This window comes from Asparagus officinalis, chromosome 3 (genome assembly GCF_001876935.1).
Source record: "Asparagus officinalis chromosome 3, Aspof.V1, whole genome shotgun sequence".
Taxonomy (NCBI): Eukaryota; Viridiplantae; Streptophyta; class Magnoliopsida; order Asparagales; family Asparagaceae; genus Asparagus; species Asparagus officinalis.
In genome coordinates, this window is record NC_033796.1 from 63,423,568 (window position 1) to 63,488,934 (window position 65,367).

The window sequence follows — 65,367 nt, forward strand, 5'->3', positions numbered from 1 at the left end:
AAATGATGTATCAATAAGCCAACAAAATCAAGAATGCAGCCAAAAACACCAACAGGCAAGTAGGCAACAACAACCCAGCAGATAAAAACCAACAGGCATCAGCAAAACCAACAGGCTTCAAAACCACAACCAACACAAACAGGCATCAACACCATCCTTGCCTCAACCCCAGTTCATGAGATTGTGTATGAACTGAGTTAGAAAATTGGGTATGAACTGAGTTTGGATACTAGAAATTATGGACACAATTAAAATGATGCACCAACCAGCCAACAAAATAAAGAATGCAGCCAAATACACCAACAGACAAGTAGGCAACAACAATCTAGCAGAAAAAACCCAACAGTCATCAATATCACCAACAGAAATAACATCATATGTAACAACAGTTAAATGGGCTCAGAATCTAGTCAATATCATCATTGTTAGCCATCCAGTGCAATATCAAGTGATATTGCAGGTTGCTAATCTCAGAAATTCTGACAATCATCATAGCCTAAAGTAAATACATTTCCCACGTGTTATTATAAGCAAGTTAAATAACATCATATGTAACAAAAATAACATCATCTCCAATATGTTATTATAAGCAAGTGAAATAACATCATATGTAACAAAAAATAACATCATGAAGAGATTGGTGAAATCCTCACAACCAGGCTCACAAACAGGATCCACAAAAAACAACAGTTAGAGAAAAAGGCATGGTAAACAGGCTCACATCCAGCCAATCAAGCCTCATCTCCAATGTGTTACTATAAGCAAGTGAAATAACATCATATGTAACAAAAATAGCATCATGAAGAGATTGGTGAAATCCTCACAACCAGGCTCACAAACAGGATCCACAAAAAACAACAGTTAGAGAAAAAGGCATGGTAAACAGGCTCACATCCAGCCAATCAAGCATCATCTCCAATGTGTTATTATAAGCAAGTGAAATAATATCATATGTAACAAAAAATAACATCATGAAGAGATTGGTGAAATCCTCACAACCAGACTCACAAACAGGATCCACAAAAAACAACAGTTAGAGAAAAAGGCATGGTAAACAGGCTCACATCCAGCCAATCAAGCCTCATCTCCAATGTGTTACTATAAGCAAGTGAAATAACATCATATGTAACAAAAATAGCATCATGAAGAGATTGGTGAAATCCTCACAACCAGGCTCACAAACAGGATCCACAAAAAACAACAGTTAGAGAAAAAGGCATGGTAAACAGGCTCACATCTAGCCAATCAAGCATCATCTCTGAACTGAGTTTGGATACTAGAACTTATGGAAACAAATAAAATGATGTAGCAATCAGCCAACAAACTCAAGAATGCAGCCAAAAACCGTGCATCAGGCAAGTAGGCAACAACAACCCAGCAGTAAAAAAACCAACAGGCAGCAAATAAACCAACAGGCATCAAATAAACCACCAACACCAACAGGCATCAACACCAGACATCAACACCAGTCAACAACAACCCCAATTTTGTATGAACTGAGTAGGCAACAACAATCCAGCAGAAAAATTCCAACAGCCAGCAGAAAAAAACCAACAGGCAACATTGTAGGTTGCTTACATCTTAGGAAATTATATGGTGACTTTTAAATATCCTGCAGGCATAAGAATAATTTAAAGGTTAGTACACTAATATATTCACACAATGAAAGAAAATATTACAAAATTCACCATCATTATCCATCTACGATGAAAAAATTCATTTTTTTGGTTAGAAACTAAGTCGAATTCTTACAAAATCTGAACAAATTGCATGGAGAATACTTCGAGAAGTCATATAGGAACAATCTCTATTGCACAAAACATAATGAAACTTAATGTGATAAGCAAAAGTTCAGATCTGCTAAAAGAATTTGGTAAACAACAAACATATCCTCTATTATTAACAAAATGCCTCATACAAAAAATTCGATTGACATCCTTAAACACACAAATAATTTCAAATCAACTCTGTAATAATTTTAACAAAATAGTTTACGATCTTACAGANATTCCAAACAGCCAGCAGAAAAAACCAGCATCACATGAATACCAACAGGCAGCAAATAAACCAACAGGCATCAAATAAACCACCAACACCAACAGGCATCAACACCAGACATCAACACCAGTCAACAACAACCCCAATTTTGTATGAACTGAGTAGGCAACAACAATCCAGCAGAAAAATTCCAACAGCCAGCAGAAAAAAACCAGCATCACATGAATACCACCAACAACACTAACAGGCATCAACACCACCAATAGGCATCACAAAGCCAACCATAGCTGTTTAACTAATTATGGATGAAGGCTCAGAATTTGGTCAAAATCATCATTGTTAGCCATCCAGTACAATATCAATAGATATTGCAGGTTGCTAATCTCAGAAAATCTGACAATCATCATAGCCTAAATTGATGCAAACCAAAATGAATAGGGCTGAGGGCTGAGGGCTCATAATATGGTCAAAATCATCATTGTTAGCCATCCAGTACAATATCAATAGATATTGCAGGTTGCAAATCTCAGATATTACGACAATAATCATAGCCTAAATGTAAAAAAGTCACCAACGTAAACACGTGTCATGAAAACTTACTACACAAAATACCCAGATTAATAGCCATCCAGTACAATATGTGCACATTGTAGGTTGCTTGCATCTTAAAAAATTGTATGGTGACTTATTAATATCCTGCAGTCACAAGTTTAATTTAAAGGTTAGTACACCACAATATTCACAGTATGAAAGATAATATTAAAAAATGAAAGCAAATAACTACTTAATAAAATATAAATATAATATTAGTCATTGTCATACGATTCGACAACCACAAAACTAAACATCATTTTAAAAAAGTATTGTCTATGAACACAAACAGACAAAAGTCTTCAACCATAATTAAAAAAGTTTTCAAACAACAAAAGTGCTTAAGTGAGAATCATAAACTAACAAACACACCCAGATCTAAATGTCTTCAATCCTCTTTGTTGAGAAATGCCTCTATCATCTCCTTTTGACCATCCGAAGATATGCCCATAAATAGTCTAGATTCATGCTCATTCATAAAGAGGTGACGATAGTATGTATCTAACTTAGCATTAGTAAAGTCATGTGAATGAGCATATAGGACCGTGGATAACTTCTCGGTCCAATGCATATTCACACACTTCATGTTTGTGCTGAATACATCTATCTTATCCACCATCTTTATCATGATCTCACTATCTAGGTTGGTCTTACGAGCCTTTACCTTGGCGGAGGATGACTTAGCTTTAGAACTTGATATTTTGGATGCTTCCTTAGGTGGAGGAGTGTCCTCGTCATCTACAATGTGTACTTGAGTAGATTGGGGAGAATGCATTGGTGAGTTCGCCTCATCTCCAAGATTTATGGTCTCACTACGACTAAACTTTTTCCAAGCATCATTAGCAAATTGACCTGTGGCTTGATCATCACCGATGATAAGGGCAAGATCATCATAATGCCTTAATGGTTTATTGACATATTGTCTAAGCTTCGCATTCTTAAAGCTCTTGTCCTGAAACAGTATAATTTAATTAATTACAAAAATTGCTTAAAATGGAAAATAAATATATTCTTTAACCAGACTTTATTTACCTCAATCCACCTATCCAAACATTCAGGATCCATAATGACAGTCTTCGTACTATCATCCCATCCAGCACCACTAAGATTACGACAAGTTTCCATATCACGAAATCGTGTTCGTAGAGTTTTGATGCGGTGCATGACATTATCCCACTTAAAAACTGTGTTGAACTTTTCATTAATGTGTTGAGAAGCCATATGAAATGCGGTTCTCTTAAAGCTTTTGTCGGGTTTGTATCCCTTTCTTACCAAGTCGGCAAGAAATGGAATGAGCTCATCATCATAACGGGAATCCCAAAACAAATGTTTGTTGCCTTGAGAACCACCTACTTCACCATTTTTGGAGGATGTGGTGTTTTTCCTCTTCTTCTTTGGATTTGGCGATGTTTCTACCCCTTCTTCTATGAGGTCCAAACCTGATTCGGGAGTTGATCCATTACCACTAGTGTGTGAAAGCTGCACCCCACTCAGATTAGGACTGTGAAATTGTGGAGGCAAAGTGGGTGAATTGAGCATGTTCGAATATGGCCCCATATTATGGTGCATTGGAAAGTAGCTGCTATCATGGAATGGCATGTTCGGGAATGCTTGAGGTGGTTGTACAAAGTACGACTGCTGAAATGGAAAATACCCATCACCGTGATGCACAGACTGAGGGGGTTGAGATGGTTGGGAAGGTGAAGGAACGACCCCCTTGCCTTTTTGATTATCTCTCCCACTCAATGAAGTATTATCAGCCATTGCTAATTAAATAGAAAAAGTTAGATGAAATAAGTACAACATGAATAAAAGCAGAACGACATTAATGGAAATAGAGTTATTGAGTACATATATAAGCATAAATAGAACATTAATAAAAGTCAAGTCTCTGTGGTTACACCATGATTATACATATCACAGTAGTCCACCCACATCGCCCAAGCAATGTCATCCCTAAGAGTCTTCCACTCATTTCTTGATTCAGTTTGCTCTCTTTGGGTTTGATTTTGAGTAAAATCAACTAAATTAGTGTCATTCTCGAAAGCCACTTCACCATCAATGTATTCATTAATTTCATCATCGTTGAGTAATTCATCACTTGGATCCACAGTTGCAATGAAATTATGGAGCACCGTGTATGCCAATATGATATCTACTTGTATAGGAAAAGGATAATGCGGCTTAGCACACAAAATCTTAAAACGATTCTTCAATGTGCCAAATGTAGATTCAATCTTAGACCTCAATGAAGAATGTCTTAGATTGAATAATTCTCTTCTATTCTTAGGTGTTTTACCCGAATGTTCTTTCAAATGATATCTAACACCTCGGTATGGAGAGATGAAACCTGGCATGGTTGGGTACCCAGCATCACATAGATAGTATTTGCCTACAATTTTATTAAGAAAATTGTTAAGTCAAGTTTGAATATTAAAAATAATAAATTTTAAGTTAAGTCTATAATTAATTACCATCATAGACTCTCAATCCATGTGGTTGTGGTCTAGACAATGCGTCCTGAAGAATCCTATAATCATTTGCAGACCCCTCCCAACCTGCTAGAACATATGTGAACAGTTTGTTTGGGGTGCAAGCTGCAAGCACATTCTGTGTAACACCTTTGCGGCCTCGAAATCGTGCAACAAGATTAATCGGAAGCATAGCATCTACGTGTGTCCCATCTATCATTCCAATGCAATCCTATAATACGTGTATCACACGTTTAGAGTCATTATAAGTTGTTCTTCCACTGTTATATTCCTTGAGTCTTTTAGCAGGTTATTGTTCCTCATTATACTCGCTAGTTTTGCAAAAGCACCACTTCTCATTCTAATATAATTCACGCAACTATCACTAAAACCATTATAAATTCGACTTATGTGCTCAATTCTAGCTCTCTCTCGTCTTCTTTTTTCCTTACTTGGACCACTACGAATTGATTTACGCCTTGCTTGCATTCTTCTTATGACAGTAATTATTATAATTAGAACGGATAGGGCAGCACCTTGAACCATATTTATAACACTTTGTTCATCGGAACAATCACCATCATTATCCATCTACGATGCAAAAAATCATTATCACGTTAGAATCTAAGTCGAATTATGTCAAAATCTGAAAAAATTACAAATTATAATTTAAAATTTACAATTTACATTTTACTAACATGGATTACTACAATATCAAACCCAAAAAATATTCCAGTGATATAAATAGCATTAATAAATAACAAAGATATGAACTTTAGCTCCTAAAATCAGTAAAATTACATTAACACGCAACCAATTAACATTTTCATACTATCTAATAATGAGATAATTAAAAATACCAAAAATTGATCTTAGAAAATACGAAATCATGGGGGATTCTCACTGCTACAGTCACAAGCTCCTCATCACAGATTAAAATTTTTTCAACACATCCAGATATTTATTAGCAATTAAATCTGATATGTGTCACCTAGAAAAATAAATCCGTAATACATTCCCAATAATAATGCTAAAACAACAAAAATTAATTCTAAAATCTAAGAAATTATACGAAATTTGAACATTTTCTTATCTGTAAAATCTCAAAAATAAAAGGAAAATCACCAAAAATGTAGAGATAATCAAAAAAATGCGTAAATCAGACCCCTCCCCACAAATTCTCAGATCATTGTTGTAAATTAAACTAATAATAAGAAAATTAAAAAATACGAATTTTTACCTTGATTTATGAAGCTACAGCGTCGGCAATGATCAGATCTGATAATTGTCGAAAATGATCAGATCCGAATACAGGGACAAAGAGGGTCGCAGGAGTTTCTGGCGGGAGGAGAGCACGGAGGTAAGTATAGCACGTCGAAGAAATCAACGAGGAAACCAAACAGCCGACGTGGCTCTTGTTTCCGTCGATTTCACGAGGGGAAGGAAGAAATTGAGGGAGAGGAGGAAATCCGATGTGGCGGCGGTTTTTCTTCAGTTTCGCTCGTGAAGCCCTAGCGAAACAAAGTGGGGAAAATAAACCGACGGAAACGTTTTATCCAACGTGGCCATCAAATTTCTGACGTGGAGGCGGTGAAAAGGGTTTCCACAGAGATAAAAAGCGAACCAAACAGGCCCTATATAAAATTGAAAAAATATTCCTTTTAAAAATTTATCCTTAAAACTAACAGTTAACAATAACTATTTAAGTCTTAGCGTAAAACACTCAGGTTCCGTGGAGAGGGAAATACCCCACGAGAGCTTTTATTATATTAGTCCACTTCAATATCTTTTAGTCCCCCAAATTTTCATATATTGAGGGCCTAATTTCAAAATATGAAAATATAGGGGAGTAATTTTAAAAACACCCTTAAGTAATTAGGTTTTTATGATATAAGCGTCCGACAACCCCTCCTCCCCACCCCGACCCACCCACCCACACAAAAAAAAACCCAAATATTCTGCATGTTAGACGTAAACCCTTAGGTACCGTTTGGCAAAGGGTTAAGTGAGGGGTTAAGGAGACTTAACCCCTTCTTAACCTGTCAAACACAACAAATCTATATAAAGGTTAAAGTGAGTTAACCCTTGTAGGCTGTCAAAAATTCACAATAGATAGCTGATCCCCATCAAAACACCGATGATGGAAGTTACAATCTGACGACTTCCAGAAGGCTATAATTTGAAGACTTTCACGTAGATCGTTGAATGTTACAATCTGATGACCTTCACGACAACCGATGATAGCTCTAGTTCAACAGCCTTCACAATCAACATCGAGAGTTACAATCTGACGACTCGTGCATATCAAAGAGCTAAAGTAAAGATTACAAAATGACGATCTTTACAAAACTTCGATAGAAAGAGACTACAAATCGACGGTCTCTTCAAATCAAGACGTGGAAGTCCTCCCCGCGTACCAGCATCAAGATGCGCCGCGTTCATAGCCACGAACGCAGCTCAAATGCAGCTCCAAAAGTCGCAAACGCAGCTCCAAAAGCTGCAAACACAGTTCATGTTCGGCCACAAACGCAGTCTCCGAAAGCTATCAACGCAGCTTTCATAAGGCAGCTTCCAAGCCGCCAAACGCAGTTTCCAACAAGATGCCAACGCAGTTTCTAGCCGCTGCGTCCGAGCTTTTAGACACTGCATTCAAGCTTCCAAACACTGCGTTTGAACACAGAATTCACATCAGAACATGGATTTTGCGTTTGACTCGTTCAAACACGAGCTGAACGGTTTCAAAACCGTTTCCCACGATCTGAGGGGATCACAACTCCACTCAGGAGTGATTTAAGGGGGCGGTTACATCTCATTAGCCCCACTTAGGAGCGAATTAAGGAGGTGGTTACACCCCTTAATCCCCTATAAATAACTGAAAATCAATTCAGTTCAGGGAGGGTCTGTTGGAACTTCTTGGCAGCAACAGAGGCTGGATCTTTGGGGCTGACTTTTGGATCCCTCTCATTGGCAGCAAAGAAGAGATCTTCGGCTTGTCTAACCAATTACGGTTAAGATCAATCAACTCATCAAGAGTTCTAAAACTTGCCACGCAAGTTCTCCACCACGTCAAATCGTGAGGAGAAGATCATGTTCCAGTGAACAAGACGTCGGATCGTCAACGAGAAGCAAACTCGACGCGAGCATTCGAGGGAGGCATCTCATCGACACCGTGAAGAACCCAGTTTTAAACAAAGAGGAGAATCTAGATCATTCTCTTCTCTTTTATAATCAGAAAATTCAATTGTAATCGAGAGTAGAGAGAGTTGTAATCATTCTTTTTCTAAGCAGTTAGAGAGAATAAAATCAGATACAGTTCTTTCATCATTACAAAATTTCCCACAAACAAAAGATGGTGACTCCGTTGGGGAAAAGCTTGGTGGCGCAATCCGACGTTCATCTCATTGGAACAACCGTTGAAACTCTTATTGTTGAGTTTGATCAAGTCAAGTTCGAGGAGGCCCTCTCATCCGAATCCCTTAGCCCCAAGGCTATGCGCAAGATCAGCAAAGTTTTCAAGGAGACTAAAACTCCAGATGTGGCCGACTCGCCGAAGGACTGTCTCCCTTGGGGTTGCACTGTCCCCTCTCTGAAGGAGAGGACTTAGCTTCGGCACAACTCCAAAACAGCCGATCTTCCAATCAACGCGAGCTCCGCGTTTGTGAGCCTCAACACGAGCTCTGCATAAGCCAAGCTAAACGCAGCCCTCAGGGGTGCGTTTCACCAGCAAAACCTGGAGCTGCGATTAGATCGAGGGGCAGATATAAGAAGTCTTTGGATTCAAGGCATCTCAACCAGATCCATGTTCACCAAGAGCCAGTCCTGTCCAATCATGGACTGGGGGTTCCAATTCAAACCTCACGATCAGTGAGTAATTCTCCTTGAATCTTCACAATAGATTTGAGAGAGTTCACATCGAGAGAAAAACCGATGCAACAAGTCATTCGTTCATTCCAATGTGAACGACTGATTCCTACGGTCCTCTCAGGATGTCAATGCTGCTCATATGCGGCCAAACTGTTGGTGTTCGACCAATTTACGAACGTTGCTTTGCCTAACCAACGATGACGTTCTCACAGGAAGAAGTCTCTAAAGACCGAATATCTTGGGGTCACTATCAATGTGATCGGCAGAAGAAAAGTATCAGGTCCTAGTTCCGATGACTCTGAGACAAGTCGTTCACCGACCGTTAGAGAAATCGCTAACGAGTTTGAAGGAATCTACCAACGCACTCGGACGCGAACAGGAGCCATTCCCCCTGTCAACTATCGGAGGTTAGCCACATGAACTAATTCCGATGATGAACATTCAGTCATTGCTGAGTCTCAATCATCAAGCTCTTTCATTGGGCATGAGAGCTTCACCCACATGGCAGAACATTCTCCCTCAATGAACTCCTAGACCTGTTGACTCAAATCGTCGCAGACAAGGCCAAATCTCAGAAGACAGATTTGCCACCAAGGCAAGAATCTTCCCGGAGAGAAAAAGCGTCTTCATCCCGACTTCACACAAGCAAAGGGAAGGGAAAAGTGGTTGATGACATGGCTTCTGACCAAGAAGCCCACAACCTAGAATCTTCCTCTGATGAAGGAAGAGAGACGGAGAACGAGTAGAATCTTCAGTCTGCCAAAATGGAAGAATTGGAAGCCCGCCTTAATGTCATTGCCAACAGAAGCGAGCTCCAAGACGAGGGAGTTATCAGACCCTATCCTGCCGAATGGGATGCAGCCCCTTATCCTCCAAAATTCGAAGTCCCGACGCTACAAACTTTTGATGGCACGGGATCACCGAACCAACATATCTATCATTTCAAGTCACAGACTTGGAATGTGATATCAAACGACGCCATACTGGCTCGATTATTCATTGGCACCCTCAAGGGAGTTGCCTTTGAATGGTTCAGAAAATTGCATGTCGGATGTATCCAAAAGTAGGCAGATTTAGAGAGACTCTTCCTGTCGAGATTCTTTGAAGAGGATACGGAAGTCTCCATCCATACCCTTCTCGCCACTAAGCAAAAGAAGAGGGAGTCCGTCAAAGCCTTCGTCAAAAGGTTTCGAAATATGGCTCTACGATGTCCGACAGGCTCAAAAGATTATTGCCAGGATCAAAGCTGAAGAACAAAGCAGGCAGGATCAACCTGAGCAATCGAACCAAGCCCAACCTTCTCCTGAGCAATCGGACCAAGCTCACTCTTCCCAGTCAGAACCGGAAGATACTACGGCCGCTGAAGCCAATCCTTTCCAGTAGAATGGTGGGTCCAACAACTATCACGTTAACAGTCACCTCTGATAGTCAAACTCATTAGATAGTGGCCTACTCTTTTTTCCCCTACACTTGTTCAAGACTGGGAGTTGGTTTATTTTTAGTTCATTGGATTATGATTAATAAAGTTTCTGAGTTGTTATGTTTAATAGAATACCTCTGTCAACCACAAAATCCACCAAAACTATCACGTTAACCATCACCTCTAATAGTCATTTTCCTCCAAATTCCCCCACCAATCCTCTTCAAGTAGGATGGCAGGTCCACCAAAACTATCACGTTAATGATCACCTCTGATAGTCCTTTTCCCCCCAAATTCCCCCACCAATCCTCTTCAGTAGGATGGCGGGTCCACCAAAACTATCACGTTAATCGTTACCTCTGATAGTTTATTTTCTCCAAATTCCCCTACCAATCCTCTTCAAGTAGGATGGCGGGTCCACCAAAACTATTACGTTAACCATCACCTCTGATAGTCCTTTTCCTCCAAATTCCCCCACCAATCCTCTTCAAATAGGATGGCGGGTCTACAAAAAACTATCACGTTAATGATTACCTCTGATAGTCTATTCCTTCTAAATTCCCCCACCAATCCTCTTCAAGTAGGATGGTGGATCCACCAAAACTATCATGTTAACCGTCACATCTGATACTCCTTTTCCTCCAAATTCCCCCACCAATCCTCTTCAAGTAGGATGGCGGGTCCATCAAAACTATCACGTTAACCGTCACATCTGATAGTCTTTTTCCTTCAAATTCCCCCACCAAAATCCTCTTCAAGTAGGATGGCGGGTCTACAAAAAACTATCACGTTAATGATTACCTCTGATAGTCTATTCCTTCTAAATTCCCCCACCAATCCTCTTCAAGTAGGATGGTGGGTCCATCAAAACTATCACGCTAACCGTCACCTCTGATAGTTCTTTTCCTCCAAATTCCCCCACCAATCCTCTTCAAGTAGGATGGTGGGTCCACAAAACTATCATGTTAACAGTTACCTCTGATAGTCAAACTCATCAGATAATGGCCTACCAGGTGATGTACCTCTATTCTGACTTTATGGATAGTGCCCCACTAGGTGATGTGTCTTGTCTACCTCTTTTTATTCCCCTGCTAAGTCTTAATCAAGACTGGGGGTTGGTTACTTGGAATCCATTGGATTAAGAGTAATAAATCTTTCACACCGTCAAGTTAACATTACACTTCTGACGGTCATCACCCCACAGAATATGAATGCAGCTTGCATCACTCCCAATTTATCACGTTAACAATACACCTCTGACAATCAACTTATCAATCCTTGTCAATAGGATGATAAGTCCTCAAAATTACTCAAATCGCAATCTTCCCCAGCAAGACACTAGGTCTTTAAAATCTTAGTATCAAAATTCATCGCTTCTGATGATAAACTCACTTAGAAATTCTCCCCAACGAGACGCTAGTCCCCAAATTCTTGTTCAAATTACAAGTACACAAATCCTGTCACGTTAACACTAAACCTCTGACAAATTCACTTATCAATCCTCTTCAATAGGATGATAAGTCCACAAAGTTGCTCCAATCGCAACACAAATCCTGTCACGTTAACACTAAACCTCTGACAAAACACACTTATCAATCCTCATCAATAGGATGATAAGTCCACAAAGTTGCTCCCATCGCAACACAATCTTGTCACGTTAACATCATACCTCTGACAACCCACTTATCAATCCTCGTCAATAGGATGATAAGTCCACAAAGTTGCTCTCATCGCAACACAAATTCCTGTCATGTTAATATCACACCTCTGACAAAATCAACTTATTAATCCTCTTCAATAGGATGATAAGTCCATAAAGTTGCTCCGATCGCAACAAATTCCCGTCATGTTAACACCAAACCTCTGACAATCCACTTATCAATCCTCTTCAATAGGATGATAAGTCTACAAAGTTGTTCCAATCGCAACACAATCTTGTCATGTTAACATCACACCTCTGATAAAAACCCACTTATCAATCCTCATCAATAGGATGATAAGTCCACAAAGTTGCTCCAATCGCAACACAATCTTGTCACGTTAATATCAAACACCTCTGATAAAATCAATTTATCGACTCTCATCAATAGAGCGATAGGTCCTCAAAGTTGCTCTGATCGCAACACTTTCTACTTATCGACTCTCTTCAATGGAGCGATAGGTCCATAAAAATACTGTTAGGTTAACATCACACCTCTAACAGTCAAACCCCTCAATGAACTTGTTAATCTTTTTTCAACAAGAATAGCAAATTTTCATTATAAAATCCCCAGCGGATTAATTATTTTCTAGAATTATCCTAGTGTTTATTCTAAGTAAAAATTCATGCCAAGTTAATATTACACCTCTGGCGTTTCTAACTTTCTTTCAGTAACACAGGAAGAAATAACGACAAAGTCCACGTATTCAACATCATGGCAGGTTGTTATTAATAACACCGAAATCCATGCCTTACACGCATGGGGGACTTTATCTCGATCCCTAATTAGAGATAATTCTATGCCTAACACGCGTTGCCGGTTAGTCTTTTACCGTGAAAGGACATCAAAATCCATGCCTCACACGCATGGGGGACTTTATCTCGATCCCTAATTAGAGATAAGCCTAAGCCTAACACGCGTTGCCGGTTAGTCTTTTCCCGTGAAAATGACAAAGTCTATGTATTCAAAATCATAGCATCAAGTCTAAGAGGGTTCATTCTCTTAGCATAACGTTACATGTAGAACGGACTTAGACAATCCACATGCTAGCCCGACTCAAACGGTAGTCGGTAAAGGCTTATCAAATCCGTTGATGGCTGAGGGTTTGCCAAAAATCCTATGCACGTTTGCAGGTCCATCAGCTTAATGGATGTGAGCCAAGACTTAAAACAGATGAGCCAAAGACAAGTTTTAAAGACTTAGTCAAAAATGTACGGAAGTCACTTCCATGTCTTAAGTCAAAACGTTGAGGTCAGACCCGCGATGTAAAAACCAAATGCCGAGGTCACACCCGTGTTCCAAATTCAACATGCAAGGGTGAGACCCGCATCTCAAGCTCAAAATGCAGGGTCCACCCCCACATTCCAGAAGCAGGATTATGGCGCATACCTTCACACAGGTCCTACGTGGCAAATCCCTTAACCAAGATGCCTTCGAAGCAAGTGCAGAGAACAAATCCTTTACAACAAGGAATCAACAGCTCCAAGATCAGAGGTGAAATCCAAAGTATTCCGAAAATTCGTCCCAGTCAACCGCGAACTTTCGAAAACTTTGGAGGGGGTTCTGTAGGCTGTCTAAAAATCACAATAGATAGCTGATCCCCATCAAAACACCGATGATGGAAGTTACAATCTGACGACTTCCAGAAGGCTACAATTTGAGGACTTTCACGTAGAAGGCTACAATCTGACGACCTTCACGACAACTGATGGAAGCTACATCGAGAGTTACAATCTGACGACTCTTGCATATCAAAGAGCTAAAGTAAAGATTACAAAATGACGATCTTTGCAAAACTTCGATAGAAAGAGACTACAAATCGACGGTCTCTTCAAATCAAGACGTGTAAGTCCTCCCCGCATACCAGCATCCAGATGCGTCGCGTTCATAGCCACGAACACAGCTCAAACGCAGCTCCAAAAGTTACAAACGCAGCTCCAAAAGCTGCAAACGCAGCTCAGATTCGGCCGCCAACGCAGCTCATGTTCGGCCGCAAACGCAGCTCCAAAAGCTGCAAACGCACTTCATGTTCGGCCACAAACGTAGTCTCCGAAAGCTATCAACGCAGCTTTCATCCGCTGCCAAACGCAGCTCCCAAGCTACCAAACGCAGCTTTCAACAAGATGCTAACGCATCTTCCAAATTGCTGCGTCTGAGCTTCCAAACACTGCGTTTGAACACAGAATTCACATCAGAACATGGATTTTGCGTTTGACTCGTTCAAACACGAGCTGAACGGTTTTAAAACTGTTTCCCACGATCTGAGGGGATCACAACTCCACTCAGGAGTGATTTAAAGGGGCGGTTACATCACATTAGCCCCACTTAGGAGCGAATTAAGGAGGTGGTAAAACCCCTTAATCCCCTATAAATAACTAAAAATCAATTCAGTTCAGGGAGGATCTGTTGGAACTTCTTGGCAGCAACAGAGGTTGGATCTTTGGGGCTGACTTTTGGATCCCTCTCCTTGGCAGCAAAGAAGAGATCTTCGGCTTGTCTAACCAATTACGGTTAAGATCAATCAACTCATCAAGAGTTCTAAAACTTGCCACGCAAGTTCTCCACAACGTCAAGTCGTGAGGAGAAGATCATGTTCCAGTGAAACAAGACGTCGGATCGTCAACGAGAAGCAAACTCGACGCGAGCATTCGAGGGAGGCATCTCATCGCCACCGTGAAAAACCCAGTTTTAAACAAATGGGAGAATCTAGATCATTCTCTTCTCTTTTGTAATCAGGAAATTCAATTGTAATCGAGAGTAGAGAGAGTTGTAATCATTCTTTTTCTAAGCAGTTAGAGAGAATAAAATCAGATACAGTTCTTTCATCATTACAAAATTTCCCACAAACAACCCTCCATAATTTGCCAAACATAAAAAATATAGAAGGGTTAAGTTAACCCCTCTAGAGGGGTTAAAATGAGTTAACCCCTTAAAATGATGGGTTTACTAATACTCCTATTTAGATGGAATAAAAGTTAACCCTTCTAATTATAAAGAAAATAATCAAAATCATTGTTATTCCCAAACACTAAAACCGATCATAAGGGCTAAAATAAAACTTATTTAACGAGTTAATAATTTAGTCCTTCGGATTATCAAATGGGCTCTTATTTAACGAGTTAATAATTTAGTCCTTCGGATTATCAAATGGGCTAAGTACATTAATCCTTCTCTTTAACCCCTCTTCAGGGCTAAGTACATTAATCCTTCTCTTTAACCCCTCTTCATTAACCCTTTGCCAAACGGGGCCTTAAAATCTTGGTAGTTCTAAGTAAGACCTGCAAATCCTTTAGGCCATGTTTGGCAAAGGTTTAAGGACAAGAGATTAAGAAGCAGGGTTAAGATAGTTAGCCCATTGGATAACTTGAAGGATTAAATTGTTAACCCGTTAAGTAAATTTTAGTTTAATCTTTGGTAGTTCTAAATAAGACCTGCAAATCCTTTAGGTCCTGTTTGACAAAGGCTTAAGGACGAGAGATTAAGAAGAAGAGTTAAGATAGTTAGCCCATTGGATAAATTGAAGGATTAAATTATTAACCCCTTAAGTAAAATTTAGTTTAATCCTTGTGATCATTTTTATTGTTTGGGGATAATAAAGATTTTGATTTTTTTTATAAATAAAGGGTTTATCTCTTAATCCTTATAAATAGGACTTCTATGGTATTATTGTAACTTACTCTATATAGTTACGAGTTAACAATATACTTAGTTAAAGAATTTGAATGTAAATCATTCACGGGGCTCTGTTAAAGAATTAAGTGAGGAGTTAAGGAGAGCTAACCACTCATTAGCTTGCCAAACACAAAAATTTACATAGGGTGCAAACTGAGTTAATTCCTTATAATTTTCTAAACACAAAAAATAGTAAGGGTTTACAAATTCCTATAGAGGGTTAAAGTGGTTAACTCCTCAAAACGAGGGGTTCACAAACCCATCTATTTAGACGGAGGAAGCACTAACCCCTCTGTTTATATAAAGAAGTGTTCATAACCCCTTTTTATTTCCCAAAAGACAAAAAATAGTCACTAGGATTAAAATAAAATATCCTAACGGATTAAAAAACTTAACCTCCGAGTTAACGAATGGGCTAACTGCTCCTTAATCTCTCATCATTAACCCTTTACGAAATGGAGACTAAAAGATTTGTTGAAAATACCAAGATGTTGGGGTCTAATATTGAAATAGAGAAGATCCGAGAGTCTTAGTATTATAAAAATCCTAGATATTTCTAGTTAAAATTGATCTCCTCTATTTCACTTTTATACGAGACGTTCTCAATTTCCTGGGGAAACTTGAATCTGCATTAAGATTTTTACATTTTACTCTTACCTACGCTTTCGATAAAACAAACACCTAAAATAATAAAAGAAAATTACGTCCACACATTATTCATCTCTTAACTAACTAATCTCTCATAGATAAGGATATGAAAGGATTTATATTAAAATTTGAGCAATAAAAGAGCTTTTCGTTATCTTTTTCATTTCCCCCTAAAAATTTTCAAGGAAAATAGTTCTGCATCGAATTGCTCAAGTCAAAGTTCTGATCTGTTTAGATAATTCTTCCGATGCATGTTTAGTTGCAGAAACCAATCTCTAAGGTACACCTGGCCTCTTCAAGAAATGTCATTCGTGCTAAATTGTAGAAGATCTTCATAAAAGTACTCATTATTTCTCATCTCCTTATAGCCTACAAGAAATTCTATAAAAGTGTTATTTGATTAAAAAAAATTTTAAAAAAAAAAATTATCTTTGTCAAAATGATGATACAGGGGCCATAAGTTTCAAAGCGCATATTGCAGGGGCTAATGTGAGATTAACCTCTAAAAACTTCCCTGTGAAAATGCAAGTACTCTTACGAGTAAGGTAGTATCTTGACAAATAACACACATGTCAATAACAGTCTCAATTAATCAGACCCCTCATATTTAGAAATCAAAGTGGTTACAGCAACATTCTTTCAGACAACATGAAATCCCTGTAACTTTAGACTCATAACCTGACAGTATACAACCGTATCCCTGTAACTTCAGAGTTCTCAATTTAGTGAAAAAATAGCCGCCGTCCGGATTTCTGCCCATCAAAAAGAACTCAGCTTGCAACGGCGTGTGTTATATTTTATAGACTATAATCCTCAATTTTCATCACAACTTTTAGTTTTGTGTGGTGGAAAGGATCCTTTGTCAAATTTTCCTGCACTTCATCTGGACATTTTGATCCTCCCGACAGGGACTCTTAATAACCAACCGTAATCATCCAAAACAACAACACTCTTTAAGATTAATTAGTGCCACTGGATCCTGATCTAACACAAGAAAGATGTGTACACCCAGAAAAGTCCAGATGAGAAGATAACAGTTGGAGAGTCCAAAATCCTTTGGAGCAATCTCATTGGTTGAAAATAAACCCCCCTCATCTCCACCACACCAACAATTCCCTTCACATTCTCCACCACAAACCGTCGCTTCTCCTGCGGTACTTAACATACACCATCACTCCACAGAGAGAGGGAGAGGAGAAAATCAACAGAGACCATCAACTTCACAGATTGAAGGGGAGAGAGATGGCAGCAAGCGTTGTTAGACCAACTCCATTCCTTGGCCAGACCAGGGTCCCAGCGGGCGCAAACCCGCTCCGAGATGCGGTCTCCATGGGCAATGGGAAATTCACCATGGTAAGCCTGATGAGATACAGCTGTGAACAAAATGAAAACATATTATCCTGTCTTAAGAGGTCCCCTTTCTTCTTACCGTAAACAAATGAATTTTATTAACGGTATTGTACTTTTCAAATTTTATTTCTTCGATTTGGTTAAATTACATAATATGTTATTACTCAGTGAAAAGAAAGTTGTTTAATGTGGTTAATACGCCAACTATTCCAGTCTGAAAATAGCTCTGAACCAAAGCAATAGAATGTTTCCAACATGGTATTCTGCACGTAAACAGTTGTGGCTGTTCAATTGTGAAACAAGGTCAAGAAACTATAGAAATCAGATGTCTCGTAGCTCATCATCCTGTCATTTCTTGGGGGACCTTTCCTCTTCCATCACAAAAATTAAAGGGTTACACTTAATACCCCAAAAGTTTACACCATTTTTAACTTTGATACATAAAATTTTCCTCTGGCCAACAAAATACCCCAGGTTCAAAAAGCTTCACATTGTTTTATGGGGAAAATCAACTTTGATATGCTATAATTACTAAACAGGTGTATCAAAGTTGAATCTTTTTGGGCAGAGAAAAGTTCAGGGTATCGAAGTTAAAGATGGTGTGAATTTTGGGCTATTTAAGTGCTAATATCCCAAAAAAAACCTTAATAAAATCCAGAGTAAGCTGAACCATTCCACGACAAATAGATTAATTATGCTTCATTTAGTCCCTCCTGGTTCAGATGAACTATAAAGATATCTGTTTAGGAATAATGATTAAACCTCTCATGTCATATCTCATGTTTTGTCTAGGGAAATGACCTCTGGTACGGGCCAGACCGTGTAAAATACCTAGGCCCATTCTCTGCCCAAACCCCATCCTACCTCACCGGTGAATTCCCAGGTGACTACGGCTGGGACACTGCTGGTCTCTCGGCAGACCCTGAGGCCTTCGCTCGCAACCGAGCCCTCGAAGTCATCCACGGCCGGTGGGCCATGCTTGGTGCCCTCGGATGCATAACCCCTGAAGTCCTCGAAAAATGGGTCAAAGTCGACTTCAAAGAGCCTGTCTGGTTCAAGGCCGGAGCCCAAATATTCTCAGAGGGCGGACTCGACTATCTTGGAAACCCTAACTTGGTTCATGCTCAGAGCATTTTAGCAGTTCTAGGGTTTCAAGTGTTGCTAATGGGTTTAGTTGAGGGTTTTCGTATTAATGGGCTACCGGGTGTCGGAAGTGGTAATGATTTATACCCAGGTGGGCAGTATTTTGATCCATTAGGGTTGGCAGATGATCCGGTTACATTTGCGGAGTTGAAGGTGAAGGAAATCAAGAATGGGAGGCTGGCGATGTTTTCGATGTTTGGATTCTTTGTTCAGGCAATTGTGACAGGAAAAGGGCCATTGGAGAACCTTTTGGATCATCTTGATAACCCCGTTGCTAACAATGCTTGGGTTTATGCTACCAAGTTTGTTCCGGGGTCTTAAACCTACTTAAGCTCTTTCGGTGTATCAAATGCTCTTGAGGGTATTCGTTGTAGATTATTGTTGTTGTGATGAACTTTAGTTTGTATCAGAAAATCAGAGATATTTGTGTCATTGTTAGTGCATATTTGTATCATCCTTTCATTCTTATGTTTCAGGTAACCATGTGACCAATGTTTCTCATTGTCAGTGTATGATCAAGCAAATTTTCATTCTGGAGTTCTATCGGCAACAATAGAACTAAGGGGGTTTACCCGCAATTGGGTGATATACAAGGAATCAAACTGCAATTAACCCAAAAAATATATATTCATTCTCTAGCAAAGTTTAATTTGGAGGACAGGCTGTGCTTTTGTAAAGCAAAAACGTTGTCAAAAACATATTCACGACTGACCACTAAATACAAATTATGAATGCCTCAAAAGTATCTGATTCATCAATTTAAGGACAACTTTTCAAAACCAACCATATTTGAACTTTATTTTCAAAAATCGACCTTTTTAACATTTATTTAGCATTTTCGACCTAGTCTAGCTGAAACTGAGTCGAAAATGCTAAATAAGTTGCGAAAACTTCACGAGATTGAGGATCCCCGCAAAGTTTAGGATGAAATTAAGGCTTGCTAAATTATTTTCACAAAGTTTTTTTATCAGCCACATGATTAATTTTGTGATAAACTTCACGGGATTCTCAATCCCGTGAAGTTTTTGCAACTTATTTAGCATTTTCGACTAGTTTGACTAGTTTCAGCTAGCTGACTGAAACTAGATCGAAAATGCTAAATAAATGTTAAAGGGGTCGATTCTTGAAAATAAAGTTAAAAAATGGTTGGTTTTGAAAATTTGTCCTCAATTAAACTATAAATCTGTATGCACAAAGATCCCTCTGAAATGCTGCAGATAACAATAAAGAAACTACTTCTGTAAATGCCATAAAGTACAGAAAGCCTATGGTTTCTGAAGCTTTCCTGGAACTCCAGAGGATTCTCAGACAAACAAGAAGGTGAAGAATTCTACACGTAAATTTGTCTATACTTTTGATGGATTATGACACACTTCAGTGAACATATCATGATCATGCTATCCTTGGGTAATTAGTTATAAATAGATAATCAGTCACCTATTCCACTAACAGTTGGTTGTACTTATCCAAAGAAAAAAGGTAAAATGACATAAAATGTGAAGAAATTTATGTCCAACCTTTTAGGCCGTCTCTCTTTGCAGTTCGGCCAAGCCTCTCTCTCTTAAGTAATTGATGAGGATCTGACTTCTTTCATATGATGCTGACTAGTCGGTATCTCCTTTGGAAGTTTTGGCCTGAAAACAACCACAGAAAACAATAATTGGTTCAGAAATTGCAACAAAGGAGTGGTTTCCCGTAAAATGCACTTTGCCTAAACTTTACATCCTTGCTTTCAACATAAATGATTAAAAAAGTCTTGTGACTCAAGAGTAGTTTAAAATTCTTAACTTAGTTGGAAATAAAGATCAATTACTCCCAGAAAGAATTCTAAACATTTGCCACCAAGAAACAATGATTTCTGAAAATGCTACATATTAGAGTATTACTAGAAGCATTTGTCAACAAGAAACTGTGAGATTGATCACATGAGCAGATGCAATTAATAAGAAACAGGAAATATAAGAGAAGATATTAAAGAAGTTCTTTACGAACCTTTTGAATTGTCTTGCTTTCTGTTTGAGCAGATTTTTCTCCGTGACTGGAAGAGAAGTTGTAACACTTTAAAATTTCCATCTACTTTCTGACACCATTCTTGATGATTGTTCTGCAAATAATTACAGAAAAAATAAATAAGTTCTAGAAAATGTATTGTTTATAAGGTAATTGTTCCAACAAAATAGAAGTCCGGTACGAAGTTGTAATTTCTTCCTCTTCAAGAGAATATATCAAGCCAACTCTTGGATCACAATACCTGCACCAGGAGAGGAATCCTGATGAAGTTGTAGCATTCAGCAAGACTTAAATTGTAAAAAAAAACATTAAAGTAAAATAGATATTTTTTTCCATTTCCTTGTTTGCATGTACAAATGTCATTTCAGAGAATGACTGAAATTTCGCTCCGCATTCATAGTCTAACCTCTACAATTTACACTCCGGAGATTGCATCACATAAATATGTCACATAACTAAGCCGCTCTAAACTAACAGCTCTCGTTTTAATTATATACACAGTTAATAGCTCCCCCACTGTCCAACATATGGTCAAGTATAGTCCATCTGATTCTGCTCAGGATTCCTTGCTTCAAATCTCAGACACCAAAGAACTTCAATAAAGCAAGTAGCAACCATCTATTATTCCCTTGTTCACCGTGCTTCCGGAGGGTTTCGACCTGCCCCAAATTACCGAGCTTCTTGGAGTTCCGGATTCCTTGTTTCATATCTCACACGCCAGCATACCATTTTTATAAACTATTTAGTGCTCCTTAAGTTCCACCATCTCTTACGGGTTTTGACCTGTTCGGAATTACCGAGCTTCTGAAGTTCCATCTTTGTCTCCTTTAACTTGACCTTGTAATCCTTCTTCCAAGTAGCAAATCTCACCTTCAGTTTCTGTAGTTCATCATTTGGGTTCATGTTGGCAACTGACTGCCCAGCCTTCACCTCAATGAGGAATTTTGCATCATCCTCAAAAACCTTCTTTTGCTGCTCAAACTCTTTTACCATGTGACTAACTGCATTGTGATTGCCATTGGAGTTTCTTGGTAGTACCGCAGCAGATCCACGAGGTTGTTTGGCCGGTGTGACTTCAGGTGTTTGAAACTCTGAAGATGTATTTTCACAATCAGAATAGAGGTTATTTGGTGGAGGTTCAAGTTTTCCTTGTTGGCTTTCACTGTCATCAACAGCTAAGCTCTTTTTTGCTGCAGCTAAACTCATCTGCACAGGACACCGCATCATTAGGAAATAAATTGATGAATGATCAGGATAATGGTTACAACTTACAAGAACTAACAACAAAAGTTTTGTCATTGATATTTTTCTCCAAATATGAGGCATGAAGGTGAAAATAATGATAAAGAATCTCAGCTTAACAAATTAGGGAGGTAAACTTCAGTATAAGTATTGGATGTGACAGATAGATTTTTGGGCTAACAGGTTAGATGAATCCATAAAATATGTAGTTGCTGACTGAATCCAACTTCAGATATTAACTGATAGCGAAATCTACCTGTAACGATGTCATCTGCTTTTGCCACAACTTACAAGAACTAATAACAAAAGTTTTGCCATTGATATTTTTCTCCAAATATGAGGCGTGCAGGTGAAAATAATAATAAAGAATCTCAGACTTAACGAATTAGGGAGATAAACTTCAGTATAAGTATTGGGTGTGACAGATAGATTTTTGGGCTAACAGGTTGGATGAATCCATAAAATATGTAGTTGCTGACTGAATCCAACTTCAGATATTAACTGATAGCAAAATCTACCTGTAACGATGTCATCTGCTTTTGCCACAACTCTTCCATAGACTTCATTTTTGCCTCGTAATCAGACCATTTTGTCTTATATAGCTGGAGTTCCTGTTTCAATGTGAGATTCTCCTCTTCCTTAATTTTCAATGCAGCTTCCGCCTTCAAAACCCGTCTTTGGAGATCTTCATCAACTGCATGTGCTAGTTGACATTGCTCCTTGTTTGTTTCCTACCATTATAAAGTACATTCATGAAACCCCATAAGCTCTGTGGATATTGTCATAATAAAGAAAGAACATAAACAAAATATGAGTATGAACTCATTTTAACACGAGAAAAGGGAGAAGGCGGTATAGATTGTCCTCATAAATGTTTGTGAATGTTAGGCAAAATATTAATAGCATTTACAATAGACTAAACTTATAATTTTATGAATGATCTGGCCAAGATTTTTTTTCCATCTGATGTATGTCTCCTATTATCGAAACTAATTTTACGAAAGGCGCCAAAACGAGTAGACTTATACAGAGAAATTTCTGTTACTTGATAGAGAGGGAAGAAGGGGTAAAACATTATAGATCATCCTCATAAATTTTCGGTGGCATTGATCTTCACCTGGAGGCCTTAATGACCTTTGCACTCAAGATAATAGAAAAACTAGAATGGCAATAAAATGACTTTTGAAACGGAAGCTTTCATGTCATGACGTACCACTAATTCCTGCATATTGAAATTAGGATCACTTGTAGCTCTCATATAGTTGGTTCTCGACATTTTCAAGCTTTTAAGGTCATTGAAGTGCTCTCTTGCCAGCCCGCCACGGATAACTGCAAATGGTAAAAGAAATTAGGAAGGAATAACTGATTGTTAATTCAGGTACTAAGATTGCATTACATGACTGCAGCATAGTAACTCCATTCTTGAGCTCTTGAAAATGACGACGAACTTTAAGAGCACGAAATCGCTTCTGAACACATAGAATAGCTTGCAGAGTCCGGTGTCTAACTTCTTCCAGCGATGCAATCTAAAACAACATGCAAGCAACGAGAAATCAGTGAGAACAAAAACTTAATTGTCAAATGAACATCAATGTTGAGAAAAGGAAACAATGGCCAATATTAAAAATATTAAGAGCATGTCAGTTTCAAAAACAAGTGGACTGTCTAAATGCAATGCTCATATAAGAGGAAAAATGAAAGGTTCAAGAAACGTTGGTAATGTTTAGAAAACATCATGGCTGTGCTTATCTAAATGTTTTGGCAACTATGAGAACAAAATAAGAGAGATAATATGGAAACTGTGGAAATATTTGCTGAGTTAGGTTCAAGAGCAGAAGCACAACTGATCGTAGCATTCCTACAACCAACAAACCAAAACAACTTGGAGATGGAAAAATTACCAACTTGCTTTGGGATTCGGTACTGGATTTGGGTAAAAGTGAACTTTTGTATTCCCCAAATTCCTGGCACACTTGTTGAGCCAATGACAAATCTTTTTTGAGTGCAAGGTGGGACATATAAAATATCTCAAGACTGCTAAGGAAATAATGGGAGATTCTCAGTAAAGTAGGAGACATTGTATATGATGATTCCACAAGCAGAGACCAGGATCTTTGCTATCATTTTTCAGTTTATCAAACGGAGGTAGAGAACTTTGACCAATGCGCAGTTGTGAAAAAGTAATGCACACGTACAATATCATGCCAAAAACTGGAAACAATAGCACGCAACCCGATCAGAACAGGATTGTCGATGAAGAGATCCACTGTACACATTCTATTTTGCACCATTTACCATGGGCCCGTTTACATACGCCTTCAATAGAACTTAATGATGAGAAGTTCCTAGGAAGCCCAGACAAGATAAGTTGAATGAAACTCTTACACTGTCTCGTGGCTATAGATTCATATTCCCATCAAGGAAATTGCTGATTTTATATTTCAATTGATACAGAAATCACAAACAATTTTTTATGTGAAGTCACAAGGTTTCCAATTCTAGCAAGCACGCACCAACAGGTTTGCTTGTTTCCCTAATGAAAGATATATATTATGGTTGTACGTCTGTATGGAGAATACTATCCAGGGATTTGTACGAACATTATGAACATGATAACTATCCAATAAAGAAGAAGGCACTACCAAATCACACTACTAAATCAACAGTTTGCTTGTCTACCTAAAGAAAAATATATATTGTGATTGTACGCATGTTTGGAGAATAATATCCATGAATTTGAATCAACATTATGACCATGAGAATTATCCAGTAAACAGGAAGGTATCCAACCCAAGATGATGTTCCCAGGGAAACTTAACAGTTTAATTAACTACACAAATCCCAGAATATCTAGTATACATGAGCCATCATGTGAGTATGTGTGCGTGCGTGCGTGCGTGCATGAGAGAGAGAGAGAGACCAAATGTGGATAGAAATAAAAATAACAGAAATGGATAACGGAAATTGCCTGTCCACTGCGGAAAAATATCTTCGTATAACCAACTTGATATGTGTCAGGCGGGACACTGAAGTGCTCAAGAATGTTGACGGAAACACTGAGTGGGTCCTGAGATGCAACATTTCGCGAGAGAAAAAAACCATACCTGAAGGAAAGATACGGGTTTCTCAAGAAGTTGTATGAATACAGATATTACTGAAACTTCAGATATAAGGAAGACAGTAATTACCTTTCAGTAAATTGCTGGTGTGTCATCCAAGATGGATATCCTAACTTTGACATCCTAACAACTTCCAGTATTCCACAGCATCTAAGCTGTTGTAAAACTAGATCATGTTCATACAGTCCAGGAAGATGCTGTCCATTTGGCTTAATGCATCGTATAAAGTGAGGAGAGGTCCTCTCTAACTGCTCCATCAGCTTGAAAAGTTGATCCTAAAAGCATATCAAATATCTATAAATCATATTGACCATCAAACGCCCATGGTGATGTATGTCAGAATCGGATATATGCGTATTTCAATATCATGGACCAAAAAGAATTGAAAACTTCTAATGGAAGCACAGTGGTAACCTTAAGACAATTTTGGGTACTACCAAATAATTCTTGCAAAGCAGGAAGTACACCAAGAGCAACATCCAAAGCTCATGAACTAAATAGATGTGTATCTGAACAGTATCCTACTATCTACTAAAGCTACAGGACAAAGCAGAGTATTAATGTACCACGTTAGAAAATTTATAATTCAAGTTGGAGATACCTTAAAGTTCGTCCCAACACTCTGCTGCTGTGTAGCTCCATTTAACTTCAGGAAAGGGCTTACTTGGTTATGCATACGGGAGGCAAAAAGCTGCGGAAGTTGACAAGAGCACGACGAAAGAAGCTCAATGTAATCTGAATGATGTGAATCCTTATTCTTCTCCAAGAAACCAATTGTATTATACAAAACCTGTTATCAAAGTAGAGTGTTAGCCCCCACATTGTTTGATCTTGAGAATACAATGTGAATATATGTCATATACAGTAAGCTCTGCTAGTTATGCACTTTGTTGTGTGGCCCCCGAATTTATTGGAACGCACAGAAAGTTGAAACGAGTAATAGCACAATTGCTTCTTAGAAGATATCAAATGCACCCAATTTTTATATATGTACAGTTACCAGACTCAGAACACATTTCTTGTCCAAGATATCCAGATGGTATTTTTCCAAAATCTAAAGCGTCACATATACTATATTCATTTACTAATGTCTTCACCGGCCTATAGTTTCCAATAATAAATTATAATATTCTTCTTTCCATTTAAATTATAGACTTATAGCTCTAATTTAATCATTCAGCCAATACTGCAACTCTTGCTTTACATCTTTTCACAGTTAACATTAGTATACTCAAAATTTTAATTTGTAGATTACTAAAAGAATCTAAAATAGGAGAAGTAAAATCCCAATCACTGCCTTGTCTATTACATAAAAGATAGCTTTCATTTAATCATTCAGCCTATACTGCAACTCTTACATTTGTGCAACATCTTTTCACACATTTCACAGTAGTGAACTAAAAGTTTGAGTTAGTAGATTACTAAAAGAATTTAAAAATAAGAGAAACAAAATCCCAAGCACTGCCTTGTATAGTACATTATGCAGAAAAGTGAATAAAGGCAGAATAGCAAGAATTTATATTTAGCTCCATGGCACAATACTTTGCCCATGAACCGTGTCAACACATAAATTTATAATAAGATTTTACGCACCACTAGATTAGCTTAAAATATATTCTCCAGAGTAAGTGCAGATTCCTGAAATATCTCGTATAAATCAAGTTCTAAAAGTAAGTTACTTATGCATCTCAGCGAAACATCTTTAAACTTGACCAGCTCTATTCAAATACAGGGGAAATGAAGGAGCAAGAACGAACCTCCCCAGCAAAATGGCAAATTCGGAAGGCACCACCTTTTTCTGCCTTGAAGCAGGCATTACTGCTCAGATTTTGCTTAAGCTTATTTGCAAATGTCATATCAGTTGCTTTTGGAAGTGCTGACACCTCATCCAATAAGGACAAAAGCCCAATCTGTTTCTGTATGCATAAAAATTCAGATTTGTTGCCATTTTAGAGAGATCAAATGTTCATGGTAAGGTATTAAAAATTTTGTAACAAAACTTAGCATCATCATCATAATCATCACGTAAACCTTTTCCAGCAGATATATGTTTGCACAGGGTGAAAGAAGACAGTAAACATCCAACATTTTTATGTACTGAAAGGGGAAGTAGAAGGGAGAAGATGGGATTAATTACATTGTGGTACCCTTTAGTACGATGTAAATCTTTTCCAGCAGATATATGCTTCCACAGGGAAAGGAGACAGAAAACATCCAACATTTTTATGGACTGAAAGGGGAAGTAGAAGGGAGAAGATGGGATTAATTACATTCCGGTACTATGATGTAACCACATGGGTGCCCTGAGGCTTGGGTATCTATAAGGGTAACCCGAGGTTGATGCCCAATGTGAAAGTCTAATGGAGCTTAACTTTGCATATGAAAAAGACAAAAATGCCCTTTCATACAAATAAAATTTTCTCATCATTTGGCAGGATTTAATCCAAGTTGTTTAAGTGAATGTAGGGGACCGTACAAAGTTCAGCGATTAAAACAAGTTGAATGAATTATTAGAATGGTTATTTGCATATAAACCATTTAAATCATGGGTAGTTGCAAAAAAACCTCCAAATCTCAGCCTTTGTAAAACCACCCCTCAAATCATCAATTTTGAAAATTTTACCCTCAGCAATTAATCATCAACTTTGATAAGCTAATTTGTAATTGCAATATAAAAATTATCAACAAAATAGTCCAATCTTTAGCACCAAGTTGTTGATTAGTTCATTTTAGGGATTTTCCCCCCAAAGTTGATGATTTGAGTGATAGTTTTGCAAATACCAAGATTTGGGGAGTATTTTTTACCCATGATTTATGGGTATATATGCAAATAACCCTATTAAGAAACAAATCCTTTTATGAAAGGGTTTTTAGAAATCAGTCCCCCAAATCTTTAGTAACCCATATTAATTCCTCAAATCTTTGAAACTGCTTAAGATTTGATGGACTAATATGGAATTACGGAAGATTTGCAGGACTAGTGTCTAAATAACCCTTTTATAAAATGATGTGAGCGACTAATGAACAACTTTAAAGATTTGACGGAGTAATTGAAGATTTGAGGGACTAATTAGAGCTACCTTTGTAAAAAAGGTATTTTAGGAATTCCCATATTGTGTTAGTTGACATGTTACTAAAATAACAAACAGTGTTAGTTGACAAGTTAGCAACCTCACGGTTATCCGTGTAAATACCCAAACCTCAGTGTCACCCATGTAGTTACATTATACCACAAGGTACCAAAATGTAATTAATCCATGATATAATTTGATGCATGGGACTTCATTTGCCTCCAAAGAATGGCATAAGCATAAAAAGTAAGTAAAGATGCATTTCCTATGTAACATAAATTGACACGAGTATAAGAAACATATTAAAGTGGCAAAAGCATGTAAGAAAAAACTTAGTTAAAGCCAGCTAAGCCTATGAATAAAGTAGCTATTCTTTATCCATCTATGAAGATACCTATCTCCATTTCTGCGACTTGCATGATAGCATGAAACTACAGGCCTTTTCCCGTTTATATAGTGGTCCAAGTATAACCCCTCAAAATTGAAAACTTTTTAGTTCTTATCATGTAACTATATAATAATTGAACAAGGGAAAATACTGCTCTATCTCTTTAGCATGAATCAAATTAGTAAAGAGTCCTCTATAAACTGTTATGAATGGTGTAGTTATATGCATAGCTTAAAGTGTAGTAAAACAGGCTTTAGGTTATCTCGCCATCTAGAAGAAGAAACTTATCTTAGGCATGTATAGCTGAATATGCAGTTGAGCAGGCTTTTAGGTTAATCTCACCATCCAGGAGAAGACACTCACCATACTCACATTCACTACCTAAAGGCAACCTGAAAAGCACTACGAGGATCATCATTACAGATGGAATATATTTCAGCACATTTGGGGTTGCCTCACAGCACAATAATTATTCTGGGTATGTATGTATGAATATGGACTTTTTCTGCTGTTTCCTATATTACAAGTATTCCTCTCCCAAAGATTCCCGCAGGTATGAGAAAACCTATTTGGCAATTTTCAACTAGAACTAACCGTCACATAACCTTTTAACATAAAATAAGAAATTAATTTTCAAGCTTCAGCCATATTCAGATGTAAGCTATTATATGACAAGGAGTACCTTCTCAAAAAGTTCTAGACATTCCATGTTGTCCACAAAATCAACATTGGTCCAGTCCATCCCATTTTGGGAATATTCCTACAAACAAGAAAACATGAATTATAGAAAACTGAGCAATATAAATATCAACTGAAAGGAAGCACGGCACCATCCACTTTAAGTGCAATATGTGTATTGACATTCAATTAACTTGGACTCCTCAACCAAGGACAAACAATAAAACCAAATGTGTAATTCAGCAGGCTTTTAGGTTATAATACCCCCAAATTTTTTTTAACAAAATCTTAACTCAAAAATAGGAATATTTCTGACATATCGTGTTCAGATTGAATCCAAAGTATCTAAAATTTCTAATAGAAATTTGGGACGAGGTGGCTTTACAACTCCTTATGAAACCCAAAAGAATTACATAGATTCAGCTTTCAATACTGCACAGTGTTCTCCTAAAATTGGCTAAAGTTGCTTTTTTAACCATCAAGAAGAGGGCCTGTGAGAAGTTCCCATATAACTTCCTGGAACCTAACTGTTCTCTAATTACAGAGTTTCAAATTATTGGTTTAATCAAATAAAATAATGCACCTAACCCCTACTTTAGCAACATTTGACAAAGATATTAGTGAAAAAATCCTAGAGAAACCGTCTTGGTAGTATGTGTATCGACATTCAATTAACTTGGACTTCTCAACCAGGGATACACAATCGTAGGGATAAGTCAACACCTAACACGTGTTGCCGGGTAGCCTATTCCCGTAACAAGGGCAAAGTCTATGTATTCAAAGTCGTAGCATTAAGTCTAAGGGAGTTCATTCCTTTAGCATAACGTTACATGAGGAACGGATTTCAATAATCTGCATGCTAGCCCGATTCGAACGGTAATCGGTAAAGGCATATCAAACCCGTTGAAGGCTGGGGGTTTGCCAGATTATGATACCCTCAAATTAAATTAAAAAAAATCTTAACTCAAAAATAGGAAAATTTCTGACATATGGTGTAAAGATAGAATCTAAAGTAACTAAAATTTCTAATAGATTTACAGCTCCACATGAAACCCAAAAATTACATGGATTCAGTTTCCAATACTGCATAGTCTTCCCCAAAAATTGGCTAAAGTTGTTTTTTTCTAACCATCAACAAGAGGGCCTGCGAGAAGTTTCCCATATAACTTTCTTCTACCAGTTCAGCTATCAGGAACTCAACTGTTCTCTGATTACAGAGTTTCAAATCATTGAACTAATCAAATAAAAATGCACCTAACCCTTAGTTTAGCAACATTTGACAAAGATATTAGTGAAAGAATCCTAGAGAAACAGACTTGAAGATATCCTATTTTTTATTGATCAAATCAAAATGCGCATCATCTTTATGTTAGCAACATTTGACAAAGATCTTACTGAAAGACTGAAAAAAATCCTAGAGAACGTGACTTGAACATACAGCCTGTCGTAGACCTTAAATTAAAGTGTTCGGCAGCTCCCATACAAAACCAAGAAGAGGAAGCAAATATTCAGTTCCCAATACAACTTTCATAATACCCATACACCTAATGAGACCCTAACCATTTCAAAAATTATAGAGTTTCACCCATACACCTAATGAGACCCTAACCGTTTCAAAAATTACAGAGTTTCAGATTCTTCCATTGATCAAATAAAATAAAAGCATGACACATTTATTTTACCAACATTTGGCAAAGATCTCTTACTTAATGACTGCGAGAAACTTCTTACTGAAAAAAATCCCAAGAAACATGCTTGATAAGTTGATATATAGATCTACGTCTAAAATATTAAGATTATACATTCTCAGCAGTTTTAACAGTAGTGTGTCTAAAATGTTCACCTCTCGTCCAAGTTTAAAAAAATGCTGATTGATGTGTTGTTGCAGTCTCTCATTTGCATAGTTTATGCAAAGCTGTTCGAAGCCATTCCTCTGCAATAGCATAGGGCGTAAATTAAAATAAGACATAAGTTTGAAAAATTTTCCAAGTGAAGAATCAAAAAAAAAAAAACCAGTGAATGATAAATACATGAAAATATTCAAATCCGTAGATATCCAAGATGCTAATGGATTTTCCTGCATAGTAATCCCCTACTTCAAGCGACTTGTTCAGCTGTCCCACAAGCCAGTCAAACAAACTTGCATATAATGATTTTGCCAAAGCGTCCCTGGTGTCAATTGCCTGTGGAGAAAAGAAACAAGTAAATAAAAAGTTCCACACGTATTAAGGTAGAAGGTGACTATATATAGCAAAAGAAAATGGCATGCCTGTGATAATGTCAGCTTTTGGATAACATTTTCACTTCCTGTTTGAAGTGTTCTCGTTGATAAAGTCATCATCAAATCAGAAACTTTGCAACCCATCAATTTTGCTGCATTAGTTACGCCTGCATAGAAATTATGTGAGCACCACATCTTTTGTTAATATTGAAGCATAGAAAAAAGCCTAATGATATCATTAGCTGCGTCCAAGACCAAGGAACATCAAAATTATTGACAATCTAAATGAGTACCTCATAATTTAACAATTTAAAATGATTGACATTATCACCAAATACTTCATTTATGTACATCTTCATAGCTATAACTTTCATATAGCAAATAGAATATTTAGGGCCTGACTGTGCAACATCTTAGAAATTCTCTCCTGCCCACTTAGTTTTTTCTCAATTTCTCGCTTTCCCAGTCTCTTCAAAACTTTTACTAGATTGGAGGTCTATAATTTTCATACAGCAAGTAGAATGTTAAGGCCCAGACTGCAGAACATCTTAGAAATTCTCTCCTGCCCACTTAGTTTTTTTTCAAATTCTCCCTCTCCCGGTCTCTTCCAAAGAGTAACTTTTTGTTTAGGCTTTACGCATTCATCCAGAAGAGAGGGAAAAACTAATTATAATCATCCCTAACATTACTGAGAAAGTCAATCGTTGGCACTATGCCCTAACATCTCAGAATTCAAATATTAATTAGTGAATCATTAACTTTTTAGCACATAATTTTTGTACCATGGTAAGTAGGCACAATTGTTATATTGGACTAATAGATGATAACTTAAACTAAATGATAAACATAACCCATTTTTTAAGAGAAAATCAATGAAGAAAAAATGGTAGTGTAGTTAAGAGCAGGATAGCTAAGTACTCTGTAATCGACCTTCTTGAATACCGAACTGTGCTTATTCCTAGATAATAATAGCATTTGTTTTGAGTTTCAACATATTTATTATATTAGGATACCTGCAGCCTCTCCAGCTAACCTTTTATAATGTTGCTCATCTAATGTACAAATTCAAGATGCTGTTTTGTTCTTCAAAGAAATTGAATCCGCAATAATAGAGAATATTATAAATTAATGTCGGAAACCATTTAGCACATTATAGAAGCGTTTAACCATGCAGACGGAAAACATTTGGCAGTATTGTAGGCTGAATTGTGTATAGATCCAGTGAAAATAATCTCAAAGGCCTTCTCTCATGCAATGAATAAGCATGAAATATTCCATACCTTCACTCATATCAACTTCTACATGGTTTTCCTCATCAATCACTGAGAAGCCGATGTTTCCAAGCCATAGCACTGTTGCAAGCATAGCAAACGCGTTCTCTTGATCTTCCTTACAGATTTTAACAATATCTAAAGCTTCCTGGAAAGATGCAAGGTGAGGGGAAGCGGGGAAAACATTACACAAAGAAACAATAGGAATACAAGACAGCAGTAAAGAATCCTCGGAGAGCAATGCAATAATAGGAAATTCTAGTAAATTACCGTCAACATGTGAAATCTTTTAGCATCATCAATATCAGTAATTGTCAAGCAGTTGCTCTGCTTCAAATACTCGTATTCATTAGCTGCTTTCAGGTTTAATTTCTCTGTAGATCACATTAAATTAAGTCATTCATTAACTTGATAAATATGGGGGGGGGGGGGGATACATGATCACAGGCTACTTGCTATCAGAAAGACTCGTTTGATAGAGTCATAAGCGTTCTTAGGAATAAGGAAGAACTTGCAAATTATGCTCATTCACAAAAAATGAAGGTCTATACTTCTAGAGAAATTAATAAAGGATTTGAAAAGTCATATTGTTTGGCTTGCTTGAGTACGTCGCAGGTTCAGCAGAAGCATTTTAAAAGAAGCATTGTCATTATTTATTGTTTTTTAATTTTAATAAAACCCAAAAGTTGGACTTCCAATAGCTCAAAAAGAAAGGAAGATAGAGCTTCAAAAAGAATAGCCACAATCACTTTGGACAAGTAAGGATACCTTATTAGTTGTAAAAGAACCAGTAACTTAGTATCTAATCTCAACTGAAAATTCTTTTAGAGAAAGATATTAATCCGTACTTGATCACCCAAAATTAAGCTATTTGACACTCAAAATATTAGATATAGAACACCTTTAAGATGAATCGGAGCTCCTGCACAAAGTTGATAAAAAACATGATACGATCTTTCTCCAATTGCTCTCTGCACCACCCTTGACTGCACGTAAAAACAAAATTTATTAAACTATGCATGACAAACTGCAGCTAGATTTAAGATTAAACCACAATTGAAATACCTTCTCAAGTAAAACTGCTTGGCAGGAAATTTGTGTAACACAAAGTAGATGAAACCAGTCAGCTGATATAAACCAATATAGTAACAAAGTAAAACACAAGCTAACTACGACATGCTTACAAGTTTGGATCTCAGCACCACATATTTTCCCCGCTTTGCTAAAATTTATTTCAATTAGTTTTCCCTGCATAGGTGAGAGGGGGAAACTACAATTCAGATATCTAAATAAATTACAAAAAAATCATTCATTATAGAGAAATTGAGCGTAGACGCATTAAAGATGAAAAGTAAATAAGTTGCGAATTCAGTTTATCCTTTTACTATTTGAAAATTCAGGATTAGAACTCACAAATCGGCTAGAGTTGTCATTTCTTAATGTTTTTGCATTCCCAAATGACTCCAATATCAAATTGGTCTGCAGAACCTCCTCCTCTATACCACTGCCACCACCAACAGCTGCAAGATATTGCATTGCAAATTTTGCTGTTTCAGTTTTCCCAGATCCACTTTCACCACTGCAGTCAAAATAATTTAATCATCATCAAACTATATAATGATCGTGGTAGAAGCAAAAGTAACTACTACAAAAAGACTGCTATGCCTGTCTAATAAACTTGAAGTCTTAACTACCTTACAATGATTGACTGTTTTTTCCCATCTGCAGAATCCACAAAGTAAATACTATAAATGATCTGGAAACCATCTTTGAGTTGTTTCAAAACACATAAAATTGCTTAGGAAATATTATTGCCAATGAAAAAATAGTGGTAACCTCTCATCATTTCACTGTAAGCAGTGTCTGCCATTGCAAAGACATGTGGATTGTCAATAAGTCTCTTCTGCCTGTAAGCTGCAATTAAATCACTCCCATGAAGGGACACCTCCTTGTATGGATTCAGAGCAACTAGAATGGGACCTGCTTTGGTCTACACGGCAAAATGGCACAAGGTAATTAATGAAGATAATAGACTTAAAAAAGCTAAAAGAAAACTAGTTCATTATTCTTACATAAATCATGTCACGAGAATATCTGTACTGAAGATTTTGAATAACAGAAGGTTCGTTAAGGTAACTGAGCTGGATAAGATCACTAACACCATCAAGGACATCTGGGTTTGCAGGTAATATATTTTCAGTTGGCACTGCCAAAACCTGAGCAGAGACACATGAAACAAGTACTTGACTATTGTTAAGCTCAATTCCTATCACTGAAACCATGTCCCTTGAAAGCTAGAAACTTTAACACTTACTTTCCCATTAGAGGATTTGACATGAGTAACATCTCCTGAAACTGATTGGATCTTCCCCAACTCCCACTTAGCATCTCTATGATGACACCAGACACGGAGATCCTGAAAAAAAAATCAATATCTTTGCAGATAATAATTACAGCAGATACAGAAATAAAGACGATGAAATAGGAGGGAAAAACAATAGTTACAATGAAACAGTAGGTTTTCACATAGGATATAAATAGATTAATTTTCTGGATCATAGATAAAGTAAATCATAAAAGATAAAGGATCCAGCCTGCATGAGATACAATGAATTCACTCCAAATAAAATTGTGCTGAGAAAGCTACTAATTGTCGCAGTATTTCTATTGATCAGATAAATCCGTCCAAAAGTTCATATGGATCACATCATTGTCAGCGTCAACATCAATATAATCACAATAGAATTCTTTGATGCCCAACGTTTTACATCACTGTCAGCATCAACATAACCATGATTGAAGTCTTAATTGCCAAATGGCAATGGCAATGAAGCCCGGCTCTGTCAGCATCAACATAACCATGATAGAAGTCTTAATTGCCAAATGGCAATGGCAATGAAGCCCGGCTCTAATATTTAGAAGGCTCCATGGGAAAAGGTTGGCCAAATGTTGGAAACACTCAAGGAAGTTATGGGTGAGAAACTTGCAAAAACTGTCAAAAAAATCCCACATGGTTGCAGTATTGTCAGTGAAGGAAACTGTGAATGTCTGCAGTATCGCTACTGATCCGACAAATCAGTCAAAAGTTTGACATTATTCACATCCTATCAGCATCAGCATCAACGTAATCATGATGGTAGTCTTTGATGCCAAACAGCACCGCCAATGAAGCAAAACCCTAACACTGGGAAGGCCCCATGAGACAATGATGACCAAATCAGAAATATAACTTACAGTGCAAACCAGATATTTTTATACATTTGATAATCGAATCATTACCTCTCTAGACTCATATTCCATACCCTAAAATAAGAACAAGCTCAATAGAAAACCAAAAATCCACTAATAGCCTCATTATTTATGGAGCACAGGAAAATGCATAAACCAAAGACATATCAATGTTTTCCTTACAATTAATGATCTAAAGCCCAATTACCTATACCCTTGTTTACCAATATAAAAAAAATGCATGAGAACAATAAAATTTCTACCAACTGATAAACTCAAACAAACGTGCATGAGAAAAGCATACAATTTAAAATATATAATAAACTGATCCACATTCTTACTTCTGATAATTCATCAACCCATTACTGTTAAGAAATAATAAAAATTTCTACAATCATCATCTATAAAAACAACAACAATTAAAATTCTAAACAGAAATCAATCAAAGGCAATACCTTTATTAGAGCACAATTGAACTTCTTCCCATCCGATGGCGAAGTAGAAGGCTGCGGAGCCCCGACTCCTTCCGATCTCCGTTCCTCATAGCTCTCTAACTCCGGCATCTCCGAATATGCATCCATCTCCTCTTTCTTCTTTTTAAACCCATTACTACATTCAGTATCCAAAATGACCGGCAGCAACGATCTCTTAAAGGACGGCCGTCGACCTCTTGACATCGGCCTCGCGGGCAAAGCCGGCATTAAATCCTCCGGCTTCTCCTCATCCTTCTTCATCAAAGAATCCAACATCACCTCCAAGGAGCTCCGAGTCCTCACAACGCTGGGACCCATCGGCGGAGCCACCAGCATCGGATCCTACAAACCCTAATCCGACCACCTCAACGATTTCCTACAATTCGAAACCCTAAACCCAAATCGCGTGGATCTGGAGCTGTAATCTAAGTGATATGCTAGCAATCGTACCAAAAAAAAAGTTGAAAAGACTGGATCTTTTTGTGAGAAACGAGGAGGGAATTATAACCCTAGAAGCTCCAAAAAGGAGTCCGTTGCCTTGTAAGAAAAGAAAAAAAAAATACTTTCTCAGGGTTTGCTTCAACAAAAATTCAAATTTTCTGATCGTTGGACCCGCCCGCAAGAGATCTACAACTTTTTCTTGAATTTGTTTTCCTTTTTTTAGTGATTAAAAGAGTGTTTAAAAGTTGTTTATTTACCCCCGAAAGGGAAAGCTGTTATTGTTCAAGACATGGTTTTCCGTTTTAATAACGGGGTTTGCCATTGTCGTGGCGTTATCCGCTGTCTGCTGAATGGTATATCCGTTAATTTGATAAAAATAGGTGGTCTTGTTGGTAAATTGGAGTTACTAACGTTTTCTTATCTGTTCTCTAGCCGTTGTTTTGTCGTGATTGTGCGCTCCCATTGCTGTGGACGCTTCAGCTGGTACGTGTTGATGCACGTAGAAACTTCAGCACCCAAGAGTTTAACCATCATTTCTCTCTAATTTGTGGTATTTTTGAGGGGGAAACTGAGTCAAAATTTGTTAATCAGTTTAGCTTTAACTCCACCATTGATTTTGACTTTTTCTTCAAGACCCGTTGAGAAATTATACAAAGTGAGTTGTTAATTGTGAAGTTGTTTTATGAAAAACTCAATGTGTTTGTTCTATTATGAGTATTGGAAAATGATTTAAGGACCCAAAATATGGGACCAAGAGAGGGACAGGTGAGGTGTCCCCTTCCTATTGCATAATGAGTTGGTCATGCCAACTCATGTCAACTCATTATGCAATAGGGAGGGGATACCTCATCTGTCCCCTTCCTTGGTCCCATATTTTGGGTCCCCGTAGCAGCACTCTATGAGTATTACATCGCATCAATTGAAAAAGACTGTGGCACAAATCACTTCCGAATAAGAGAGTGGTTGGATTAAATAACTTTTTTATATCGCACGCCCTCCTCCTGTTGGTGTGGTATACTGCTCATAGAGCATCTAAGAAATTGTTTTGATTTAAGCCAAAAATTGACTTAACAAAATCAATTTAAGACGTTATGATATGTTCTTTTGTCAAATTAATTATGATTAATCACGAACTGATTATGTCGATGAAATAGATTAATATTTTCTACTATGAACCAGGGTGAGGTTTATGTCAATGGATGAATTTAGCATACGAATTCTATTCGAAAGCATCATAAGGCCTTTTTATAGTTGGTAGGATATGAAATCATCTTGTTGCTACTGAATCATTGCACGTAGGTGCTAAGATAGCAAGATATTTTTGAATTTAGCATCTCTTTGCTGGATCTCCTTTGGCTTAAACAAAGTAGTTGATTATCTACTTTGGATTTTTAGTGTACAAACTTGTGTGCTCTATTTCGTTACACTTACCAAGCTACCAACCACCCAAAACGAGAGATGATGTATTAAGATTGCGTTGCCAAGACAAATAGATACCATTAAAAAAATGTGAGATGGTGAATTAAGATTGCGCTGCCAAGGCAAATTTTTATAATTGTTTGAAATGGGAGTCTTATTAAAACAACTTAATATATTTGAAGGTCTAATCTAAAATAATTTAATGGATTTGCGTCCTGTTTAAAAAAAAACTTGATAGATTAGGGGTGTAATTTGGATATGAAAATTTATGGGTCTGCTATAAACTAGACAGAGATTTGGAGGTTTAGTATAACAGAAATTCAGTAAAGAAAAAAAAAAGGTAATCAAGGAAAAGTTAGCGGCAGAGAATGAGGAGGAGTTAGTTGAGGAGTGGGGGAGCTCACTTTTACATAACCTCTCTTTAATCAAGGAAGAGTTAGCGGCAGAGAGTGAGGAGTTGGTTGATTAGTGGGGGAGCTCACTTTTACATAACCTCTTTTTTTATCCTAATGTAATCATCTCAACAACGTGCTTACACTTTGATTTTTGTTGTATATTAAATAAAAAAAAAACTTTACGACTTTGGTTGGATTACTACTCATTACCTAATGCACAATGAGAAGTTCAATGATAAGTTGGACGCATGAGCAATGGCTTTCTCGTCGTCATCTTAATGTCAAATCATTTTCACTTCACTTTTAAGGATCATTTATAGTGTGGACAAATTTTCAAAACCAACCTATTTCATTATTTAATTGCAAAAAAAGGCCCGTTTCAGTTTTATTTAGAGAAACCGACCTGGTTTCAGCACTGTCGCTGAAAACAGGTCGGTTTTTCTAAAAAAACTTACGAAACTTCACGGGAGTTCAACTCCCGTGAAGTTTAGTATGTTTTTAAACTTCACGGGAGTTGAACTCCCGTGAAATTTATTACCCTCAATAAACTCCACGGGAGTTCAACTCCCGTGGAGTTTGTTCTATTGTTAAAACTCCACGGGAGTTGAACTCCCGTGGAGTTACAGGCCAAATTTCCCAGAGAATCGCTCTCTGGGAAATTTGCACTGCAACTTCACGGGAGTTCAACTCCCGTGAAGTTGCAGGTTTTACAAAAAACATGCACAGCATGCATACATCTACCTATTTAACTCATATATACAACTATTTACCTGTTGACAATAATTACTGCAATATATATATTATTTAAACACGCACGAATCAAACAATACGCAAAAAGATCACATATCGAGCTATAATTGATCCATAAAAGTATAGTATTTGAAAATTCATACAATTTACAAATTTTAACAAAATAAGTTCAAATACAACCCAATATAGCTCCTCTCCTTCCTCTCCCTCTCTTCCCCCTCCCCCTCGCTCTTCCCCGCCCCCCGCGCTGATGAGCCTCGACTATCTGAGTATCCGGCTGTTCTTGATCCTGCCGAGGAGCCCTAACGCCACCTGATCCTGAATCTCAGGCACGGTCGCATCAATATCAGTCGGAATGCTATCCAAAGCATGGACCTGTGAGGTAAATAATTTATTAAGTACCAACTCAAGAAAAAAAATATTATAATTTAGCTTAGAAACTTACGTAATCTCTCTCGTTCATCCCACTAGGGATGTAACTGTCTGTCGGTGGCCGTGGCATGTGTCCAGCTAAGGGCTGTGGGTCACGTGTGATCCATCTACGTGTGATATCCCAATACCAACCCATATATGCGGTGTAGTCAACAGCCGTGGGCCTCGTATCCTGGATGAAATCCCACCTGTGAGCCCACCTGTCTATGTAGGCCGCACGGACTACGGCCCAGTCGTTATGGTGCGAAGTAGGTCGCCGCCGACGAGAGATCTGCTCAACAGGATCTGGTACATGCTGAGAGAGCGTAAACTGTCGTAGCACACGGTCAGGGACATGCATCTCCACGATCTCCCAACAAATCAATGGAACTCTCGCTCTCCACAAGTCGGGACTATCTCGGCAGATGGGTGCAAGAGAATGCATATCTAGCTCCGGCAGTGTATAGGGTCTCCACTTGAACTGAAATAAAATAAAAAATTTATCAGTATCAACAACAAAACTATAATATTCATAACGACTTGAGATTTATATTTACCTGTTCGTGTTGGAGACCATCAAGCTCATTTCGGTAAAACTCACGATGGCGCGTCGCTGATCGGTACTTAGCGTACCGCACGTTATACCTATATGCAGAATAGAGAATATATAAGTACAAATTCAGTGTGAATAAAATTTGTGTACAATTATACCTGTACGCCAAAGGATACTGCCCCTGTAGGTCACGGTGCACGAGTAAAGTAGGGCGTCCAATATGAATGCGCTCCCATGACCAAATCTGTATCAATGTGCAGCATCCCTTGAATTCTTTATTCTGCATCAGGGATACTCTACTCAACTCTCGATACAAATAATAGTGCGCCGCATACACCAAAATCCTCCAGCAGTGGCAGCCATCGTGCATGTACGAGAGTCTTGCTCGTATCCGAAAAAAGCACGCACCCTATCATGTGCAATATGTATGCAGGAGCATGAAACTAGAGCGTATCATCATCGGCATCCTGTGGTATATCGCCCTGAAATGTCTGACGAAGCCACGATAGCTTCATCGCACCACTCCTCAAGTCGGGAACCTGTCCAAGAAGCCGGGTACATACCTCAGGCCAACTATGATCATCGGTGCCCGTAACTGGCAGCCCATCGATCCGGAGCCCAAGAATGACGGCCACGTCCTGTAAAGTGATCGTGCACTCCCCTATATGCATGTGAAAGGTGTTGGTCTCTGGCCTCCACCTCTCAATCAAAGCAGCGATAAGCGGCCAATCAAGCCTGATATATCGAACCGTCGAGCACTCCCGAAAACCAGCCTGAGAGATCAGCGCTAGAACTCTCTCATCCTCAATGACCCAAGATGAATGGCTCTGTGAATGCTCGATCATGGTGATATCAGGTACGGGCTGCACGTCAAAAAAGAATTGATTAAGTATAAAGTGAAAAATTAAAATTAGTGCCAATGCTAACTAGCATATCACAAAAGATGTTTTACCTGTCCTGAGCCAATATAATCTGAAACGTGGCTCGCCTGGAGGGTCAAAACGTCGGGGCGTCTCGGTCCCGGATCCATAATGAATATAACTGAGAATTATATTAGAAGACAATGCTCAATGTGTTAGATCTTTTTTGTTAAAATACTCATCTAGTTATATATAAACAACAAACGAATGCGCAACGTGAAGAAAGCAATAACTTGAAACCAAACATTAAATTTATATAACATAGTACGAAACGATACAAATTACAATCACAAATGAGATACAAAAACAAACAACTCACGAAACCGCTACAAATTACAGTCACAAATGACACACGGAAAAAAACACAGAACGAAACCCCTAGCATTTAACAATCACAAATGACATACGGAAGAAAACACAGATCGAAACCGCTACAAATTACAACATCAACGCCTAATCCTAACTGGACAATTATTTTTCTTATGGCCCGGTTGATCGCATCTACTACACTTATTTCTCCTCCTAACTCCTTCACGACCGTCATCCATACAATTTCTAATTCGTACGGAACGAGGGCGCCCCGCCGACCTTTTATACAAAGGAGGCAATATCAGTGGCCCGTCTTGTGTCCAATATCGACTATCATATGGTGGACGAAAACACTCTTTGTATGTTTGTCGATAGTTGTAAGTAGAATACCAAGCCTCGACGAACTCATAGTGTGAAATCCTCGCACCACCTTGTAGATCAGAACAAGCCGCGACAACATGTGAACAAGGAATCCATTGTAATTGCGGTACGTTGCAAGTGCACGTACACGAGTGATCCACTAACATGTTAACTTTATAAGAGCGATTTTCTCTATGTGATATTCCCTCAATGACTTCCCATTCATTAAAACTGTATCTTACGACATGAAAGGATCGAGCTTGTACAATCCGAGCCGCTAACATTTCATCATTTTTCGGTGTGAGCTCCGAGCGGATATTTTCACCAAGTTCGCGACGTCGTAGAAAGAAGTTATTAAGTCTGTAGAATGTTTTAGCAACTAGTGATTGTATTGGCATACCGCGTGCTCCCTTGAGCACGCCATTGAAACTCTCTGAAGCGTTCGTAGTCATCATACAGAACCGTCTCCCGCCATCTTCACATAAAGCCCACTTATCAACATTGTGTGGTCCCAAACTAGTTTCGATCCAATCATGTGCAGCTCGGGAGATAAACTTAATCCTCTCTCGTATTTGGTCATAAACTAATTTTTCTGTTGCACATCCGGCTTGCCAAAGAAGATCTTGAACCTGACCGTTTCCAAATTTCTTCTTGAAGTTGTCCCTAATATGTCGCAAGCAATAACGATGTGCATGTGGCTCTGGGAAATGACGTTGGAGTGCTCTTGGAATTCCTTTCATCCTATCAGATATGAATGTAATCGGCCGCGCACCCACACTAGGGATATGATATCTAATGCATGCAAAAAACCACGCCCAATTCTCTGTGTTTTCAATATCAACCACTGCAAACGCCAAAGGAAACAAACCGCCATCCGCATCAACTCCGGTGGCAACAAGCAAAACTCCTTTGTACTTGCCGTATAAGTGGGTGCCATCAATGCTAAGAAGAGGACGACAATATCGAAACCCCTCAATACATGGCCCAAATGCCCAAAATACACCGGTGAACCGCCGATCTCCGCCATCAACGGGGTCCGAAGATACTTCGTAGACAGTTCCTGGATTTTCTCTTTTGAGTGCTTCAAGATAATGAGGTAAGATCTCATACGATTTATCCCAATCACCGAATATTTTTATCATCGCCTTCCTCCTAGCATTCCAACACTTGTGATATGATACATCCAAGTTGGTGGCTTTTTGCACTAGAAGACGAATATCTTTCGGCCTTAGATCAAAATCCTCCCTCAGATGCGGTAAAATCAATCGATATATGAAGGAAGAGGATGCATTCTTGTTATTCATCTCTAATCGAGGATTGCTACAAGTGTGGAGTCCGTTGTATGCCGTGATTTTGAATTGCCCGCCTACTCTTACACCAGAGCGTGAATTAAGCTTCCACGGACATTTCGCATTGCCGTCGTGGTGTCCACTAATATCTTCATCATCGCCATCTTTGCGATAGAAACAAACCGCATTATAGCTTGTAGTATTATTTTTTGTTGGCCTAAACTTAACATTTTTTGCAATGGCGTACGAGCGAAGCGCATGGATCAATTTCTCCTTGCTCTCATATAGATCTCCCTTCATGAATGAGAAGTCCTCACCCTGTGTATCATGACCGCTATTAGTGCCAATAGGAACACTTTCCATCACGGAGTTATCGATCCATTCTTCTCCTTGAAGTTCATCGGGCGGCGGATCCTCTAAGACAACATACTCATTATTAGCATAACACCCGTCAATGTGGTGGTTGTCCCCTTCATCACGATCTATCAAGGTCATGCTATCAATTTGTAAGCCCTCATCTTCATCATCATTATTAGATTCAACACTTGCATTATCTTCTTGAACTCCCATGTTAGTATCGACCGCATTCGAAGTGCCCACAAGCGAAGGACCACTCATATATTGTGATTGTGTCCAACCTTCATCTTGTTGAGGAGATAAAAAGCCAACGGAATTAACATCAGGGTCTTCCAACATGCGGGAATACATTCCATCATAATTCAACGATTTGCCCAAATTCCTTTGATGTTTTTCAATGAACAATTCAATCGAACGCTTCTCGTCATGTAAGACTCCAATTAGACTCATATCGTAGTCACTTGATATTTGAATGCCGCTTGTCCTGTTCTCCACGACAGGATAATTGCAAATAACATTAAGGTGATACTCACGTGAGTTGGTTAATGTAAGTTTGTGCAATTCATTAACCAACTCATCGAAAGTACACGATTTTGTTATAAACAATGGTCTCGTCGTACCTCCTTCATAAACGGGCATATTATTTTCGAGGTATTTAATCTTCCCATCATACAAACACAAAATTATGATTTGATCATTCATCATTACCTCTGAAGAGTAAAACAATCAAGATCAATATTACACGAAAAGACTCTAAAAATTTATTGTTACTTAAAATTAAATCCTATATCAATTTTAGGGAACCATAATTTTTTACAAATTCATATACCGATTCATATACCGATGTCAAACACTAATTTTTACACTATTTTTTACATTATTGATAATTTACCCTCTAACTCGACAAAATAATTTAAGTTTTCTTCACATAATTCATAAAATTCACAATTAAATTCTCAAATCTAATTGATGTCATATAGCACTAATTTTTAGATTTTTTAATTGATGTCATATAGCACTAATTTCATAACTTATTCACAATGAAATTCTAAAATCGACAAAATTATTGATAACACAATTTTTTTTAAATAAATTAGATGTCATACATATGTAGTAACACTATTTTTTACATTATTGATAATTTACCCTCTAAATCGACAAAATTATTTAAGTTTTCTTCACATAAATCATAAAAAATTTACAAATTAATTCTAAAATATAATTTTTTTTACATGTAATCACCATTAAATAGCGAGAAAATACAAGAAATTAAGAGAAAATCTAATTTTGGGTGGAATTTACCCTCAAATTGTCGAAATCCGGCGAACTTGACTGTTCCGGCGGTCGGAATCAAGGGCAAACGGTCGGAATGGAGTGCTGGCGGTCGGAATCAATGGCCGGCGGTCGGATTTGGGGGGCTGGGGTCGGAAACGACATGGACGGCGGCGGAGAGAGGTTAGGGTTTGGGGCGGTTGCGGGGAGAGAGAACCGAGGTGAGGGGGAGGTCTTCCGAAACTTCACGGGAGTTCAACTCCCGTGAAGTTTTGTTATGAGAAAAAACTTCACGGGAGTTGAACTCCCGTGAAGTTTCGTAAAGTTTTTTAGAAAAACCGACCTGGTTTCAGCGACAGTGCTGAAACCAGGTCGGTTTCTCTAAATAAATATGAAACGGGTCGTTTTTTGCAATTAAATCATCAAATAGGTTGGTTTTGAAAATTTGTCCTTTATAGTGTCTAAAACTTTAAACAGTTGGATAAAATGATTCTTACCAGAGTTTGAAACTTTAATGTGTACCCGGTTAAAACTATAATATTGCCAAAATACAACGCGTAATTATTTATCCTTACCAATCTGTTTCTTAAGATTATGTTAGCTTAATCTATATCGTTAATAGGGGTGCAAATAGTTCGGATACGACTTATAATTATTTATCCTTACCAATCTGTTGGAATGCACGTGCAATGCACGTGGTCAAATATTATAATTGTTGATTTTTAGTTTATGTATTTACTATAACATAGTTGCAAAAAAGTTTATGATTATCATAATATATTAAAAAGTTTTAGATATTTCAATATATAAAATCTTGTTGGTTTCAACACTTTACCTTACACATAATTAGTGAGGTTTAAAGTCTTAAAATATTAATGATCTAAGAGCAATTTAATGATTTAAAATTATCATTTTAAAATATTAATGATGTAAGCATCAATATCTAAAAAACGATTATTATTAATGAAAAAATAAATCTTGAATTTATCAATGTAAAATGATAGGTTTATCTGGTCATAGAGGATTTTGTTTAATTATAAAGAAATCACTCGCGTCTATTGTCTACTTCCACTTTCTATTATCTAGCGACCAAGTATTATAGATATTCAAAAACTTTTTTATAGAATTTTCAAAGTTAGAATGTGCAAATTCAATCAAGAAAAAAAAATATAAATTATGTGATCAATTCTAAAATTTGATATTATAATCTTCTTACATCGTCTCAACTAATTAATTAATTTGTCAAAATGATTACTCTCTAATTTTAGAAAACTATAAAATATAATTTGAGAATGATTTAAACATATTTTGTACACATATGAATTGTATTTTAACAAAATAATATAGATCTATCCAATACTGAATAATATCCAAAAATTTAAGCTAAAGAGTTAAAAGAATCTAATAACACTCATATCCAAGCTATATGCTTCATAAAGGTGAGACATATAAAATGAACAACTTAATTTATTTTGTTAAATAATTTATTACAAATCATAAAAGATAAGGAGAACCATAAGGATTACATAGTCATCCCAAATAAAAATTAAATTTCTCTTAAAGGATTTTGTAGCAAAAGATTTTCAAAGATACTGATAGACTTGCTATAAAATTCACTCTTATAAGATTGATATCACATGTGTCTATAAATGTTTCTCAATTAACCCTCAAAACTAATATCATTGAGTCGAATTCATTATGTGATAAGTACTTGACTTGGAAAGACTAAAATATCTCTCAACCATAAAAGAATTAGCTTGGTTTTTTGCTACATGAAAGAAAAAGTGAAGATTTATAGGTAAAAAGAATTGTAAATTGGTCGTAATCCTTTTATTATCGGTTGAGAGTTTCTTTTAACTAAAATGACTTTCTTTAAAAGGGCATTTTGACAAAATCACTTATTTAAGTCTTTTACATTAAGGGGGTTCGTTAAGAGATGTGTAAAAGATCAGGAGAGTTTTTATAAGACACGCTAAGTCAAAGGGTGTTTTCTAAAATCACTCCAAAGTTAAGAGGGATTATCTACAACACCTCTATATTTAGGAGGCTCTGTCAAATTAAATTAGTTGAGTGGTTTTTTTCAGGCATTCCCCGTACTTGAGAGAGTTTTCAAAGAATTGATTATTCTTTTAAATTTAGCTCAATATTTTATAATTCTATATTAATACCTAAATTATAAGCAATTTTAAAATTTTAAGGGGATAATGTAGAATTATTGGATGTGACGCCCCTGGGTTCACACAAGGCTGCAGTCCAAGGTGAAACCAAGAATGTCAAACCTGTCATGCACCACACCGTGCAATAACATGTTTTATCATCACAATTACTATCTCTCTAGTAGAGTTATTAACAGGTGTAGGTACAAAAGCAAGTGAAAGATAATATAAGAGTCAACCGATGAAATAATAGAGATCGAATTAATATTTTATCATCTAACACACTGAAATACAAGTAAATGTCTGTAATGAATAAACTGGAGCCCTCAACAAATCTCAATTTACAAAATGTCTGACAAATGGAAATAAGGCATTACAGCCTTTACAACTATAGAATAAAACTCTCAAATGTCTAAACAAGAGTCTAAAGTGGAGCTTGAAAGAAAATATAACTAAATAGACAGCTGAAGCTAAAGTGCATAGCCATCAACCTGCGACTCTCCGGGCTCCTGGCTCGTTACCTGAAAGGGGGAGGGACAACGAGCGTTAAAGCGCTAGCGAGCAACATCACAACCAACCCCAAGGGAAAAGGCTCATTGTATATGAAAATACAGTTAATACATAATAATATAAAATTATTTATCCTAAGAATAATGGGTTTTAGTACTTAGGAAATTTCAACACGAGCATAGGTACGTTGAACGAAATAATCCAAATAAGGAAACCCCCATGTATATATCTTGTATCTCAAATTGAAAATCCCTAAGTACCAAACTCGAAGTCTAATACATGAACAATAAAGAAAAGACAACAATCCCATCTCTACCAATAAACATAGTTATGTCAAAGTTACATAGTTACAATAAGTGTCATGTCCAGCCTAGGTAGCTATCATGTCCAAACTTTATCAATATGTCGTGCTCAAAACTCAAATATGTATCATGCTCAAGGTTTAGCGAAATGTCCAACACATGGACTAAAGGTAATGCATGTCCAACACAGGGACTAAAATGATAAGTATCCAACACATGGATTAATAGTAATGTATGCCCAACACATGGACTATGAATAAAGAGGTGAAATTGTAAAAGGTATATGTGGAAAGATATACACATCCCAAACTCGCACGTGTTTCGATGTGCGGGTCTAAACTTGTGTCAAAAAGTCAACTCACATGTACAGATAAATCACTAACATTAAAAAATAGTGTCAGATAATCGAGGCAATCTCTCGAACACGCAAAAAGCTCAACAAAAATCAACAGTACACAGAACTGTGCGGCGATCGACCGCAAAGGTCACTCCGGTCGACCGCACACAAAGCACAAATCCACTGAGCTCAAAACTGAGTGGCGGTCGACCGCAGAGGTCACTCCGGTCGACCGCGAAAAGAGCAGAAACACTTCTGCTCGACAAAACACGCCGTATCCACTGCAGTCGACCGCGAAGCAGACAAAAGCCCAGTTAGGGTTTCTGTCAACTTCGAACCATATACAAACTTGATGATTTCTTTACTAATGTAAATCTAATATTTCTAATATATCATATGATAGAAAACAATGAAATTTAAACACGTAAACTACATCCCCAATACTCTAAACACATATGAAATATGTTAAAAACGTTTTGAAAATAGTAAATCGTGATTTAACTCTTGTTTAAGCAATTTTAGATCTAGATCTTCACTAAACAAAATATTGGTGAGCTTTTATAAACTGAAACATTTGATTCTTGCAATCCACATTATAGGGAATACATTTTTATACAAAAATACCTTTTAGGCTCATCAAAACTCATGAAAATCATTATAAAAATTCGTAGAAATATGGGTGAGGGATTGGGCGAGATGTTACTCGCCTTAGGTGCTGACAAATCTCCAAAAGATAATCCTCCTTCAACCTGAACCGCGAAACCCCACCGAAAATCCTTCGAAACACCCTAAAAACACCAAAATCCGAGCTAGGGTTTGAGAGGAGAGAGAGAGGGGAGGGGGGCTGAGGCTATTAGGGTTCAAAAGAGGGTTCTGAGAGCTTCAAAACGAGTATAAATACCTAGGGTAACAACCGGGTTTGATATAAATAAAACCCGACCCAAAACAGAACTGACAGAACCAGGTTCACCCAGCGGTCGACCGCATCGACTACGGCGATCGACTGCGTAGGGTTCTGGGCCATGCTCAGACTGGGGTTCGGTAAAAAGATTGTAACTTTCTCATACGATCTCGGAATAAGGTGATCTAAGATTCATTGGAAAGCTCTTGAAAAGACCTACAACTTTGATCTTATACACGTTTCCAGATTCTAAAAAAATTAATATGAAAAATATAGAAACTCTCAACTGGTCAAAATTCTCAGATTATCACTCTTTGCATTTGTGCATGTTTTGTGCCTTTGAACTCATATATTCACAAATATACATTGAATTGAACTCAAATCAATTCTTATCATACTCAAACATCAAAAATATATTATTCTCACCATATAACATATTTATAATTATTTATCACATTATATTCAAATTTTCAGGGTTTTATATTCTTCCCCCCTTAAAAGAATTTCGTCCTCGAAATTCAGAAATCAGACTTAAGCAAATAATAATACTAGAAAAACACATAGAGGGTCTAATTCAATCTGCAAATATAAACATCTCAGAATATTTACTCTTGATAAGCATATAGGGATATTTATATTTAACAGTCCAGGATGACTATATTTCCACTCATCCCTTAATCGAATGGAACTAGTACGTCGGGCAAAAAATCCAAACAAGGAACCCCCCATATATATACCATGTGTTCCAAAAGATTAAGAATTAAACGGAAATATCCTCATTCTAGCGTTAAATCTAAATATAACCACACAAATAATCGCACACATAAATCAATCCACTTCCTCAATAGGTTAGGAAGTCGCGCGGCATAACATCTTCGCGCTCCCGAAAATCATCTTCGATGTCTACACTTAACCATCAAAAATGTAAATACCCCCACTTAAGCCCTAATTAAATGGAACAAGTACACCGAGTGAAAAATCCAAACAAGGAACCCCTCATATATATACCATATGTTCCAAGTACTTAGGAGATAAGTGTTAATACCCTCATTTTAGTGTTAAATATAAACATCACCATACAGGTAACCATAAGCCATAAACAAGTCATACAAAAATTTAATTTACTTGATCAAACAGTTGTGGGTAGTCGCGATGTATATCCTCCTCGCACTCCCGAGAAACCTCCCCAACTCCTTTCCGGTTCCACTGAATTTTCACCAAGGGAAAAATATCTTGTTTCTAAATTTATTGTCTTCTCTAGCAAGTATACAAACTGGGATTTTAATCGTAGTCAAATCATCCTGAAGCTAAATCTCTGATGCGTTCAACACTCACTGCTGCTCTTCATCATGTAATTGCTTCTTGAACATTAAAACATGAAATACTTTATGTACACTAGACATCGATGCTGGAAAGTCTAGTCCATATGAAACAGCCCCAATAAGCTCCAAAATCCGAAACGGTCCAATATATTTCAGCTCAAGCTTTCTCCGCCTTTCGAATCGCTGAACGTCTTTCATAGATGATACTTTCAGCACAACTAACTCTTCAAACCTGAAACTCTAAATGTCCTCATCTCTTATCTGCATAGCTCTTTTGCTGACTCTAAGCGGCTAGAATTTGTTCTCTGATCAATGTTACTTTCTCAGTAATCTATCTCATAAGCTCTGGCCCAAGCATTAAACTATCCTCCGGCTCTACCCATCATATAGACGATCTGCAAGGCCTCCCGTACGATGCTTCATACGGGGCCGCACCAATTATCGCTTGATAACTATTGTTATAAGTGAACTCTATCGGTGGAATATGATTCCTCCCAGCTGCCTTGAAAGTCAATGACACAAGCCCGTAACATATCTTCCAACACCTGATTTACTCTCCCCGTCTGACCATCCGTCTATGGATGGAATACACTACTGTATGATAGTCTGCTACCAAGTGAATCCTGGAAACTCTTCCAAAAGTACAAAGTGAACACTGAACCTCGATCCGATACAATCGTGTCTGGAACTCCATGAAGTCGAACTATCTTCCGAACAAATATCCTCGCATATGCCTCGACGGTATAAGTAGTCCTCACTGGAATAAGATGTGCTGACTTCATTAGTCTATCCATTATCACCCAACGGAATCATTTTCTTTCTTCGACTTCAGCAACCCTACAATAAAGTTCATTAAAATGTCCGCCCACTTCTATTTGGAAACAGGTAAATACGGAAGTGTTCCTACCGGTCTCTGATGTTCCACCTTCACTTGCTGATAGGTAAGACACTTAGCTATATACTCTGAAATCTTCCTACGCCTATCACTCCACCAAAAGTGTCTCTTTAAGTCCTTGTACATCTTAGTTATTCCTGGATGTACTAAATCGCGAATTCATAGTTCTTAATAAACTCAATCCACCGCCGCTGTCTCTGGTTGAGTCCCTTCAGAAATGTCTCGTGACTTCAGTGCAAATACCGCTGCTGCTAACACCAAATCATGAGTGGGGTAGTTCTGCTCGTGCACCCTAAATTATTATGAGATATAGGCTACTACCCTCTGATTCTACATCAAGACGCTTCCTAAATCTGCCAATGATGCATCTGCATAGACCACAAATGTCCTGGATTATCTTCCTGTAATATCCGGCTAAATCCAAAAAGCTTCGAATCTCTGTCACCGTCTTCGGCGGTTCCCAATTAAGAGCTACTATAACTTTAGTCGGATCCAATGCTATGCCCTCTCTACTGATGACGTGGCCCAGAAATCTTACTTTTGAAAACCAAAACTCGCATTTGCTGAACTTGACATATAACTGATGCTCCTGTAGAGTCCTCAAAGCTAACCGTAGGTGCTGCTCGTGTTCTGTCTTCGATCTCGGATAAATGAGGATGTCGTCGATAAAAACTATCACGAACTGATCCAAAAAGGGACGGAAAACCCGGTTCATCAAATTCATGAATACAGCGGATGCATTGGTCAACCCAAATGGTGTGACCAGAAACTCAAAAGATTCATATCGAATCAGAAAAACATGGCTTTGGGAAAATCCATCTCCCGAACTCGCAACTACAATATCCCAAAACGAAGATCAATCTTCGGGAAAACACGCGCCTCGCGCAGCTGATCGAACAAGTCATAAATCCTAGGTAATTGGTACCTATTCCGGATAGTGACCTTGTTCAACTCTCTATAATCAATACACAAACGCATATTGTCGTCCTTCTTCTTCACGAAGAGAACTGGCGCTCCCCACGGAGAATGACTCCGATGAATAAAACCCTGAGCTAATAACTCGTCTAACTGGGCCTGAAGTTCCCTCATCTCAGCTGGTGCCATGCGACAGGGTGCACGGGATATCGGGGCTGTGCCTGGCTGCAACTCAATACAGAACTCGACCTCTCACACAGGAGGTAATCCAGGTATGTCCTAAAAGACATCCTGATACTCTAAGACAACTCTAGTCTCCAATAAATCAACACCCTGATCCCGTCGCATCATCTCCTCGATGTATGCCAGAAATGACTCTGCAAAACGGTTGTCCTGAGAGGTTGCTATAATCTTCTCGGACCCATTGGACGCCCGCAAATTAACTGTCTTCGCAAAGCAGTCAATACTAACATGGTAGGAAGATAACCAATCCGTACCAAGAATGATGTCGAAATTTAACATCAACAACACGATCAACTCGATGACTAACTCAGACTCATCTAGTCTGATGACACATCTCCTACAGATAGAAGGGACACTCCTTCTAGAGGAGTAGAGACTAACAACGGAATATCTATGGAATGTGCTACAAGTTGAAACCTATCAACGAAGGTATGAAAGATAAGAAGTAAGCAAATTTCCTAACTCAAACTAGATCCGAGCTGAAAAGGAAATTTTGAAGAAAGCTCCGCTCGTACCCTGATCACGCGGTACGACTGAATAGACTCTGCTGGATAGTGCAAATCTCCTGGGTGATGCAAATATGGCCTGCTGACCCTTAATCCTCAGATTAGCAAGTAATGCCTCTATTTCCCCACTGCTGGCTATAATTACGACTCTGAGACTGTCGTCCGTGACCTCTATCTTGCTGGCTCTCTGCTGGTGTACTGTGATAATTCTTTCGCTCTTTGTTCGATCTTGTTGTAATTATAACATGTACTCGAACTCTGCGCTGCTTCGGCGCTCTCGAATCATATTGTGCTCCTTTCTTATATTGTCCTTGTTGCTGGGGTAAAATCATTCTCCCGCCACTAGGGTTCTCTAGATTTTCATAATAGTTCTCTTGCCATTTAATTGTCATTATTCTGGATTTGATTTCTTCATTCACTATGGGTATATCTCCCTGCTTCATTCGGACTAGCTCTAACTGCTTGTTGAAGCAGTGACCAAAATTCTCCTAAATAATTGATGCTTGCTGCTCCGTCGAAAATCTAAAGTCGTTGTTACCCTCTAGTGATGTTCTATATGCCGAATACATCTAACTACTGCTTTGGTACTAAGTCGACGTTCAAGAAATTTTCACATACTTCTTCCCTTTATAGGTTGCAAATGAAATTTGCGTGCCTTGAAATTCTGGTGCTCATACTGTCTGATACTTTTCTTATCCTTTTAGAGTTAAATCTCCCGCTCTGCGGCTCTATCAACAAATGATTACGGTGGTGGTGTACTCATTGGTATTTCATTTTTACTTCCACGACGGGTATAGCCGGTGGTGAATCTCTTGAAAGTGGTATAGTTGACGGAAATGGATACACTTCTTGCTCCTCAATTGTTGTAAGATCTTGCTGCTAAAGGTGCCATGATGTCGATCAAATACTGTGGAGCCTGCTGTGGCTTGGCTCTGCATGCCCAGCTCTCCAGGTATGAGTTTTACCTCGACCACATCCTATATATTTTTTTTTTTTTTGAAAGATAAGTAAATTTCATTAATACCAAGAAACACTAGTACATTATTTACAAAATTTGGCTAGGCTACTCTGAGAATCTTTACCAAGAAAACTATAGAGAGGGGAGAGGACCATGGCCGTCACCCTCTACTATAGAGAACCTGGTAAAGTATCAGATTGACCCAAAGCCAAAAGAAAAACCTACAGTACTATCAAAAGTAACAAGACTTTGAGCTCAACAATGGATTTTCTTCATAGTTTGTCATAACCCCAATTCGATAGGATCTTAGAGTTTCCAACCTTCCAATTGCATGTTCTGAGCAAAATATTTATGTCTTCATATATTCTTCTGAATACCATAATCTTGTGCATTTTTTGATTCTGAAAGATTCTTCTATTCCTTTCCTGCCATACTTGCCAGACAGTTGAATTCAGCGCTAATCTTGCCAATATATAAGATTTATCTTTTGACTTGAACTTTTGTTGGATGTTTTGAGCTTCTGTGTTCAGGTCTTTGTTATCAGAGTCGTTCATCTGCAGCTTTAGCTTGCAAAGTTTCCAGATATAAACCAAGTAAGGGCATTGGAAATAAAGGTGGTCTCTAGATTCCTTCGCTAGATCACAGAGCACACAGATTTCAGAAGATGAAATTCCAAAATTAATCAGTCTGTCTCTGGTTGGTAATCTATTATACAGAGCTTTGAGCAAGCAATAAGACATCCTTGGATTTGAAGAAGGATACCAAACCACATTGTAGAGTTCAAATGCAGCACCAGAGCTACGAATGTGATTCCACGCTGAATGAAAAGAAAACTCCCCGTTACCTGATGGTAGCCATTTCCAGCTATCTTGTTGACCTGTAATTGAGGTGTTAGCAATAGAAGGCATAAGAGGAATAAGTTTCATATAATGGTAAACTTCGGAAGAATGTTCAATTTGAATCAAAAAAGATTGCTGATGGGTTTCAACAATCAATATCTAAAGATTTAGATCAACAATCATCACATCAACATGCAATTAACTGGAAATTCAAATCGGGCGGATCTACAACTTGGAAAGATGTATGTACAATGGGTCGTGAGGTAAATCAGAATTGTTCATTAGAATATTTTCCTCCATCTATTGATAGCAATGGTTTGTTATATGCTTCTATTCCAAGATCTGAAATTCTTCTTAATGTTGATAAATGGAATAATACTTTAATTGGATATGTTCTTGGTGATAAACCTTTTTATACCCATTTAAAAGGTTGTGTTGGTCGGCTATGGAAACTAAAATGTTCTCTTGAGATATATTCTAGGGAAAATGGTTTTTTCTTCTTTAAATTTGGAAGTAAGGAGGAATTAAACAGAGTTTTGAATGGAGGGCCTTGATTATTTGACGGAAGGCTAATTATATTAAAAAAGTGGTCTGAAAACATTGGATTAGAAAGAGAACTCCTTAACTCAGTTCCAGTTTGGATTAGACTTCCAGCTCTGCATCTAAAGCTTTGGTCTAATAATATTATTGGTCGTATTGCTAGTATTGTGGGTAAACCTCTTTATATAGATCAAGCGACAGCATCGGGGGAAAGGCTAGCATATGCTAGATGTTTTGTGGAAATTTCATCTAAAGCTAAGCTACCAAATTATATAAGGATGGATTTAGGGAATGGAGATTGGTTGGAAACTGCCGTTGAGTATGAATGGATTCCACCTAAATGTGTTAAATGTCAGAATTTTGGCCATGTTGATCATCAGTGTCCAGTTGTTATAGTTGAGAAGTGGGTGGCTAAAACAACATTGAATGAAACAGGGTTTGGAGAATCTATGATTAAACATAATGAAGGCCTACTAAATGAAGATGCTGTTATTAATAAGAGTCAGATAAATGTTGAAGCTACAAATAATGGAAGTATAATTCATGCCATTAATGAAGATGATGTTGCCATTAATGATGTTCTTTCGGATTCTGAGGATTTTTCTGATCGAGAGTTGGTGTCTCATAATGATGAAAGCCAAGCTAAAAAGGATAAATTAAATGCCCAAGAGTTATCTATGAAAGATAAATCTCCTTACTCTGATACAACTGATACCCTGGAAACAGAGCTGCCACATAAATCTGATTCTATGAACAAGGTTGCTGTTAATAGAAACAATTATGATTTTATTCATGATCCTCAACAATCTGTCTCTGCTAATATCTTAGAAGATATACCAGGTTCCTCTGACATTACAGTTACAGATGTTCCTATTACTGAGAATAATTCAGAACAGACTAAAAATAATGCAGTTTTTTTGGATTCTTTGCAATCTGATGTGGATAATTCAAAAGAGAAAGGATTAGATTTTACTATTGCTGTTGATAATCCTGACTGGATAACAGAAAAAGACCAGCTGATTATGAAGAAGAAAAGCCAGGTCAAAGTGAATAAAGACCCCTCAGGTACAAAGAGGGTTACAAGATCCTCCTCTGCTAATATCTTATGACTATGTTATTTTGGAATGTTAGAGGCATGAATAAATTGGGAAGGAGAAGGGATATTAAAAATCATATTTTATCTTTAAAGCCAAGTATTGTTGGTTTATTAGAGACAAAAGTCAAATCAGCTAAAGCTTACAGAATTACTAAATGTATTCCTGCTCATTGGTCTTTTTGCAACAATTATTTTGCTTCTGATAGAGGGAGAATCTGGGTGGTATGGGATTCTGATATCTGGAATGGTGATGTATTATCTGCTACTTTACAAGTTATAACCATTAGACTTCAAAACAAAGGAGGTTTCAACTTATTGTTGAGTGTCATTTATGGGGAAAATTCAGAATCTGCAAGATTATCATTATGGGCTGACATTAGAGACATCTATGATAAATTTAAATCAATGCCATGGTTGCTTGTGGGGGACTTCAATGTTTGTAGATTTACTACAGAAAAAATTGGAGGTAGACATCTTACTGTTAAGAAACTCCAGGATTTTAATGATTGTATTCAATCATGTGGTCTATCTGATATCAAGAGCACTGGTTCTCTATGGACATGGCATAATAAACAACAAGGTCAAGGCAGAATATATGGTAAATTGGATAGAGGTCTGGGAAATACTAAATTGTTTGATCAATTTCCTCAAGCCTTTATAGAATATAAGAGTACTTCAACTAGTGACCATACTCTAGCGCTCCTTCATCTGACTCCCAAATTACAGTCTGGACCAAAACCTTTTAGATTTTTTAATTTCTGGATGCAATGTCAGGGTTATGAAGAAATTCTCAGATGTGTTTGGAACAAACATTACACAGGTTCTCCTATGTTTATTTTGGTTTCTAAACTTAAGGATCTTAAACTGACATTGAAGCAATGGACAAATCAGTCTGATGTATCTCCTAAAGCTAACATTATGAAGCTTAAAAACAAATTGGATATCATTCAACAGAAGCTAAATCAGGACTTTCATAATGAGGACCTACAGGACTCAGAATCTGCAATAATTATTGAACTAGATGGTTGGCTATGTAGAGAAGAAGAGGAGATGAGGCAGAAGAGTAGACAGCTATGGCTTCAGCAAGGAGATAAAAAAATACTCTATTCTTCTATAATGCTATCAAGCATAGAAATTCTACAAATTGTATCAGACATATTATTGCTCAAAATGGATCACATATCACTTCAAATGACAATATTAAACACATTGCTGCCAGCTTTTATGAAGATCTTTTCAATCAAACATCTTACTGGAATGTCTTTCCTAAATTGACAGTAAAGAGGATTCTGACTGCTGAGTCTAAACAATGGTTAGTTCAGGAAGTTAACTACAAAGAGATTAGAAATGCCCTCTTCCAAATGAATGCAGATAAGGCTCCAGGACCAGATGGCTTCAACGCATATTTCTATCAACAAAATTGGAACATGATCAGTGGTGATGTTGTCTTGGCAGTGCAATCTTTCTTCAAATCTGGTACAATTCTTAAGCAGATCAATCATACATTTCTCACTCTTGTACCGAAATCAAAGGAAGCTACTTCCATTCAAGATTACAGACCTATTTCATGTTGCAATGTCATTTATAAGATTATTACTAAGATTCTGGCCAATAGATTAAAGATGGTGATTGGGGAATTAATTTCAAAGAATCAGCATGCTTTTCTTCAGGGGAGACATATTGGTGAGTGTTCTTTACTTGCTCATGAATTACTTAGAGATTTCAATAGGAATCATGGCAAGAGAGCCTGTTTTAAAATTGATCTTCACAAGGCTTTTGATAGCATCAACAGGGAATTTGTATACTATGTTATGCATTGTATGGGCTTTCCTGTTAAATGGATTTCTTGGATCAGAGCATGTCTTTCCACTCCTTCCTTTTCTGTCCTCTTAAATGGTTCCTCTTCAGGTTTTTTTAAAAGTAATAGAGGTATTAGACAAGGGGATCCTCTATCTCCTTATATCTTTGTTATGGTCATGGAATTTTGGTCTATTGGTATGGAGCTAGCAGTTATCTCAGGGAAAATACAGAATTTTAAAACTCAACATGATCTTCAAGTCTCTCATATATTGTTTGCAGATGATATGTTGGTTTTTTGTAGAGCAAATAAAAAATCTTTTGAAGGTATCAATAATCTGTTGGATACTATGGCTTTGAATACTGGACTGTGTATAAACAGAAAGAAAAGCAAATTATATTTCAGCAAAGGATGCAACTGTAAAGGAGTGTTAAGCTCTATTGTGGGAATTTCAATAGGGACTCTTCCTATGAAATATTTAGGATTACCTTTATCTGCAAAATACCCAAAAACAAAGGATTTTCTTCCACTTATTGACAAGGTCAGACATAAGATTGAAGGTTGGATGTCTCATTCTTTATCCTTTGCAGGTCGTCTAGAACTCATCAAATCAGTATTATTCAGTACCTCTGCTTACTGGTATTTTGTATATAAATTCCCTCATTCCATTATACAAAACCTGGAATCTATCTTTGCAAATTTTCTTTGGTCTGGACAGTTTCATGCTATCAACTGGAAGGAAGTTTGTCGACCAAAACAGGAAGGGGGATTTGGTCTGAGAAGATTGAAGGATCTAAGTCAAGCAGCTGCCCTTAAATTGATATGGAGACTTCTTACAGCTAATTCTCTTTGGACAAACTGGATGAATGTCAGATATATCAGGGGAGACAATTTTTGGGAATCTAATACAAATCTGTTGGATTCTGGAACCTGGAAGCATATATCTAGTCTCAAAAATCAAGCTCTGAAATGCATTATGAAATCTATTGGGAATGGAGAGACCACTTCCCTTTGGTTTGACCCATGGTTACAGGAAGGAAGAATTATTGAACTACTACATTATCTCACTCCTCAACACACAGACACTACTACTTGGACAGTCTCTCGTATCATCCAAAATTCTCAATGGAATATCATACTGCCATGCCTTAATCCTCTGATATCATCCATTACTAATATATCAGTTTCAGGTTAAAAAGATCAATGGATATGGTTGCATACAGGTGATGGTGATTTCTCCTTTTCTTCAGCTTGGAATCAAGTTCGTACATCCTATGACAAATTTGAGCTTTACAATGTGGTATGGTTCCCAAACTCAAATCCTAGAATGTCTTGTTGCATGCTCAGAAGTTTATGTAACAGGTTAGCTACAAGAGACAGACTATTCAAATTTGGTATAACTTCAATAGAAGTCTGTGCTCTTTGTAATTCATACAAGGAGACTAGGGATCATTTATTCTTCCAATGTCAATATTCAGCATATATCTGGAAGCTATGTAAACTGAAACTGCAAATGAAAATTACTGATGTTAAGGATCTTAAGACAGAAGCCCTGGAAATCCAACAAAAGTTCAAGAAGAAAGATAATACCTATATCTTGGCTAGATTAGCACTAAATGCAACTGTTTGGCATATTTGGCAGGAAAGGAATAAAAGGATTTTCCATGATCAAAAACTACATAAGATTATGGTGTTTAGGAGAATATATGAAGACATTAATATTCTGCTTAGGACTTGCAATTGGAAGGTTGGTAATTCAGATATTCTATCAAATTGGAGCTATGTAAAACTGTGATTGTCCCTTCGTGAGCTGGTTGTTCTGTTATGTAACTGAGGGTACTTTTGTAATCATGTGGCTTTGATAACTCATGAATCTTTCTAGGGCTCTATAGTTGAGGGTGACGGCCATGGTCCTCTCCCCTCTCTATAGTTTCTCTAGTTTAGATTCCTGTTGTTATTTTGCCAATACTGTCACTTTGTACGTGTATTTGGTTTTAATGAAATTATACTTATCTTTCAAAAAAAAAAAAAAAATATATATAACACATAATATTCACGCAAATACTTTCAGTCAAAATAAAATAGTTGTCATAAAAAAAAATTCTCAAATTTTGAGATATACGCATATATCGTCCTCACTCATACTAGGAATTCCTTACGGACTCTATACATGAATCCTAAGAAACTCTATCCTAGCTCCACGACTCGACACAGGATGATCCTAAGGATACTGGAACTAGAGCTCTGATACCAACTGTGACGCCCCTGGGTTCACACAAGGCTGCAGTCCAAAGTGAAACCAAGAATGTCAAACCTGCCATGCACTATACCGTGCAATAACATGTTTTACCATCACAATTACTATCTCTCTAGTAGAGTCATTAACAAGTATAGGTACAAAAGCAAGTAAAAGATAATACAAGAGTTAACCGATGAAATAATAGAGATCGAATTAATATTTCATCATCTAACACACTGAAATACAAGTTAATGTCTGTAATGAATAAACTGGAGCCCTCAACAAATCTTAATTTACAAAATGTCTGACAAATGGAAATAAGGCATTACAGCCTTTACAACTATAGAATAAAACTCTCAAATGTCTAAACAAGAGTCTACAGTGGAGCTTGAAAGAAAATATAACTAAATAGACAGCTGAAGCTAAAGTACATAGCCATCAACCTGCGACTCTCCGGGCTCCTGGCTCGTTACCTGAAAGGGGGAGGGACAATGAGCGTCAAAGCGCTAGCGAGCAACATCACAACCAACCCCAAGGGAAAGGGCTCATTGTATATGAAAATACAGTTAATATATAATAATATAAAATTATTTATCCTAAGAATAATGGGTTTTAGTACTTAGGAAATTTCAACACGAGCATAGGTACGTCTAGCGAAATTATCCAAACAAGAAAACTCTCATCTATATACCTTGTATCTCAAATTGAAAATCCCTAAGTACCAAACTCGGAGTCTAATACATGAACAATAAAGAAAAGACAACAATCCCATCTCTACCAATAAACATAGTTATGTCAAAGTTACAAAGTTACAATAAGTGTCATGTCCAGCCTAGGTAGCTATCATGTCCAAACTTTATCAATATGTCCTGCTCAAAACTCAAATATGTATCGTGCTCAAGGTTTAGCGAAATGTCCAACACATGGACTAAAGGTAATGCATGTCCAACACATGGACTGAATAAAATGCATGTCCAACACATGGACCGAGATGATAAGTATCCAACACATGGATTAATAGTAATGTATGCCCAACACATGGACTATGAATAAAGAGGTGAAATTGTAAAAGGTATATGTGGAAAGATATACACATCCCAAACTCGCACGTGTTTCGATGTGCGGGTTTAAACTTGTGTCAAAAAGTCAACTCACATGTACAGATAAATCACTAACATTTATAAAATAGTGTCAGATAATCGAGGCGATCTCTCGAACACGCGAAATGCTCAACAAAAATCAACAGTACACAGAACTGTGCGGCGGTCGACCGCAGAGGTTACTCCGGTCGACCGTACACAAAGCACAAATCCACTGAGCTCAAAACTGAGCGGCGATCGACCGCAGAGGTCACTCCGGTCGACCGTGAAAAGAGCAGAAACACTTCTGCTCAACAAAGCACCCAGCGGTCGACCGTCGTGTCCACTGTGGTCGACCGCGAAGCAGACAGAAGCCCAGTTAGGGTTTCTGTCAGCTTCGAACCACATACAAACTTGATGATTTCTTTACTAATATAAATCTAACATTTCTAATATATCATATGATAGAAAACAATGAAATTTAAACACGTAAACTACATCCCCAACACTCTAAACACATATGAAATATGTTAAAAACGTTTTGAAAATAGTAAATCGTGATTTAACTCTTGTTTAAGCAAGTTATAAACTGAAACATTTGATTCTTACAATCCACATTATAGAGAATCCATCTTTATACAAAAATACATTTTAGGCTCATCAAAACTCATGAAAATCATTATAATAATTCGTAGAAATATGGATGAGGGATTGGGCGAGATGTTACTCGCCTCAGGTGCTGAAAAATCTCCAGAAGATAATCCTCCTTCAACCTGAACCGCGAAACCCCACCGAAAATCCTTCGAAACGCCCCAAAAATGCCAAAATCCGAGCTAGGATTTGAGAGGAGAGAGAGAAGGGGGGCTGAGGCTATTAGGGTTCAAAAGAGGGTTCTGAGAGCTTCAAAACGAGTATAAATACCTAGGGTAATGACCGAGTTTGGTATAAACAAAACCCGACCCGAAACAGAACTGACATAACCTGGTTCGCCCAGCGGTCGACCGCATCGACCACGGCGGTTGACTGCGCAGGGTTCTGGGCCATGCTCAGACTGGAGTTCGGTAAAAAGGTTGTAACTTTCTCATACGATCTCGGAATAAGGTGATCTAAGATTCATTGAAAAGCTCTTGAAAAGACCTACAACTTTGCTCTTATACACTTTTCCAGTTTCTAAAAAAAAATCAGTGTAAAAAATATAGAAACTCTCAACTGGTCAAAATTCTCAGATTATCACTCTTTGCATTTGTGCATGTTTTGTGCCTTTGAACTCATATATTCACAAATATACATTGAATTGACCTCAAATCAATTCTTATCATACTCAAACATCAAAAATATATTATTCTCACCATATAACATATTTATAATTATTTATCACATTATATTCAAATTTTTAGGGTTTTACATTGGAGATTTAAAATTAATGAAATTATATCTAAATTACCTTTAAATATTGCTCTTATAGGCAATATATAAAATATTGGCCGATATATTGCTCTATCGACTGATATCAAAGGTTAAATACTTTATCTTAATAATATTTATGGTTTTATATTATTATTTGTTGGGGGGGAGGTTTCTCATATATTGATCATTATCGAAAATATTGGCTGGTATAATAAAATCGAGTCATTTTTACTTTGATTGTGGGCATGGTATTAGGTCTTGTTTGGAAACCAAAACTAAAGCACAAGTCACAAAAGCCACAATTCATATCTCAAATCTCTCCACTCTCAGCTCTTCCAAATCTCAAGCATATATCTTGACGCAAATTCTTATGTTGAAAATTCATCAATATCTGAGATTATAGATTATAATGTTGTATTATGTATGAGCATTATCTCATATGACACCCAGATATTTTTTACATAACCTCGATTATTACAATCCAATATCATGGATTTTATTTGTCTAGTATTTATATGATGTCCAACACTTTGTAGTAGTCATTCGAAAGCCTATTCTAAAGTTTTCTAAGCAAAGTATATAAATTCAAAAATAATTCAAAATCTTAAGATTATTCAAAATATGATGCTTTAATTTTCCCACATTTCCTCTAGTATATAAATATAAGCTAACCACCTGGCCTCATATTATATGATGAATATTATTTATCAAAGGGATCACATACTATTGCTTGTGGTTAACAAAGGCTTTAAACATTTATTGGCTTAATTAAATTAAATACCTTTTAGTTTATAAAAGTTTTAATTACATACCTCCACTTGTATCTTTCTGCACTTAATTATCCTAATTTTTTAATATTGAATGTATATACCTTCAATACACAAGAATACTATTTGTAATTTTCCTATATGAATATAATGATATAATTTTAGGATAATACTATATTTTCTACACTTTCCATTAATAATTTATTAACATGCAATTGTCTATTAATATATTATTAGACATTATTAATAATTAATATGAGAGTTTTACAATAATATTGAAAGTTTTAGGGACCAAGGCAAACTTAAAGTGGCATATAATATGATTAATTAATCATAATAATTAATTTAGTTTAGTTAGGATTAAAATATAATATTTAAAAAATAGGGGTAATATAGTTCATAGAAAGTTTCTTCTACAACTTCCTCTTTTAAAGGGAGTATGATTCTAAGCGAAGTATATAATTTTATTTATAATTCAAAATCTTAAGAATTATTCAAAATATGATGCTTAAAAATTTTCCACATCTTCTGTACTATATAAATATAAGCTAATTCTCTAGTCTCATATTATACGATGTATATTATTTATCAAATGGGTCACATACTATTGCTTGTGTTTAACAAAGGATTAAAATCTTTATAGGCTTAATTAAACATATATAGTTTACAACATACGAAAGTTACACTCATATACCTCTACTTATATCTTAATGTACTTAAATATCCTAATATTTTATAAAATTGCATGTTTTTACTTACGTACGCAAGAATACTCTTTATAATTTTTTTATGTGAGTGCCACGATATAATTTTAGGACAATTATATATTTTATACTCATTCTAAAATAATTTATTAGCTTGCAATTGTCTATCAATATAGTATTATGCATTATTAATAATTAATATGAGAGTTTTACAATAACATTGGAAGCTTTAGGGTCAAGTTAGACAAAATTGAATTGACACGTAATATGATTAATTAATAATGATAATTGATTTAGTTAATTTATGATTAGAATATAATAGCAAAAAAGAATTGGGGCAATATAGTCCACGAAAAGTTTTTCCACAACTGCCTCTTTTAAAGGGAGTATGACTATGTTAGCTTAATATATAACGTTAATAGGGGTGCAAATAGTTCGGATGCGACTCAGATATGATACAGAAATAATACTGATCATATCCGTATCCACTTATCAATCACAGATACAAATACATATTTGCCTTGGTATAAAAAAGTTCATATTCATATATGCTAAAATTAGTTACATATACGATTATACATATGGATGTACATGCAAATATAAAAATAGATATGAGAAAAACTTAATAATATTAGATATATATAATTCATTTGATGCAAGAGAGTTCACTTATATATGTCATTATGTCTGAAAAGCTAAAATTAGATATGTTGATCGTCAAAATTAGCCTAAAATCTATTAACCTAAGGATTAAAACTATTGATATTTTACTATATATATATATATATATATATATATATATATATATAGAGAGAGAGA

At 37.1% G+C, this 65,367-nt stretch overlaps 6 protein-coding genes and 1 long non-coding RNA gene across 7 annotated transcripts; 2 read left to right on the forward strand and 5 right to left on the reverse strand.

Annotated features, from left to right (window-relative positions):
• LOC109835207 (protein ALP1-like) lies at positions 4,473-5,280 on the reverse strand. The gene is made up of 2 exons (XM_020403192.1): positions 5,064-5,280; positions 4,473-4,981 (listed from the first exon to the last, which is right to left on the reverse strand). Exons 1-2 carry the CDS (start codon positions 5,278-5,280, stop codon positions 4,473-4,475), a joined length of 726 nt encoding a protein of 241 aa, XP_020258781.1.
• LOC109834263 (chlorophyll a-b binding protein 13, chloroplastic) lies at positions 17,531-19,358 on the forward strand. The gene is made up of 2 exons (XM_020402244.1): positions 17,531-17,717; positions 18,507-19,358. The coding sequence occupies exons 1-2, from the start codon at positions 17,607-17,609 to the stop codon at positions 19,176-19,178; spliced, it is 783 nt and encodes a 260-aa protein (XP_020257833.1). The 5' UTR covers positions 17,531-17,606; the 3' UTR covers positions 19,179-19,358.
• On the reverse strand, positions 21,176-37,241 carry LOC109834262 (myosin-2-like). The gene is made up of 23 exons (XM_020402243.1): positions 36,541-37,241; positions 35,172-35,273; positions 34,930-35,073; positions 34,694-34,847; positions 34,552-34,579; positions 34,271-34,436; positions 34,042-34,105; positions 33,923-33,936; positions 33,759-33,843; positions 33,128-33,231; positions 32,867-33,005; positions 31,635-31,753; positions 31,396-31,548; positions 31,209-31,298; positions 29,370-29,447; positions 26,986-27,144; positions 25,830-26,018; positions 25,298-25,503; positions 25,078-25,213; positions 23,506-23,635; positions 23,323-23,438; positions 22,628-22,840; positions 21,176-22,073 (listed from the first exon to the last, which is right to left on the reverse strand). The coding sequence occupies exons 1-23, from the start codon at positions 36,892-36,894 to the stop codon at positions 21,606-21,608; spliced, it is 3,411 nt and encodes a 1,136-aa protein (XP_020257832.1). The 5' UTR covers positions 36,895-37,241; the 3' UTR covers positions 21,176-21,605.
• On the reverse strand, positions 40,435-40,701 carry LOC109832316. Its single transcript, XR_002244698.1, has 3 exons — positions 40,686-40,701; positions 40,532-40,619; positions 40,435-40,455 (listed from the first exon to the last, which is right to left on the reverse strand). It is a non-coding gene; the product is annotated as an uncharacterized LOC109832316 (long non-coding RNA).
• Positions 41,763-44,467, reverse strand: LOC109835208. Its single transcript, XM_020403193.1, has 2 exons — positions 42,517-44,467; positions 41,763-41,773 (listed from the first exon to the last, which is right to left on the reverse strand). The coding sequence occupies exons 1-2, from the start codon at positions 44,465-44,467 to the stop codon at positions 41,763-41,765; spliced, it is 1,962 nt and encodes a 653-aa protein (XP_020258782.1).
• Positions 54,352-55,005, reverse strand: LOC109835210. Its single transcript, XM_020403194.1, has one exon. It carries the CDS (start codon positions 55,003-55,005, stop codon positions 54,352-54,354), a length of 654 nt encoding a protein of 217 aa, XP_020258783.1.
• On the forward strand, positions 55,170-60,147 carry LOC109835211. The gene is made up of 6 exons (XM_020403195.1): positions 55,170-55,407; positions 55,528-56,523; positions 56,670-57,609; positions 57,708-59,451; positions 59,537-59,714; positions 59,831-60,147. Exons 1-6 carry the CDS (start codon positions 55,170-55,172, stop codon positions 60,145-60,147), a joined length of 4,413 nt encoding a protein of 1,470 aa, XP_020258784.1.

Excerpts from the sequence above, each read along its gene's own strand:
- LOC109835207 (XM_020403192.1), bottom strand. The coding sequence starts at position 5,280 with ATGATAGATGGGACACACGTAGATGCTATGCTTCCGATTAATCTTGTT. Across the intron at positions 4,982-5,063 it reads TGGATTGAGAGTCTATGATG|GCAAATACTATCTATGTGAT; the intron begins GTAATTAATTAT and ends ATAAAATTGTAG.
- LOC109834263 (XM_020402244.1), top strand. The coding sequence starts at position 17,607 with ATGGCAGCAAGCGTTGTTAGACCAACTCCATTCCTTGGCCAGACCAGG. Across the intron at positions 17,718-18,506 it reads GCAATGGGAAATTCACCATG|GGAAATGACCTCTGGTACGG; the intron begins GTAAGCCTGATG and ends TGTTTTGTCTAG.
- LOC109834262 (XM_020402243.1), bottom strand. The coding sequence starts at position 36,894 with ATGCTGGTGGCTCCGCCGATGGGTCCCAGCGTTGTGAGGACTCGGAGC. Across the intron at positions 34,437-34,551 it reads AAACAGTCAATCATTGTAAG|TGGTGAAAGTGGATCTGGGA; the intron begins GTAGTTAAGACT and ends TTTTGACTGCAG. Across the intron at positions 23,636-25,077 it reads TATTTTTCCGCAGTGGACAG|ATTGCATCGCTGGAAGAAGT; the intron begins GCAATTTCCGTT and ends ATGTTGTTTTAG.
- LOC109835208 (XM_020403193.1), bottom strand. The coding sequence starts at position 44,467 with ATGATGAATGATCAAATCATAATTTTGTGTTTGTATGATGGGAAGATT.
- LOC109835210 (XM_020403194.1), bottom strand. The coding sequence starts at position 55,005 with ATGAAACTTATTCCTCTTATGCCTTCTATTGCTAACACCTCAATTACA.
- LOC109835211 (XM_020403195.1), top strand. The coding sequence starts at position 55,170 with ATGGGTCGTGAGGTAAATCAGAATTGTTCATTAGAATATTTTCCTCCA. Across the intron at positions 56,524-56,669 it reads AGTGAATAAAGACCCCTCAG|AGACAAAAGTCAAATCAGCT; the intron begins GTACAAAGAGGG and ends TTGGTTTATTAG. Across the intron at positions 59,452-59,536 it reads CAGACACTACTACTTGGACA|TTTCAGGTTAAAAAGATCAA; the intron begins GTCTCTCGTATC and ends CTAATATATCAG.